This window comes from Vicia villosa, unplaced genomic scaffold (assembly GCF_029867415.1).
Source record: "Vicia villosa cultivar HV-30 ecotype Madison, WI unplaced genomic scaffold, Vvil1.0 ctg.001840F_1_1, whole genome shotgun sequence".
In the NCBI taxonomy this organism is placed as follows: domain Eukaryota; kingdom Viridiplantae; phylum Streptophyta; class Magnoliopsida; order Fabales; family Fabaceae; genus Vicia; species Vicia villosa.
Window position 1 is genome coordinate 81,052 of NW_026705743.1, and position 72,089 is coordinate 153,140.

Here is a 72,089-nt window from a genome sequence, read left to right on the forward strand (position 1 = left end):
TTACTAATGGTTTCATTTAGTATGGAGAAATTATGCTTATACAGGTTTCATCAGAATCACAGGAACTGAATCAGGCATGAAAGAAGATTAACTAAAGCCGAGACATCATATGTTCTGAATCAATAATATGTCAAGCAAACATAAGACCACAGATCAAAAGCAAGAGAAGCAATAATAAGGAACAAGATCAATCAGAAGAACAAGAAATATCAAGGCCTACATACAATACTCTCAATCAGAAAATACATCAAAAGCTGCAAGGAAATAAACAAGAAAGATCCACTACAAAAAGCTTTTCAAACATCAGAAGATCATACAAGTATAAAGATCAGAAGTTCTGAAGATACAAATTCTGAAGCTACAGTGCAGCGACATTCAAAATATAAATATCAGTTGAAGTCATATACAAACCAATGAAGAATCTACAGCTCAACATTCAGATTAAATTAAATACAAAGAGCTTAGAATCTAAGGGAGAGCCGTTAGTAGCATCATCACATGCAAAACAGTTGCCACAGTTAAAAGGAACAACTCCTAAGGCTAATAGTAGAAGCAACCCACATGCAGCACATTGAAAAGATAAGCTTATCCAAAGAAGCACGCCATCAACTGTAATCATCATGTTAAGGATAAGGTTCTGCCAAGAACAACAAATGTCACAGAAGGCTCAATCCAGACGAAGCATTCAAGACAACATTCAAACAAGTCCCAAGGCTAGTTTCCAACGGTAACATACAAAGCTCTATACATAGATCAAAGCTTCAGACTTGAAGGTATGCGTTCTAGTATGTATCTGTGTATGCATCTAGAATGAGCATCAGAGTATGTATCCAGGTTACATCTACAGGGTGAAGAACAAGTAATATTATAAGAGAAAATCTCTAGAGAGAAACTGAGCATGAAAAGCAGACAAGAATCTTCAAGAAACCATGCATCAGAAGTTCCACAAGAGGCAACACATACTTATTAAGTGATAATCCATTATGTTGTGATACACTAACCATATGCCTAATATAAGCAAAGAAGAAATCTCTGCTGTTAAGCAGTATTCTCTACTGTAGTTATCAAAAGTTCACTGATACTTGATCAATGCATACATTGTTCACATTGAATGATTTGAGAAATTGAATACACTGAGTTGTTTCTCGAAGAAGTGTTTTATGTTTGCTTATGATCATTAAATGTGTTATCATCTATAACAAGCTGTATGATCAGTAGTCAAGAAGAAGATGAAGATTTATTCACGAGAAGCAATCAAGATGAGTGTTAGTGCTTTTGAGGATTGGCTTTATGTTTGGTAAAACTAATTTAGCAGCAATAGGTTAAATAGAATTATAACTTGTAAGAGAAAGAAGGTTGAAGTTCTATTTAATGGAGAAACATGTTGTGTTGAAATGTTTCAACATCTAGAACAACATGTCGAAGAAGATGTCGTGACATCATAAATGACACCGTGTTTGAGCTGACAGTTTGGATTCTGTTATAACAGAAACAAAATATTTCTAAAACATTGAATCCTATGAGGAGCTATATTTAAGGAGAACATTTAGGAAACTAAACGTGGAAAGATTTTTTAGGAGAATCTGTTGCAAAAGTGTAACAACTTATTGTTGTGACTTGGAGCATATTTTATGGAGATATTTGTGGAGAATATCTTGGAGCATATTTTATGGAGATATTTGTGGAGAATATCTTGGAGCTTATATTGTGGAGTAATTTTAGCAACAGTTTGTTATGTCAGTTTGTTACGATTTAAAGGTCAAAAGAATCAAGTCAGAATATTGAAGATTGTGTAGTTTCTAATTGTGGAGACAATTTAGGAAACTTATGATTAAAGACCTTTCTTTTAGCACAAGATTTCTGCTGATTTGTAATAGTAAATATAGCTGTGATTAAATGCCCAAGTCCAGTTGGGAATAGGTTATAAATAGAAGCTTTGTAACTTAAGTTTTGGACCAGCCATAATTTTAATAATGTAGTTTTTAAGGGCCGAGTCTGTATAGTGAACCTCCCGAATTGTGGGAAGGTCACCATGTTTGGAGGAGTTAGCCAGTTTTAGAAAGATGTAGTCTTTAGGGTTAGCCATGTAAGTGAACCACCCGGATTGTGGGATGGTCACTGATATGTGATTCTCAAAGTTATTAAGCAAGAGAAGTTTAGTGTGTATCTCGAAGCCTGTTGGTAAGAGATTGTGTTCTTGGAGGAAGTTATTAAGAAACTCCAGGTTGTATTTATTTGTGTGCTTAGAATGTTGAAAATTAGGCCGTCGATGCAGTGGCTGAGGTGTTGACTGCTAGACATCATTGCTATGATTGGGAGTGGAATGGAGATATTCCATATCTAGGGAGGACCTAGGTAGAAGGGTCATTGGGTAGTTATTAAGTGAGAAGTTGTAAATAGGGCAGTTTAACTTTTAATTGATACTGCTAATAGTGGACTTCATCCCTGGCTTGGTAGCCCCCAGAGTAGGTTGGTTGAACCGAACTGGGTGAACAATTCTGTTGTGTTTTTATTGCTTTTCTGCCCTGTTATTTGTACTCCTACCTTGTCTATTTTATAATGTCAAATCAGATGTCAAGACATCCTTATATGACATCCTGAGTTTGTCATACTAGAATTTCAATTGGTATCAGAGCAGGCATCTTGTCTGTTTCTGGATGAGATCCATGGTGGATACTTTCTGGTTGTGTACAAGGTAGAAGATTGTTTAAACAAGGAGTGGTCATATTGTATGGTCCCATGAAGTGGAGGACGGACCTATTTGTGGAAGACTAGACCAACCTGACCAGAGCCGTTGTACCTTCTTGATGAAAGAAGATAATGATGCTTCGACAAGAAGATTAAATTCAGAAACTTCATACGGGAGTGAGGATTTTGGATTACATTTTTCAATCATTATACACAGAGAAGAGTATTATCAAAAGCTTCATGCGGGAGTGAAGACTCTGATAAGGTAACCTCTATAATTAAGGTTTATGATTAGGATTTGATTTTTGGAGTAGGGTCTAGAATGTTGCTTGATGGAGAAGCAAGCTGCTCGTAGGGATAATCTATTTTAAATTCCTATGTGCTATGCTTACACATGAAGTACGGAATAAGCATTGTGAATTTTGTTGAAGAATGGGTATTTTCCGCTGCTTAGCCTCTAATACAAACCCTATATTAAAGGAGAATCCTAGGGTATTTAACAGAATGTATGGCAGAACCTTAGAGCTATAAGTAAAGTTTCAAAGATGCTTGAGTAATCTCTCAAGTCCACTCATAATGGCATGGTTTATTAGAGCTGCTGAATGTCAACTGATCAATGATATTCATAATTATCTGCAAGTGTGAACCTTGAAGAGTTTCAAGGCTGGAGTGTTCCTAGAAGGAGGAACATATGTCCTACTGAATGTTGGGACATTACTACTGGTATGCAGCTACCAGTTGAAGAACATATGTTCTGGTGCTAAACTAATGTAGTGTGAGAACATTGCTTTGGAACCTACTCCTGATCTGGAAGAGGAGACATCTGATTATAAGCTGATCAGGACACGATTAACATGTACTTCTACTATAATCCTTTATTTATGGGAGTTTAGAAGTAAAAGCTCAATGCTAAAGAAGACTCGTGAAGGTATTCCTTTCTGATCCTTTATGTTTAAATCAAGATGAGCTTATATCTGGTTTTTTCTTCCGATCAAAGGAACCAGATATCTGGATTTTTAATTCATGACCATAGAGCAGTTGTTGGAACTGAATATTGTGTCTCAACCACAGTGAAATATGGTCATAAATGTTGACTGCCCAAGTTGTTATCCAGAAAGGGTAGTGTTTTGGAATCAAGGAAGTCAGATGGCTCAGAAGAATCTGACTAATTCAGTGTTATGCTATAACTGAGTCTGTTCCAGAAACCTAAATGAGGGAATATCCTCTATAGGTATAGACTATGGCATCCATCATCTCAAAATCAAAATGAAAGTCTGAAGAAAAGCTTATAGAGATGTCGGCTGTTCTATTCCTTGATATGTCTGGATGTTGTTGATAATTACACTATATTGTTTCCACCCGAATTGCTATGAATTAGATGTTAGAGATGTTAACCAAGAACATGAAGGATGATGTCATAACATATGTTACAACATCATCTCAAGGTCTTCAGTTGTTTAGTATTTTATTGCCAAGAGGGAAGTATATAAGTGTGAAGAGGTAATTAGTTAGAATGATCTTATGTGAGTAGTCAATTCTAACTGACTAACTGATAGGTACTTTGATGGGAGACTTAGTACTTATTAGATGTGCGACTTGAATGCAAGATTCTTATACTCTTTCGGGAGATGAGTATATGTATGAAGAATTCATGGACTAGTGTGATCTAAATGTTAATGTTCACTGTTATCTTCACAAGATTATGAAGTGTGGCAATGGTGTCTGGTGAAGCATACTATTACTGTTGAATATCTTGATGGGAGCTGGATATTTGCAATAACTGTATGAAGAGAAGAAGTATGTGATTAAGAAAAAGCTCTACTTGAAAATACATCATCACTACTGTTGAAGACACGAAAGAGATAAGGTTTAGACTTATCTGCTGAAGATTGATTTATGGTTATACAAATAAAGTTTCTTCTACTTCAAGTTGCAGAGTGTGGCAATCTGAATCTTGTGTAGCAAGCAAACTAAGGATTCTGAATTTGGAAACTGTGGCAAATTCCAAATGAAGAGTGTTTCAAGGATAAACATCAAAAATATCCTTAATTTGTATATCTTAGGGGGAACAACAGAGTATGAAGATCAGCAAGGACAATGTTATTCTGCTTCTAATCTTTAAGCCAGAAGAACAATGTCATACAAGATTTCAGAACATAACTCAAGACATGCTTTATCCTTGAAAACCAGCAAGGATCATTCTTTGTAGTATCATCCAAAAACATGTATTGATGGTGTATATCACTTGTTCTGATATAGTGCATGTTACAACCATTGCATAAGTCCACTTGATGCAGTTCTTTTTCAAATAACATCTATTGATCAAGACATTTGTTAAAGTCTAGGTATGTGTCATACCCCAAAATTTTCCCATCTCATTTCACTTTTCAATCTCAGACAAAGGTTCAAGACTTAAGGACATACTCTCCTAAACAATGACCTCCTAAACTAGGGATTTGATCTCTCTAAAGAAAATTAATAAATCAAGGGCCCCAATGGATTTCAAATGACTTATGATGTTTCAAACTATCTCCATGACAAAATTCAGGCTTCAATTCCAAGGATTTCCCAGTCAATTACTCAGAAAGTCAACAGTCGACCAGTTTGACCTAAAAGTCAACTATGGTCAAAGTGCAGTCAAAATTCCTGATTTTTTTTCAACATCCTTATTTTGAAGTATCATTCATCATTTGATAGAGGATTGTTCATGATTCATCAAGGAAAGTTTAGAAATAAACAAAACTCAAAGTTTCTAAATAAGGGTTTTTGACCTAAAAGTCAACTTAACTTTGACTAGCCATAACTTTCACATGGAACATTAGAAATTGCCCATCCAAAGCTCATTTTGAAGGAAATTGAATTCTCTACAACTTTTTCTCTCACACACCAAGTCTAAAAATGCTTCATTTGAGAGATATGTATCAAAACATTACAGGCCCTATTTGAAAGTCAACCTAAAGCAGTTTTTTGTCAAAGCCCGTATCACCAAGATAAAATCCTAAAATGGAAAAAATCTTCCAAAGTGGCTTGTAGAGGACATCTTGAGGTTTACAAAATATCTTCGAACTCTTCCATATCTTAAAAATTGAGGGAGATATGCCTTGTCAAAGTTGGACAATTTTGAGCAGGAAAATGTGAAATAAAAGGCTCCAAAATGAATCATCTTGCAAAGAGACTTAATCTTTCTTGGCCCAATCTTCATCCACAAGTTATCCAAGACATCCAATCCAATTGCCACAAATTTTTGAGATTTATTTGATTTTATATGGATTTTTATTCATTTAAAAAGTGATTAAATTCAAATAAATCAAGTAGAAATCAAAGATTTGGTTGAGGGATATGATTTGAACCAAATTCAATCATTAATTATGTCTCATATCCAATATAATTTCGTGCAAGGAAAGATTGGGTGAAAAAGATTGAATTTGAATAATTTCAGAAACATTAAAAATCATATTGAAATCAAACTTCAATTGATTGGTTCATAGAGATTTTGTTCAAACCTCTTAACCTAATTTGATCTCCCATATATAAGCAGGCCTTGTAGACCTAAAACTGACGAATCTCAGGCTATTAGAACCCTAAACGAGTTTGCAGAAGTCAAGAAAATCCCAAGGTTGAATTTTTAGTTGGAGAGCAATTCAAAGAGATCTAAAGTTTCAAAGACCTTCGTTGAGTTCTGTAACACCCTTCTAAACCCCCGCGGGAATTATAATAAAGATCAGAGTGATTATACAACCAGGATGTTACAATTAATAAAATAAATAAAACTTTAAGTCATTTGTCATGCTTTATTAGGAATAATCCAAATTTATCAAAACATAAATTTAGCACAGCGGAAAATCCATTGAACAGCGTTATCAAACATCTCCATTAAAACAACGGTACATAAACCAATAATGGTAAAACAGTGTATCTCATGTAACTCTAAGACTATCGATCCCAGTGTTACAATCAGAGCATGACTCGACACGAACTACGGACTAGCCTATGAGCTATCCTCACCCAATCAAGAAGCCGCTACTCCTTAATCTGAAATCATCAAAGTAAGGGTGAGTTTCATTCGAATTAATAAGCATTATGCAGTCATAAGTAATAAAATTTCATAGCAATTATCATCCACTCAACCAGACATGTAGTCGGAATTATTACAACAAGCAAGCATCAGTACATAAGTATCATCTATCACATCACACAAACATTCAGCTATATCAGGCTATAATGCAATGAATGGAATGACACTAATGCATGTGGTACCAAAATTCATGAATCACATTCACATGACTTCTCTCTTCGATACTGCCCTTTAAGTCGCTCACACCCCACATGGGCACACGACTAACCTCATCGCTCACACCCCACCTGGGCACACGATGACTGCTTGCTAATCTCCGCACAATGGGAATTAGCCACCAAGGATCCGCTCATGAACGAGTCCAATGCAAATGATTTATGAATGAATGCACACATATCACATACTTATATCATCACCGATCCGATGCTTAACATCGTCTTATTTCATCTTACCAATAACGTCACAACAAGTATGTACATGTCCAAGCATCATTCAATCATTTACATCCGTATACCACAACAACATATTAACATTGACAACATATTAATATTTACAATCATCAATCATCCTCAACACAATTACATGCCCCAATAATCATATATACTGGCATATATACGTATGCCATAATTCAATTCGTCAACAATTAAATCGAATGAGTAAAAATAAAGTCGGCCACTGCCCATTTTATCACTTTATCAAATAAAGCATCTAATTAGCTTCGCAACGCCCAAAACGACACATAAATCAGATACTCAGATCAAAAGTTATGGGTTTTTAAAATAAAAACATTTTTTAAAAAAATATACAGCAGAATCCGGTTCGTCCCTATGTGGGAACCGGTTCCTGACTGCTTCCCAAAAATCGTCTCTGATTTTTACTATGGGGAACCGGGTTATCCCTATCTGGGAACCGGTTCCCAATAACCCAAAATTCTCACGCCTCTGTTTTTATAAGGGGAAACCGGTTCCTCCCACACGGGAACCGGTTCCTACGTACCTGCACAGCCAAATTCACCATTTTGACAGCAAAATACCCTATCCCATTTCCCAAATTCATGCACACACGAACATAACACAGAAACATCATCAATTTACACACTATAACCCATTCCAAACAAGTTTTAAACATCTAATAACAACATATATCATTGTTATTATCAAAATCATGCTAAATTATACGAATTCATCAAAACCTAACAAAAGTTCCCAAACCCGACACGTACGATTGAACTAACCGACAACCCTAATCAATCCTACTACCTACAATCACATAAGGTTTACTAACCCGAAGAATCCCCCCTTACCTCAGACTCGAATCTTCGAAGGTCTTCCTCTTCTCAGGCTCTTCTCTCTTTCACGTACTCTTCAGTTCTCAGACTTCTGTCCTTTTGCCTCTAACCTCCTCTTTTCCTCAATTTCCTTTATTTTTATGAAAAAATAAAATATCTTAATAGGCTTACACAGTTAACACCCCCCCCCCCCCCTCTGCTAACTACCACACTAAGCCCAATGCCAATATTTCGTCATTTTCCAAATAATTCCCAACATTTATTAATTCTAATAATTTAATTAAAAGTTTAATTAAATTAATAAACAAGAATTAACGGGGTGTTACAACTCTCCCCCACTAAAAGAGTTTTCGTCCTCGAAAACATACCTCAATTGAAGAGTTCGGGATAGGAGTCCTTCATCTGACTCTCTAGTTCCCACGTAACATTCCCACCTGCAGCTCCTCCCCAAGCCACTCGGACTAAAGCTATTTCTTTACCACGTAGTTGCTTTAACTTCGGATCTTCAATCCTCATAGGCAACGCCTCAACTGTCATATTATCTCTCACTTGCACATCATCCACTTGGATTACATGAGACGGATCCGCAATATATTTCCTCAATTGAGACACATGGAATACGTCATGTAGGTTTGCAAGTGTTGTTGGTAAAGCAATACGATAAGCCACCTCTCCTACTCTTTCCGTAATCTGAAACGGACCAATAAAATGCGGTGTCAACTTCTTTGACTTTAGTGCTCGACCAACACCCGTCGTAGGGGTCACCCTCAGAAACACATGATCTCCCTCTTGAAATTCAAGTGTTCTCCGCCTCTTATCATGATAGCTCTTCTGACGACTTTGAGAAGCCTTCGTCTTCTCCTGAATCATCTTAATCTTTTCTGTCGTCTCTTGAACAATTTCTAGTCCAATCACTGCACTTTCACCAGATTCATACCAACACAGTGGTGTCCTACACCTCCTACCATACAAAGCTTCAAATGGAGCCATACCAATACTCGAATGGTAGCTATTGTTGTAAGTAAATTCAATCAACGACAAATAACTATCCCATGCTCCACCTTTTTCCAATACACAAGCACGCAATAGGTCTTCTAATGATTGAATCGTCCTTTCAGTTTGACCATCAGTCTGCGGATGATAAGCAGAACTTAACCTCAATTTAGTACCCAAGGCCTTCTGCAACCCTTCCCAGAATCTAGATGTAAATCTTGGATCACTATCTGACACGATACTCGAAGGAATACCATGCAAACTTACTATTTTCTCAATGTACAACTGTGCCAACCTTTCCATAGAATAGTCCATTCTCATCGGTCTGAAATGAGCAGACTTCGTCAGTCTATCCACAATAACCCAAATGGCTTCATTATTCTTAGCCGTTCTTGGCAACCCAGAAACAAAGTCCATGGATATGCTATCCCACTTCCATTCAGGAATAAATGAAGGCTGCATAGTTCCATACGGCTTCTCATGTTCGATCTTTGACTTCTGGCAAGTCAAACAAGGGTAAACAAATTCAGCTATTTCCTTCTTCATTCCAGGCCACCAGAATAACTTCTTCAAGTCATGGTACATCTTAGTAGCACCAGGGTGAATACTCAATCCGCTACAATGTCCTTCTTCCAAGATACTCTTCCTTAGTTCGGCAATATCAGGAACACAAACACGATCGCCAAATCTCATTATGCCATTCTCGTCAATTCTAAATTCACCTCCTTTTCCTTGGTTAATCAAAGTCAATTTGTCAACTAGTTCCACATCATTCTTCTGCCCTTCTCTGATCTCTTCAAGAATTCCACTTGTCAGCTTTAGGATACCTAACTTGATGCTATTCGAAGTGCCTTCACATACCAAACTTAAGTCCCGAAATTGCTCAATCAAATCTAGTTCTCGCACCATCAACATAGACATATGCAAGGACTTCCTACTTAAAGCGTCAGCAACAACATTTGCCTTACCCGGATGGTAATTCAGCCCAAAATCATAATCTTTAAGGAACTCTAACCACCTCCTCTGTCTCATATTAAGCTCTTTCTGATCAAATAGGTATTTCAGGCTCTTATGATCACTAAATACTTCGAACCGTGAACCATAAAGGTAATGTCTCCATAATTTCAACACAAACACCACTGCTGCCAACTCTAAGTCATGAGTCGGGTAATTCTTCTCATGCACTTTAAGTTGTCTCGACGCATAAGTGACTACCTTTTGGTTCTGCATTAGTACACCTCTAAGTCCCACCAATGAAGCATCACAATACACAACAAAAGATTCTGCCAGATTCGGCAAAATCAAAATAGGAGCACTAGTCAACCTCTTCTTCAACTCTCGGAATCCTTCTTCGCACTTCGAGTCCCAAATGAACGCTTGACCCTTCCTAGTCAACTTCGTCAATGGTAAAGCTAACTTTGAAAATCCTTCTATGAATTTCCGATAGTATCCTGCAAGACCCAGAAAGCTACGAATTTCGGTAACGGACTTCGGAGCTTCCCACTGAGACACGGCTTCTACCTTTGCCGGATCTACGGGAATACCGTTCTTGGAAATCACATGACCAAGAAAACTCACTTCACTTAACCAGAAATCACATTTCGACAGTTTGGCATTAAGCTTCTTTTCTTTCAACAGCTCCAGCACAATTTTGAGATGCTCTGCATGTTCTTCTTCACTTTTGGAATATATCAGAATGTCGTCAATGAACACCACGACGAACTTATCAAGATAAGGATGAAAAATCCTATTCATATATTCCATGAAAACACCAGGTGCGTTAGTAACTCCAAACGGCATCATAGTGTATTCGTAATGACCATACCTCGTTCTGAACGCAGTCTTCTGAATATCGTCCGTCTTCACACGAATCTGATGATACCCAGACCTCAAATCAATTTTACTGAATATACTAGCTCCGACCAATTGATCCATGAAATCATCAATCCTCGACAATGGATACCGATTCTTGATAGTAACTTTACTCAGTTGTCTGTAGTCTACACACAACCTCATAGATCCTTCCTTCTTCTTTACCAATAACACCGGTGCACCCCACGGTGACACACTTGGACGAATGAATTCTTTCTCCAACAATTCTTCTAATTGACTCTTCAATTCAGTCAATTCAGATGCCGACATTCTATATGGTGCCATTGACACAGGACTGGTTCCAGGAACCAACTTAATAGCAAACTCTACTTCCCTTTCAGGTGGTAGTTCTCTAACATCTTCTTGAAAAACCTCTGGAAATTCACGTACCACTGGTAATTTGTTACTCACTACTCTTCCTTTCATTTCCATCGACGCAATTAGCATAAACACGGCTGCCCCGTCTTGAATCGCTTCACCCACTTGTCTTGCAGTCATCGCCAACTCATCGACACTAACCTCTTCAGGAAAGATGACCGTCTTCGTAAAACAATTGATATGAACTCGGTTAAATTGCAACCAGTTCATCCCCAAAATAACGTCAAGTTGTTAAAGTGGAAGGCACACTAAGTCCATTCCAAACTTTCTACCAAATATATCAATAGGACAGTTCAAACATGCAGATGAAGTGGTCACTGAACCCGACGCAGGAGTGTCAATAACCATACTTCCATTAATCTTTGATATCTCTAAATTTAGCCTCTTAGCACAATCCAATGAAATAAACAAGTGAGTCGCACCAGTATCAATAATCGCAATTATAGGTGTGTTATGTATGAAACACATACCTTTAATCAGTCTATCCTCTTGAGTAGTTTCTGATCCAGACAAAGCAAAGACTTTCCCTCCAGACTGGTTCTTCTTTGGCTTGGTGCACTGCGGACTGATATGACCCTCTTCGCCACAGTTATAGCAAGTTACAGTTCTCATTTTGCAGTCAGCAGCAATATGACCCATCTTATTACACTTGAAGCATTTCCTTTCTTCGCGCTTGCACTCGTTCCTCTTATGCCCTGTTTCACCACAATTATAGCACCTAACGGGAGCGCTAGAATCTCCCCCACTAGGCCTTTTCCAATCACCAGCTCTTGGGTTTCCTCTACCATATGGTTTACCTCTGTCCATAGGCTTCTTACCCTTCTTATCAACTAACTCGCGAGAGTGAGATGATTTCAGCTTAAGACTATCTTCCTCAAAGATCCTGCTACAGTCCACCAAATCAGCAAATCGGCGAAATCTCTGATACCTGAAACCCTGTTTGATCTCATCACGAAGACCATTCTCAAATTTGATACACTTAGAGAATTCTCCAGCTGCATCGTTGGTGCAGTGTATGTAGTAATTAGCCAACTCCACAAATTTGCATATTCCGGCACTGTCATACTACCCTGTTTCAACTTCAAGAACTCGATTTCCTTCCTTCCCCGCACATCTTCAGGAAAGTACTTCCTTAGAAATTCCCTCGTGAATATGGCCCAAGTAATCGCGATCCCATCAGAATCCAATTCATTCCTAGTAGTAACCCACCTATCATCAGCTTCTTCTGATAGCATGTGAGTACCGTACCTCACTTTCAGATTTTCTGCACAATCGATCACTCGGAAGATCCTCTCAATCTCTTTCAACCATTTTTTAGCACCATCAGGGTCATGGGTGCCTTTGAACAGTGGAGGGTTGTTCCTCTGAAAGCTGTTCAACTGCCTGTCATCACCAATCACAGCTCCATTAGCATTCCCTCCCAGTACACGAGCAATTATGCCCAGAGCCTCTGCAATAGCGTCATCGTTCCTTCCACCTCTTCCAGCCATTGTTCTGCTAAATCACAAAACAATCTGGTTAGAATAAAAGTATCGACAATGTTTACCTTACACTAGTCGCATACAAGGGAATACTGACACTAAGACTCTGACTCTAACGACCGACTATGCTCTGATACCACTATTGTAACACCCTTCTAAACCCCCGCGGGAATTATAACAAAGATGAGAGTGATTATACAACCAGGATGTTAAAATTAATAAAATAAATAAAACTTTAAGTCGTTTGTCATGCTTTATTAGGAATAATCCAAATTTATCAAAACATAAATTTAGCACAGCGGAAAATCTATTCAACAGCATTATCAAACATCTCCAATAAAACAACGGTACATAAACCAATAACGGCAAAACAGTGTATTTCATGTAACTCTAAGACTATCGATCCCAGTGTTACAATCAGAGCATGACTCGACACGAACTACGGACTAGCCTATGAGCTATCCTCACCCAATCAAGAAGTCGCTACTCCTTAATCTGAAATCACCAAAGTAAGGGTGAGTTTCATTCGAATTAATAAGCATTATGCAGTCATAAGTAATAAAATTTCATAGCAATTATCATCCACTCAACCAGACATGTAGTCGGAATTATTACAACAAGCAAGCGTGAGTACATAAGTATCATCTATCACAGCACACAAACATTCAGCTATATCAGGCTATAATGCAATGAATGGACTGACACTAATGCATGTGGTACCAAAATTCGTGAATCACATTCACAGGACTTCTCTCTTCGATACTGCCCTTTAAGTCGCTCACACCCCACATGGGACACGACTAACCTCATCGCTCACACCCCACATGGGCACACGATGATTGCTTGCTAATCTCCGCACAATGGGAATTAGCCACCAAGGATCCGCTCATCAACGAGTCCAATGCAAATGATTTATGAATGAATGCACACATATCACATACTTATATCATCACCGATACGATGCTTAACATCGTCTTATTTCATCTTACCAATAACTTCACAACAAGTATGTACATGTCCAAGCATCATTCAATCATTTACATCCGTATACCACAACAACATATTAACATTGACAACATATTAATATTTACAAATCATCAATCATCCTCAACACAATTACATGCCCCAATAATCATATATACTGGCATATATACATATGCCATAATTCAATTCGTCAACAATTAAATCGAATGAGTAAAAGTAAAGCTGGCCACTGCCCATTTTATCATTTTATCAAATAAAGCATCTAATTAGCTTCGCAACACCCAAAACGGCACATAAATCAGATACTAGGATCAAAAGTTATGGGTTTTTAAAATAAAAACATTTTTTAAAAAAATATACAGCAGAACCCAGTTCGTCCCTATGTGGGAACCGGTTCCTGACTGCTTCCCAAAACTCGTCTCTGATTTTTACTATGGGGAACCAGGTTGTCCCTATCTGGGAACCGGTTCCCAACAACCCATAATTCTCACGCCTCTGTTTTTATAAGGGGAAATCGGTTCCTCCCACACGGGAACCGGTTCCTACGTACCTGCACAGCCAAATTCACCATTTTGACAGCAAAATACCCTATCCCATTTCCCAAATTCATGCACACACGAACATAACACACAAACATCATCAATTTACACATTCCAAACAAGTTTTAAACATCTAATAACAACATATATCATTGTTATTATCAAAATCATGCTAAATTATACGAATTCATCAAAACCTAACAAAAGTTCCCAAACCCGACATGTACGATTGAACTAAACGACAACCCTATTCAATCCTACTACCAACAATCACATAAGGTTTACTAACCCAAAGAATCCCCCCTTACCTCAGACTCGAATCTTCGAAGGTCTTCCTCTTCTTTGGCTCTTCTCTCTGTCACGTACTCTTTAGTTCTCAGACTTCTGTCCTTTTGCCTCTAACCTTATCTTTTCCTCAATTTCCTTTATTTTTATGAAAAAATAAAATATCTTAATAGGCTTACACAGTTAACACCCCCCCTCTGCTAACTACCACACTAAGCCCAATGCCAATATTTCGTCATTTTCCAAATAATTCCCAAATTTATTAATTCTAATAATTTAATTAAAAGTTTAATTAAATTAATAAACAAGAATTAACGGGGTGTTACAAGTTCCCCTGAAGCTATCCAGATCATCTCCAAGCCCTTGCACGTCCAAAACCATCATCAATACCTCACGGTTTGCACCTTTATAAAAATGTTTCGATTACTCTCATTCACGCATCATAAACTGTTTTTGTTTGCATATTTGTGTTCTACATGATGTTTTAATGGATTTTGGATAATTAATTGTGTTTCTGTGCAGTTATGAGCCAATCACCATTGTTAGGGTTGGTTAGTTTCAATTAGGGCTTTTTGATTCAGGGCAAATTAAGCCACGGAATAGGTACCATTGTATTCGTATGAACGAGACGAATCAATTCATGGCATCGCGCCAAATTTCTATTGCATTTTGTTTGTATTCGTTGAGCACAGGTGTAATAAGTCCAAGGTTTTCATAGCGCTCTGTAAAAGAACGCTGTAAAAGGTGTTATGTTGTTTTTGGACGAAGAAGACGATGACGCGTCACTTCCCCATTGGAGCAAACGCGCGCGTTGTTTCTTTTTCAAAATCCAGGGATCACGTGCGTTAGGACGCACACGCTATCGTGTGCCTTCATCATCAGAGCCATCAGATCACCCCCTTTTCAGATCCAACGCGCATCATCCTGCTAGTCCACCAAGGTCCTTCAACCGCACGCCACATCTGATCATAAGCTACGTTTTCCAATTTTATTTATTTATTTTAATTACATAAATCCCTTTTATTCTTTTTCTTTTTTTCTTATATTATCATTTCTTTTTCTTATTTATTTATTTAAACAAATTAGTGTTTATATAATATTCTATAATTATTTATTTTTTATCGAAAATCCGATTTTTTTTTCATGATTCTATTACTAATTGTTTGTATGTCTAAAACTTCAATTTTTATTTTCATACATACTTTAATTAATTAAATAATTAGGATTTAATCCAATAATTATTTTAATCATTTATATTTAGTCGAACTCTTGATTTTCTCAATTTTAATTTTTATTTAAAATATTTATTCATTTACTTAAGCCATTTGTTTTAACCCTAATTTATCCAAATAAATTAGGTTGTTGATCTTTAAATGCACTAACCATTTCTCTTCTTCGTGCCTAATTTTCAGGGTTAACCAGGATCGATTAAAGCTCAAACCTTGTGGTAACCCTAAAATTACTATTATTTAATTATTGTTCTTTCTTGCCTTTATTTTTCTTATCAATGGGTTTTTGGCCATGTAATCCTCCGCCTGAGGCCTTGTAATAGTTAGATTTTGTATTATTTGTTTAACTGCGTGGTTAGTAATTTAGGGCGTGAAAACCTTGAATTGAATTTAGAATAATTAATTACAAGATAATACTTCTGAATCAACCACGTGATTGTGCACCCACACACCTTTAATGGTAACCCCTCTTGTTGCCTTATGAATTTAAAAATATTCAAGTCCCTCGGATACGAGGATGCCTCGGCGAATGTTGCCCTCAGTTCATTATCATCACTGAAAGATTATAAGTCCCTTCGATGTTGCCTTCGGTTATATGATCTTGTCCCTCGAGGTTGCCTACGATATGATGATGATAGTCCCTTTCGATTGCTGAGGTATCCTCATTGGTTGCCTAAAATGACTATTTTATCCTTCCCTTAGACTACTTACCCTCATTATGGCAGGGTCATTCTTATGGCGAACGATAACCTCGATGACCCTTTACATCCAATAAAAGGACTTCCTACCCTCCTATGGTATGGATAGCCCTGAAAAGCTAAAAGAACCTTTTTATGATTTTAGGGTAACTACCTCCTAATTGCTTGCTCTGGTTTAAATTCAATTTTATACTTTTTCAAAAACCTTCAAAAAGGCTACGCTTATTTACAAGCTAAAGTCCTTATTCAAAACCTTTTTCTATTCACTGCAAACATTTTCAAACATTTCAAAGTGAGCTAAGCAATTAAGAGCCCATGGATAACCATGGATACAAAGGGTGCTTTAAACCTTCCCTTTGTATAACTTACCCCCCGAACTCAATCTCTTTCAAAAAAGGTTGTTTTCTATTCTTTTAGCCTTTCTTTAAATTGGATAAAATAAAAGTCGGTGGCGACTCTTGCTTACTGCGACATTTCTTTAAAGTCATTTCACCGTATTACAGAACTGGCGACTCTGCTGAGGATTTCGAATAAAATGGGGGTTACCTTAAAGTTTAGGATCACTTAAATTTTTTCTATTATTTGCTTTGCTTACTTTATTTTTTCAGGGCTGTTTCAGGAATTAAATGAAGGACGGATCCTATACCCGGATTCAAGTACACTTAAGATAGGGGTGGCATAGTCATGGAGACCTCTTTCACATATGTGGGAAATGAGTCAATATGAAGTTCACACTTGAGTTAGGACTCCATAGATATATGCACACCTTTCTCAAATGAGGGAGGTCTATGTATGTAACTTTGGGTGAGCCGGAGATTAAGGACCTTTAGTTACCATTTAACCCATCTTGGCCTTTAGGACGTAGTGGGGGGACTAACCTTGACAAATGTTGAGGGCCTAGTCGCTACCCGATACTACAATTTAGATAGGCTCTTTCTTAAGGTATCATTGCATGTTGCGAATGTATCATGTCCGAGGGTGCTTTAGAGGGGCTGACAATTCTGAGTAACTGGTAGAACCCTGTTACTAAATTCAATCTTATCCATAGAAGTACCTCTGGGAAGGGTGCCTCACCTAGTTATACTCCATGCAAGCCTTAAGCTAAAAAATTGTTTGATTTGTGTGGATTTGTTTTTTTATGATGCATCATGCATACATGCATTCATGACATGACTAACCCATTTCAAGGAGGTAAAGGTTTTTTAACCATGCTTTGTTTTGTAGGTCACCTGAACATGGAAATCCAAGTCCGTAAACCTTTCTTTCTCAACTTCAAGAAAGTGCCTTCTACATTAAGGATTTTATGTGATGATATTGCTGGTTCTCTCGTCCTTACCGAGTCTCTCAACAAACTGATAAGTTTGGTACGAACCAAAGTGGATGAAGCTCTCCTCAACACTATGATGCAATTTTATGATCCTCCCCTCCACTGTTTTACTTATAGAGATTTTCAACTGGTACCAACATTGGAAGAGTTTTCTCACATAATGGACATTCCCATACTTGATCAAATTCCTTATACAGGTGAAGAAGGAGGTCCTAAATTAGAGGACATTGTTGCTGCATTACACTTACCGAGGGCAGAAATTAATAAGGTTTGGGTTAATAGAAGAGACTATTCTGGGATACCTGTTGACTTCTTATACGAGAAGGCCAAGATTTTTTCTAAAGCCTTAAGCATGGATGCTTTGGAGAGTGTTCTAACTTTACTGATATATGGACAAGTTTTGTTTCACCGTTGTAACAAATTTGTTGATAGGGCTGCTATTAAGATCTTCCTTAGCAAGAATCATGTCCCCACTCTACTTGGTGATTTATTGCATTCTATTCACGCTCGAGTATCGAAAAGACAAGGTTGTGTTTTCAGATGTATTCCTCTTCTGCATAAGTGGTTTATTTCGCACTTACCCCGATCAGTGATAAGAAATGAAGATGGTTTGACTTGGATTCAGAGAATTATGAAGCTTTCTTATGATGACATCATTTGGCATAAAAAAGAGTTTGAGGGGACCCCGTTATTTGATCGTTGCGGAGAATTCCCTAATGTGCCTCTTCTTGGTACCCGAGGGGGAATCACTTACAACCATGTCCTTGCTCGACATCAGTTTGGTTTTGCTTTGAAAGATAAGACACACTCCATATATCTTAGTGCGGAAAATTTCGACTACGATTCCGATACAACTGAAAAGAAGGGTCGTTTCATTAAAGCTTCGTACGAGGTAAAAAAGGTGGGTATAAGAGATTTGGGATTAAGAAACTATATTCCTTCAGACCTCTATTTTAGATGGATTTATGACCGAGTTGTTGAGTTTGGAATACCATATCCATCTGACACACCTATAGTTCCAAGGATTACTCCTCCAGTCATTCCTGTGGAAGTGGAGCCTTATGTACCTGCTCCGGATGAAGACCTTGCTGCCACTATTGCTTGCTTGAGGCAAGAAAAAGGTGATCTTGAAAAGCGCTTAAATGAGGTTGAGGCTGAAAAAGCAGTGTTAGTAGCTGATGCTAAATAGCGAGACGGTATGCTTGACTATTTCTCCCGTAAGTGAAAGATTGAGGATTTTATCTTTCCAGATCAAATACATTCATGGGAACAAGAGATTGACAGACTTGATCAAGAAAGGAATGAAATGATCAAAGCTCATAAGGAAGATATCAGGAGTCTGAAAAGGAAGCGCCGGCTTGAAGATTGATTTCTATTTACTTTTGTTTTTTGTTATTTTCAGTACTTTTTGATGTAACTATAAAACTTATGATATATTGGTTTTCAGCCGAGTTACTAATTTATTTTGTTTTTTCTTATTCTTTAAATGTGTGTCAAAAATCCTTTAAATCCTTGAAAACATTGCTTACGCATACACATGGAATTCATATCACTGCATTACAGGTTTTATAAAACAGGTGTCTCATCTTTCCGCTGTTTATTTCAATGAAGAAATGGATCTCGAACAATCCGTCAAGAATCTCCAAGCTCAGAATGCTGAGTTCCAAGCTTTGATCCTGAATTTGTCCAAGGGGCAAGATAAGCTGAAATCCCTTCTTACTAAGAAGGAGAAGAAGACCAGGAAGCCGGTAAGTATTCTCAACATGGGAAGAAGATTCAAGGGCCCTCTCAAGAAGGTCAAAGAAGCTGAAATTCCCGAAAACGATGAACAGGAAGACAATGATAGCATCAAGACTGATGCAAAGAATAACGTAGGCTCCGCTGATCAGGATGATGAAGAGAACTATTACCATGAAGAAGAATATCTTGAAGAGAAATATAGGCAGCTAGAGGAACGTATGAAGGCTATGGAAATCCAGAAGGTACCTGGGATGGATTTTGAGGAACTAGGGCTCATCCCTGGAGTCGTTATCCCTCCAAAGTTCAAGACTCCAACTGTTGCTAAATATGATGGAGTTTCCTGCCCTAAGATGCATCTGAGATCATATGTGAGGAAGATCCAACCTCATACTGAAGACAAGAGACTGTGGATTCATTTCTTCCCAGAGAGTTTGTCTGAGACCCGACTGGAATGGTACTATCAGCTAGAGAGTGCCAACATTCGCACTTGGGAAGACATGGTTGTTGCTTTCTACAAGCAGTATCAATACAATGCTGACCTTGCATCAACTCGCATGCAATTGAAAAGCATGTCTATGGGATCGAAGGAAAGTTTCAAGGAGTATGCTCAAAACAGGAGAGATCTAGCTGGAAGAGTTCAACCTCCCTTAGCTGACAGAAAATTGGTGGACATGTTCATGAGTACACTAACTGGTCCGTTATATAGTCACTTGCTGGGCAGCTCTTCATCCGGCTTCACTGACCTCATATTGACTGGAGAACATGTTGAGAGTGGTATTCGAAGTGGGAAGATTAAAGTAGGCTCCACCTCTGGTACTACAAAGAAGCCATACCATGGAAGGAATGAGTCTAATGCTGTTCATAGTCAGAGGGGTCATAATAAGAATGATCAGAACCAGTTTGTTGGGGCCGTTCTAATCTCTACACCAACACCTCAGCAAACCCCCAGACAAGGGTATCAACATAGGTCAGACGCACCCAGAAGGCAATTCACTAAGATTAACATGCCTTTATCTCAGGCCCTACAACATCTGTTAAAGGCCAACCTGATCACCATAAGAGATCCCCCGAAGAATGTTACTACAAAGTCTCCAAACTATGACCCTAATGCAAAATGCACGTACCACTCCAATAGTCCTGGACACCATGCTGATAATTGATGGGCACTGAAAAATAAGATTCAAGACATGATAGATGCTGGTGAAATCGAGTTTGAACCTCCAGAAACTCCGAATGTTATTACTGCCCCTATGCCAAATCATGACAAAACCGTTAACGCTATCATGGACACGGTCTATGTCTATGATGTGAGATATCTGTCAACTCCACGCCCAGTCATCAAGAGAAAGCTGCTGCAAGCCGGTTTATTTCTGGGTTGCGATCCAGATTGTTATTATTGTGCATCCCAATCCAATGGTTGTGAGAATATGAAAAGAGGAATACAAGGCTGGATGGATCGTCGCACTATCATGTTTGAAAAGATTCCTTCTGTAGAGAACTTATGCGAGGGTTTCTCCCGTGGCCTGAAGATTGAAGACGTGTCGGTAATTTCCAAAGCTCCGTAGAAGATCCCTACTAAGGCTCCATTCAAGATTTCTGCTGAACCCCGTGTGGCTCCTGTGATCATCACTAAGCCTGGTCCAATTCCATATTCTTCTGATAAGGCTATCCCTTGGAACTATGGTGCCGAGGTCTATATTCATGGAGTTAAACAAGAACTTATAGATGATAAGGTTGCTGAAGACGCTAATCCTGATGTGGATAATATTGCTGGAACTAGTAAAGTGACAAGAAGCGGAAGAGTATTTTCTCCAGAAATCTCTTCAAACACTGCTGCCCCTGCTGGTACCCCTATTCCTAATCAGAATGCTGATACCCGAGGTAAAGGACCGTTGCATGAACCCATCCATCTCCTGAAGAAGCAAATGAATTCTTGAAGATCATCCGCAAGAGTGATTATGACATTGTTGAACAGATGGGGCATACTCCCTCCAAGATCTCTATGCTGTCACTCCTAAGTTGTCCCAAGACTCATGCTAAAGCTATAGTGAAGTTTCTAGAGGCTGCCCATGTGCCACAAGAGATTTCTGTCACTCAACTTGAGAATTGTATTGCAAATCTGACGACAGACAATTACCTTGGGTTTTCTGATGCTGATCTAAGTCCTAGTGGAAAGAATCATAACAAGGCTCTGCACATCTCCATTGAATGTGGGGACACCACTCTGGCCCATGTACTAGTTGACAATGATTCGTCTCTGAATGTGGTACCCAAGATGGTATTGGATAAAATCAACCCCGAGGTAATCATGTTGAAATATAGTGATGTGATAGTAAAAGCTTTCGATGGTTCAATGAGTACGGTATACGGCGAAGTTGAGCTCCCAATCAGAGTAGGCTCTCAGACTCTCAACACTGTGTTCTATGTGATGGACATCCATCCTGCTTATTCTTGTATGCTTGGGCGCCCTTGGATACATGGGGCAAATGCCGTGACTTCGACTCTACATCAAAAGCTGAAATACCTGGCGAAAGGCAAGATCGTCACTGTGTATGGTGAAGAAGAATACGTGGTGAGATTTATAGATGAGACCAAGTATGTTGAGTTTACTGGAGAAGCCTTCGAATCTCCCCGACAGGCGTTTGAATTGGTCCCTCAAGTGACTCCTGAGGCTAAGCCTGCCTACACTACTCCTGAAGTCACCAGAATTCCTCCTACAATGGCTTCTCTGAAGATGCTAGGGCTGTGGTTGAAGAAGGTGGTTGTACTATCTGGGGGCAACTCCCTGATATTCCTTACAAATCCAACAAATGGGGTTTAGGTTGCACTGCTAAAGATCAGAATGGAGAACAACACTCTCGTCCAGAAGGTTTGAAGTATCGTTTCATCAGCAAAGGGGTCAATGCCATAGGGGAAGATGAAGATGATTGCAACCTGGACAAGTGGATATTTCCTACACCTGACAAAGGGCTGGACAACTGGAAGACTGAAGACATTGTCTCTATCTCCTATAGTTAGGAGTAATTGCCATTTCTAGTTTTGTTTTTTCTTTTATGTTTCCTAGTTTTATTTTCTGTACTTCAATAAACAATAAACTTTAAAGCCGTGTGTCTTGCCCGGGACACAGCGGTCCATTTGTTAGGGCTTGTCATTTCATAAGCATATTTTCATTCAATAAAGCATTGAACGTTTCGTATTCAAATTGTGTGTTCGCTTTTATTTTTCTTTACTCTTCTATAGCTATGTGTTCTTACACACACCCACATAATGCACTGCAGATCCATATCCACTCTGGATCCCATTGATAACGACTCTGCTATTGCTAAATATGACTTTGAAAATCCGATCTACCAAGCTGAGGAGGAAGGTGAGGAAGATTGCGAAGTGCCCAGAGAACTTGCTAGATTGCTAGAGCAAGAAGAAAATATTATACAGCCGCACGAAGAACCAATTGAGGTCGTGAATGTAGGTACTGACGAAGAAAAGAAAGAAATCAAGATAGGGGCTGAGCTAGCGGATGGTGTCAAACAGAGATTGATCCAGATGCTACGAGACAATTGTGGTGTCGTTTTTTTTACCTCCCCGTTTCACTTGGGAGGACGGCACGCTAGACCCTTCACGCGAAATTTGGAAGGAGAATGCGCCCGTGGTGGGATGAATTTTATTTCAGTTCTTCCTACGATATCACACGAACTTTCTTATTTGTCCAACGAGTAGGAAAGGGGAAAAAAGATCTCAACTAAAGCCTAGGAGTTTGCTAAGTGTGGGGATTACACCTAGACTAGAAATTCTGGAGTCCGGGGGGTCGGTTATACATAGGGAAGTGTTTAAACACCCTACATATCTGTAGTACTCTACAGGAACCTTCTCTGTGTCATTTGTGTTTGTGTTTGCTAATGATTGATTGGGAAAGTTTCTCCTTTGTATTAGGAGAAGGAATTGAATTGAATAAAAGAAAGACAGACAGACTGACTGACTATTTTTGGTATTTTATTAGCTCGCTGAGATTCCTTGTGAACCTCATGCCTACATATCCCTAATGGAAGTCAGAGCTTAATGTAGTTCGGGGAACTAATTAATTATTAATTATTTTGGGGTGCCTTGCTTGAAGCTCAAGGTTTAAGCTTGAATTAAATCTCTGTTTACAGTAAAGAGACATGAAGTCATCTTTATAGAGAGGTATTTCTAATATTCCACCACAAACATTTTAAAAGAGTGACAGAATAACTGAATTCATTTCTTTCAAGAGGGGGACCTTACTTGTGTATGTGCAAGTATACCAGTCAAATGCCTCTTAATTGAAAGAAAGATGCTCATCCAAATTAGGGAAAGTTACCACATGTCTGGGTTTTACTGTCAGCTCATGCCTTTCAAAATCCTAAATGGGAGACTTGATTAAAATGAAATGTAATGTTTGTTTGTTTGAATGTGGTGAGATAGAGGAAAGATCTCTCTATAGAGATAAGCTATGTCTATCTACTGTTTAAAAGATTTGATTTTTAGCTGGCTTGTATGAGGCCCAAGCTTGAGGCTTTTTGATTGATTGATTATTATTATGACTCTGGGAGAAAACTCCACTGAGGATTAATTTACAAGGGATTTTTATGTTCTGTACAAAGCCCAGAATTGAGGCTGACTCTACTTGGGGAGTGTTTATTTTGATGGGTTTTATTTGGTGTTCTGTACAAAGCCCAGAATTGAGGCTGACTCTAACTAAGGGAAATATTATTTTCTGCCTTGTATGAAGCCCAAGGTTGTGGCGGACTCTTAAATAAACTGAGTATGGATGACTCTATGGGAAAAGATCCTAGATGTTAGGAATCTTTGACACATGAAATATGGTTTATCTGCCTTGTACAAAGCCCAAGGTTGTGGCTACTGAACAATGAAGGACTCACTAGGGGAGACTCTATTATCTGCCTTGCACAATGCCCAAGGTTGAGGCTGACTATTAACAGGGAGTTTTATTGTTTTGGTGCCTTATATGAAGCCCAAGGTTGAGGCTAACTGTTTTTTGTTGGTTTTTGACTCTATTGAAGGATTTATTTATTAAAAGACTGATTTTTTTTTGGAAGCTAACCCTTTCCAGGGATTTTGACTCAGCTGGTGAAATTGTCTGTTAAAAGACTGATTTTTGGAAGCTAACCCTTTCCAGGGGTTCTGACTCTTTTGGGGAAATTATCTCCTAAGAGAAATGAATCTTTGTTTTTTGAAGTAGTGATTTTGGAGGCTAACCCTTTCCAGGGGTTTTTGTTAAGATGAAAGAAATGATTTGGAGGCTAACCCTTTCCAGGGGTTTTTATTAAGATGATGGCAGAAAGATTATCTAATGAGACTTCTTGTTTAAAGCCCAAGATGAAGGCTGACACTTGCTGAGGATAAGCAAACATGGATCCTAGACTCTACTAAGGAAGATTGATGAAGATAAGGGTGACAGAGATTGTCCATGTCTCTCATTCCAAAAGGTGTACTCAATGTAAAATTGAGACAAACTTAGCTTGTTTAAAGTCTGGTTTAAATTGGAAGAAACTCACCAGGGTATGTTAAGAGGTGACTAAAGACCTGTTCCTATGTTTATAAGAAACCTGATGGGTCCTTGTATATAAGCTCAAGAGGAAGCTGGAAATGCTTTTAAGAAGCCTGTGGGTCCTTGTACAAAGCCCAAGAGGAGGCTAATCGAGGGTTATCGAGGGTCCTTGTTATAGCACAAGAGAAAGCTATGTGGTTTTGAACTTATTTTGGCTTTAAGCAAATGGGTAAGAGGTTTCACTGGGAATAATTCCTCTTTTGGTGGATGTGTCCTATTTTTGGATTCTAAGGTTTTTACCAAGATGTTTCACCGGGAATAATTCATCTTGGGGGTTTTGAACTACAGATCTCTAATTAGGAAAGAGCCTTCACCGGGAAGACATTCTCAATCCTAGGTCATATTCCTATAATATATATATATATATATATATATATATATATAGTTTAACTGTCCTAAGGTTTATACTCAAACGTAGTTCTAAACTAATATATGCACAGTTTATATTTGACAGTAATTTAAATAAAGACTGTAAATTGAAAGCTTGTAAAGCCTAACCTGGATGGAGTGGAAGCCTTTGAAGAAGTATGTACAAAGCCTTACCAGCAATTGATGGATAACAGTTGAATATATATGATAAACAGTAAAGGGTTTTTGAAAACAGAAGAAGTGAAGATGGACACAGGTCACATAGGTATCTGAAGAGTTTCACCGGGAATAATGCCCTTCAAATACCAGAAGAATGTTTTGAAAACAGAAAGAAGATTTTCAAAATACAGTTTTGAAAACAAGCTAAGAAGAGAAGAAGGTGTTGGGACTTACACTCTATTAGAGGCCCACTTAAAAAAATGATTTACTGTTTATGAGAAACAGTTGAAAATGATTGAAATGATATAAGGTTTTGTTGTTTGAAAACCTTAATCGTCTGTTTGATCGGAGATTGAAAACAGTTTTGCAAATTGACAAAAGTCAACTTAATTAAGGCAAAGATGAAATCTATACCTAATTAAGACCTAAATAATTAGGGTTTTATCATAAAATTATTCACAAAGTAATTAGGTTAAAACAAAATGAAAATATATATTTTAAAGTATTTAAGAAAACATTTAAAACATACTATTTTATACCTAATTAAAATACATGAAATAAACAATATTTTTATGATTTTTTTTATTATTCACAAAATAGATATATTAAATAACAAGTGTGTGAAAAATGAGGTGAAAATGGATATTTTTGATAGGTTAAATAATTGTGTGAAGTTTGTGAATAAAACAAAGAAAAATAGTGGTAAAAAATTGGGTTTGTCTCCTCCAAGGTTTGAACACACGCCCTCTAAGTCACCAGCTCAAAATAACACCACTGAGCCAACGCGCGCTTGGTGATTATAACACACACCCATTTGGTTATGTTTCAAAACAAGTGGTAAATCATTGAAAAATAAAAGAATCAAAAAGTCTGGGGCGAGGGGGATTCGAACCCCAGACTTGAGGCATGAGAAGACTAAGGGCGTATGTGAGGCCACTAGGGCAAACGATGAATTCGTTTGTAAAACGCATACCATTCAAAATAAAATAAACCTGGCCCATGGATTTGAATTTTGCGCGCCACCATAGTCATCTTCTTCCTCGAGCTCAATGATTTTCAAATTTCTAACTCTCTGGTTTCTCAACTAAATGGCATGATGTAAACATCATTCTTGCTCTAAATTTCCTCACGAACCCAGATATGTAACTAACATTTATTTATATTAACTATAGCTACCTAATTTCTCAGAGAACTCTAAGAACACATGAACCCTAAATTTAAAATTAAATGACAAACAAGATGAATAAATGAATGATGATAGAGGGTTTTCAATCCTCTGATGATGCTGAACAAGATAGAATCGAGCTTTATCACAAAGAGTACTTAAATTAAAGAGATAGAGTTCAGAAACTTACCTCTGAAAATGGAGGTCGTGAGGATGATAGAGAGCACCTGGGCTTGTATGAATGATCCGAAAAGCTTCCTTGGGACTCAGTGATGCTAACTGAATGCTTATTGTAACTTCAATTCTCCTGAATTGCTCTATGGACCTCCCTCGATTTGAGCTTCAAGTGGACATGGAGAGTGATGAATCTTGAGTTACAGATGAGCTGCAGCCATCTGAACAGCTTCACTATGACCTGAGGAACACGTCTGGATGCTTGGCTTTGTTGGAAACCTTTTGAATTGCTCTATGGACCTCCAACTGCAAGTGCTCCAAAGTGAGAGCAACAATGGCGTTCCTCCACTTACAGAAGTGATCCAGGTGCTTGGATCACCTCAAATGAACCCCTTTGAGATGTTAGAATGCTTACTTTCCAAAGATAAGCTCTGGTTTGAAGAAAACGATTCTTCTTGCCAAAGAACTTTGAAAAACCAATAAGCAAGAGGAGAGAAAGAGAAAGCAAGGAATATGGTTGCTTTGGTGTGTTTTCTGAATGATAAAGAGCCCTCTATTTATAGGCAAATGGTTCAGTACTGATTGAGAGAGTGAGCTTGCTTAGTGAAGTGAGTTTGGTTTCTTAGCCATGAAGAAATTTCAAAGAATATCCAAGTGTGATCATTGCATTTTTGAGCCAGCTCCCCATCCATTGATTCTATCTGATCTTAGGGAACATTTCAGATGCAAAGTGAGCTCTAATTGGTTGGTGAGAAGATTCCTTGGGTGATTCATCAATTTGCCATAAATTCTCAAATGTAATCATTACATAATCACATGTTCTTGTTTTAGGAATCTTCCTCAATTATCATGGCATGGTGAAAATGAATGCATGGCATGTTTTCAGATGTGTTATGGGTCGTGTAGCATCCATAATTGAGGTCATGTGCACAAAATTGCAAAGTTCAAAAATGATGCATGACCTATAATTTTACTTCATGGTGCCAACTTTGAACAAGCATAACTCTTAGCTCAAAATGAATTTGGAGAAGGTTGAGCACAATTTGGAAAGCCCTAAACATCTACTTCAAATCACTAGTTTGGGGTTTCTTCAAAATCATTTGGGAAAATTGTGAAAAATGAGCCCAAAGTTGGATGAAAACTAGGTTAAAAACACTTAGAAAAATTTCTAAGTTTTTATAACCTAAAGCTTGAAAATTCCAAATCTCTTAAATGGTTGATCTTTTGAAAAAAGTTACTATGTAAGATGTTGTTTTATTTTGCAAGATCTGCAACTTTCATGTTGGAAGTTTTTTGAGTTGTGTAGGTGAAATTTTGAGTTCCCATAATGCCCTCAAAAACCCTAATTCCCGACTTTTTGCTCCTTGATGATTCTTCTTGAATTTCTTTGGTCAAATGACTTTAATATCCATATATTGATGATATTGATCTTTGAAAGTCATGGTTTGATCAAAAATCTTAAAAGTCAAAGGTGATCCCATACAGTTGACTTTTTCCAGATAAGGTGAGATTTTGGACTTTTGTGTGGAATTAAGATCTTCTCCTCAAATGAGTGATGTAAATGGGTTATATTGAGGTAGTAGAGGTTCTTGAATCATGTCTTGAGTTTTGGATCCATGCCCTGATTAAAAGTCAACTATCCAGATGAATTAGGTTAAAAACCCTAATTGTCGACCAGATGAAATTGGTGACTGTGGATCTTGAATTGAGGTGTGATGTCCAGTGGATCTTATTGTATGGATCATTTGAAGATGATTGAAGTCTTTAATAGATGTCCTGGAGCTTTTTAGGGTTTCCCAAAGGTGATCCCTGATTTTAGTCCTTGATAGGCTCAAAAACCCTAGTCTGGTGACCTGAGTAAACCTGTACTCAGAGGACTGGGTGTCTAATCAATCATAGGTGAAAAAATGAAGCTCTTGAGTCCTATGATTATGTTAGAGACTAATCCTTCTACTGATTGATCCTTTGCCTGAGTTTTCTTGTCTTTGAACATCCTTGATTAAATGCCAAATGAAGAAGTGACTGCTCTGGGTACTTGCTTTGACCTGATGAAAATCCTGAAGATATGTCATCTCAGGGGGGTCAAAAATTAGGGTATGACAGATGCCCCTATTTAAGTTTCTTTTATCCGGAGGGAGAGAGATTGATATCTCGATCTCTCCTGCGTGAAAGAGACTTAAATATCAAAGAATGCCCGAATTTCGGGCGCTTCTGAGATGTTGTAATTGATAAAATCTTTGCATGACTTGATCCCGTTGTCGCTCTTGGCGGGGGATGAGGAGACAAACTCCTGTAGGAATACTTGATGTGGACTCTGGCGAATGGATGGCAGTGTAGGATGCGCAATCCATCTTCTTTAACTAAGTGTTGACACTTAGAAAAAGGCAAGCAACCTCCCCTTGTTTCGGATGTCTGCATCTCGAAACTGGTCTAAGTTGTGATTTTGGACAATATCTCAGATAAAGAGAAATTCTCCAAAGATTTGTTTCCTCATCAAACTTTTCATCAGCACTTGGAGATGAGATACCATTTGATGGTAATAAAGAAACTTCAAAGGTTTGTTTCCTCATCAAACTTCTTACCAGCACTTGGAGGTAAGATACCATTTGACGGTAAATAAAGAAACTTCAAAGGTTTGTTTCCTCATCAAACTTCTTACCAGCACTTGGAGGTAAGATACCATTTGATGGTAAATAAAGAAACTTCAAAGGTTTGTTTCCTCATCAAACTTCTTACCAGCACTTGGAGGTAAGATACCATTTGACGGTAAATAAAGAAACTTCACCATCTTCCCTTTTGACTTGACGTCTTTGAAAGAATGTCATATGGCCTCATGATCTTTTGAGGGGCTAATGACTTTGCTTGAAAGCGGACGAACTGTTTTCGGGGTGAAAACCAACATTCACCGACTTATGCCAGGGAATCAACAAACTGTTTTCCTAAGAGGAAAAACTGCCATTTGTCGACTCATGCCGGGGAATCAACAAACTGTTTTCCTTAAGAGGAAAACTGCCATTTGTCGACTCTGAGGGGAATTAACAAACTGTTTTCCAAGGAGGAAAACTGCCATTTGTCAACTCTGAAGGGGATGAAACATCCCAGAAACAGACAAACTGTTTGAAGAAACTACTATTTGTCGATCTCTTGAGTGTTTAACAGACAAACTGTCTTTCCTTGGAGAAAGACTGCCATTTGCCAATTGCTAGGGGAACAAACTGTCTTCTACTGGGAGAGACTGCCATTTGTATATCCTTTCGTGAAAGAAAGTGAGCAAACTGTCTTTTGTCGAAAGAGACTGCCATTTGCTGATTGCGCTGGGGATCATTTGTCGATCTGCTGGGGAGATTCCCAATTATTTTCTTTGACGCAGAGTGGCATCTCTTGACCCTGCTGGGGAAATACCAAACTGTTTCCTTTGACGAAGAGTGGCATCTCTTGACCCTGCTGGGAAAATACCAAACTGTTTTCCAGGAGGAAAAACTACCACTTATCAATTATGTCGGGGAATCCACACTTCTTGGAGAAGAGAACCGCTCATCGACCCTCTGGCGAATTCCAAAATGCGAAACAAACTATCTTATTTGAAGAAGATTGTCGAGCGTCGCTCTGCAGGAGATTCTCAGTTGGGGAATTCCAAAAGTGAACAAACTATCTCTTTGAGGGAGACTACCATTTGTTGACTTGCTTGGGGAATTTGGGTGTATGAACCTTCTCTATGAAGAAGAAAAACCCTTTCACAACTTTGCAGGGGAATCTTGAGTATATGCTTTAATGACTCGGGCATTCACATGATCAAAGCCTGACTCGACTATGCAGTTATAATGTATGCATGAATATTATGACACATATAAAATGTAAAGTGAAAGTGAATAGAATTGTCGCGGATGTAAAATCCTATGATACGACTTGAATCTTGTTGATCAGAAGATGTCTTCTTCTTGTAGTTCGAACTCTGTTGGGAATACCTGGTTATCAGTTGTCCGCTGTCCGAAGTGAGTAATATGAATTGAAGTGAAGATCCGTCATCGGGAGATGTTCGCAAAGCGACCTCATGGGGAAATTTTGGTTCCCGGAGTCTCAACCGTTCTCGGAGTAGCTGTTTGCATTCTTCCTATTGTTTGTAAACTTTAGAAAGAAAATTTCACCTCTATTTTTTGCAAGTAAATTCATTTTATTTTATGAAAACATTTGTTTCAAGAAAATGACTGTTTAAACTTAAAATGCATTTCAAGAAACTGAATAAGACTCGATTTGCAAAGAAAGGCACAAGGCTCAAATTATTATATATGGAATGGTAATCAGCCAAATGCTTGATTCCATGGAATATTTACAAAGTTGGAAATTGGTAATTTTTCGGGAAAAGGGCTACGATGAAACGTGACGACCGTTATCTTTCCCTTCCACTCCGAGTTGCGCTGTATTCGTGCTTCGTAGAAGATGACCTACTGCTGATGAATACTCCGCTATGGATTTTTGGATGATCAAGTTTGTCCAGAACACAGTTACTTGCCATATATCCCTAACTTTTGCGTAAACTACCCCTTTCGGGTTTTAAGTCTACCGGGATTGATTATTTATTTTTTATGTCTCTAACTTTTGCCTGAATCGCCCTTTCGGGTTTTCGATTCACCGAGACGCTCTTTTTTGCCTAAGCTGCTCTCTGCGAGTTTTCAACTTAGCGAGCTGTTTTTTTGATTATTTAGGCGAAGTATTTCTTGACTGCGTCGACGTTCACAGGACGGGAGAATTCTTCTCCATCCATAGTCGTGAGTATTAAGGCTCCTTCTGAGAAAGCTCTCTTGACCACGTAGGGGCCGTCATAATTGGGAGTCCATTTCCCTCTCGAATCTGTGAGAAAAGATTGAATCTTTTTGAGTACAAGGTCGCCTTCTTTGATTGTGCGAGGTCGAACCTTTTTGTCGAAAGCTTTCTTCATTCTTTGTTGATATAGCTGACCGTGGCATAAAGCTGTCATGCGCTTTTCTTCGATTAAGTTCAATTCATCGAATCTGCTTTGACACCACTCGGCTTCTGTTAATTTTGCTTCCATCAAGACTCTCATCGATGGAATCTCAACCTCTATAGGTAGGACTGCCTCCATGCCATATACAAGGGAGAAAGGAGTTGCTCCAGTCGAAGTACGTACTACCATGAAGAGCATACGGGAGCATTTCATGCCAATCTTGGTAAGTGATGACCATCTTATGAACGATTTTCTTGATGTTTTTATTAGCTGCTTCTACAGCTCCATTCATCTTTGGTCTGTAAGGAGATGAGTTGTGATGCTCAATCTTGAATTCTTCACAAAGTTCCTTCATCATTTTATTCAAATTCGACCCATTGTCAGTGATTATCTTGCTAGGAATGCCGTAGCGACAGATGATGTGATTCTTGATAAACCTGACGACAACTTGTCTTGTAACGTTTGAATATGAAGCTGCTTCAACCCATTTGGTGAAATAGTCTATGGCTACCAAGATGAAGCGATGTCCGTTGGACGCTTTTGGCTCGATCATTCCAATCATGTCGATTCCCCACATGGAGAAAGGCCAAGGGGAAGAGAGTATGTTGAGAAGAGATGGTGGCATATGAATTCTATCGGCGTAGATCTGACATTTGTGACACCTCTTTGCGTACTGGTAGCAATCTGACTCCATCGTCAGCCAATAATATCCTGCTCTCAGTATTTTCCTTGTCATGGTATGTCCATTGGTGTGAGTACCAAAGGAACCTTCATGTATTTCTCTCATGAGTACTTCTGCTTCTTTTCTGTCAACGCATCTGAGCAGAACCATGTCGAAGTTTCTCTTGTACAGAACATCTTCATTCAGAAAGAATCTACAAGTTAACTTTCTCAAAGTCTTTCTATCTTTCTTTGACGCCCCAAGAGGGTACTCTTGCTTTTGAAGAAAGTTCTTGATGTCGTGATACCACGGTTTGTCGTCGATGATTGCTTCTACTGTGAAAACATGAGCGGGCCTATCCAGGCGCATAACATCGATCCGAGGAATGTCATTCCAATGATTTATCCTAATCATGGAAGAGAGTGTGGCTAATGCATCAGCCAAGTTGTTTTCTTCACGAGGAATGTGATGAAAATTTACCCTGTCGAAGAATGGTAACAATCTTCTCGCGTAGTCTTTGTAAGGAATTAGCCCTGGTTGGCGTGTTTCCCATTCTCCTTTGATTTGATTGATGACCAAAGCAGAATCTCCGTATACATCCAAGTGTTTGATTCTTAGATCCACGGCTTCTTCGAGACCCATGATGCAAGCTTCATATTCCGCCTCATTGTTTGTGCATTTGAAAGTTAATCTGGCGGTAAATGGAATATGGGTACCCTGAGGTGTAACAATGATTGCCCCAATTCCTCGTCCATAAGCGTTGACAGCTCCGTCAAAGATTAAGCCCCACTGGGATCCTATCTCATGTCCTTCGTCTGGTAGTGGCTCGTCGTAATCTTTCATCTTGAGGTACATGACGTCCTCGTCCGGAAAGTCAAAACTAGTTGATTCATGACCATTAAGTGGGTGGTGAGCCAGGTGCTTAGCTAGAATGCTTCCTTTCACGGCTTTCTATGCGTGATACTCAATGTCATATTCTGATAACAACATCTGCCAACAGGCAATTCTCCTGGTTAAGGCAGGCTTCTCAAAGATGCACTTGATTGAATCCATATGAGAGATCAAACAAGTAGTATGTCGAATCATGTACTGGCGGAGACGCTTGGCAGCCCAGGCCAAAGCACAACACGTCTTCTCGAGCATGGAGTAGCGGGATTCAAAGTCAGTGAATTTCTTACTTAGGTAGTAAATGGCATGCTCTTTTCTTTTCGTCTCGTCTTGCTGTCCAAGGACACAACCCATGGAGTCTTCTAAGACGGTTAAGTACATTATCAAAGGTCTTCCTTCCACTGGAGGAGACAAAATGGGTGGTCCGAGCAGATATTCCTTAATGCTGTCGAACGCTTTCTGACAATCGTCTGTCCAGACGCAACTTTGATTTTTCCGTAGAAGTTTGAAAATAGGAGCGCAAGTTGCAGTCATGAGATATATGAATCTCGAGATGTAATTCAGACGTCCAAGAAATCCTCTAACTTGTTTCTCAGTTCTGGGTGAAGGCATTTCTTGAATTGCCTTGACTTTGTCTGGATCTACTTCAATTCCTCGTTTGCTGACAATGAAACCAAGGAGTTTTCCTGAGTAGACACCAAAGGTACACTTGTTGGGGTTCAAGCGAAGCTAAAACTTCCGTAAGCGTTGAAATAACTTTGTCAGATTCTGTATGTGATCTTCTTCATTTTCTGATTTGGCAATCATGTCGTCCACATAGACTTCCACTTCTTTATGCATCATGTCGTGGAAAAGCGTAGTCATGGCTCTTTGATAAGTTGCCCCTGCGTTCTTTAGTCCAAAAGGCATAACACGATAGCAGAACGTGCCCCAGGGGGTGATGAAAGTTGTTTTCTCCATGTCTTCAGGTGCCATTTTGATTTGGTTGTATCCTGAAAATCCGTCCATGAACGAGAAAACTTTGGATTTTGCTGTACTGTCTACCAACATATCAATATGTGGTAAAGGAAAATCATCCTTAGGGCTAGCTTTGTTCAAATCTCTGTAGTCGACGCACATGCAGACTTTTCCGTCTTTCTTAGGAACGGGAACAATGTTAGCTAACCACTGAGGGTATTCTGAAGTGACGAGGAAACCTGCGTTGATCTGCTTTTGAACTTCCTCTTTGATTTTCATGGCCATCTCTGGATGTGTTCTACTCAATTTTTGCTTGACCGGAGGGCATTATGCTTTTAATGGCAAGTGATGCTCCACTATACTGGTATCCAACCCTGGAATATCTTGATAAGACCAAGCGAAGACATCTGAGAATTCTTTGAGCAGTTGTATCAAACTCTCTCTGATCTCTGAACTGAGCGAAGCTCCAATCTTAACCTCTCTTCTGTTTCCATCGGAACCAAGGTTAATGGTCTATAGAGGCTCATTGTATGGCTGAATGGCCTTTTCCTTTTGTTGAAGTAATCGTGAAATTTCCTTTGATATTTCTTCGTCTTCTTCTTCCTCTGCCTCGAATACAGGAAACTCAAAGCTTGGAGAAGTCATACGGTCGCACGTTTCAACGGGGTATTTTATGATTAATCTGCATATGTGTGATAAATTTTATTTAGACAACGAGGGAAGACTCGGTGTATGCAGTTAATGGAATTTTTTGATGTTTTTTAAGGGTGTTTTTTAGGATTACCAGTTTCCGAAAAAAGAAAAGGGAAAAACTAACGACGGAACAAAATGACATTTTTATTTATTGACAGTCATTTCTTGAAACAAAGACCCTATAAAACAAAACTCTATTGCTTTGGGCGAAGAAAAGAGGGACATTTTTCTAAGAAATAGTAAAATGCGAAGCCCTATGAAACATCTCTTCACCCTGGGCTATGGTGAGAGGACAAAATAACGGTGAAAGTTCCTACTTAGGAGTGCGAACAACAGTTGTAACTTCAACAGCTGTCCAATAGTGGCGAACCCCATTGTGCACTAAGTAATCTGGAACCTTAGGCTTAAGTCGGCCTGTGGTAGGTCTTGATTTACCAACCACTGTCTTTGCAACACTTAGACGATCTTCTTCTACTTCAGCAGACTGAGCGGTGTGAGCATACCCATTTCCAAGTGGAGTATGTCGGACTTTCTTTTGAGGAAACTTCCAATCTTCTGAATGGAGAGACTCGTTGTCGGAGACACTTTCGAGATCATCCTCTTCTGTATTTTGGTCTTGCTCTTCTCCCAAGATGGCATTGACTAGATATGTGAACTCTAGGTCCATAGCCTCGGAAGGTGACTTCGGGATATAATCCTCAATGATGATTTCACCAGTCGATGATGATGAATAGCAAGGGTTATACATCTCTTTTGGCTGAGAGAGGTACTCAAAATCACCGTTCCATCCAGTTGGAACAATATCTTCAAGAGAGATTCTTGAACTTTTAGGAGCGGAGTATTTCACCATGTAGTCGAATTTTCCGCTTGGTTCTCCTAATGTATCCCAAGTCTCTTCGGGGATAGGAGGAACTTCTTCTGATGAACCATGACTTCTGGTGGTGAAGGTGTTTGTAACTTCGTCATTGCTTGGTCGAGTCTTACTTTCAGATCCCTTAGTCGGATAACAGCAAGGTGATTCAGACTCTGATAGGGATATGTATCCTGCTTTGTTAAGATAGGATAGCCATTCCTCTTCATCGGTGTTTTCCGTACCGATGGTATTGACTGTTTGTTGAACAGGTTGAAGAAAACCTCCGCTACGGAAAGTTTCTTGAATTGGAAGAACTACCTCAATTCCTAGAATAGTCTTTGATGATGTTGGAAAGAATCCAACTCCTGTTCTGTTCTTGTTGTTGGTAGGAATATTAATGTGCCCCCAACCACTGGTAGTGCTATCCTTTACAACTTGGATTGCATCTTTGTATGAAGAAATAGACGTTGCTTTCTCCTTTCCTTTTTCCTTATCCAAGGAAAGTGCTTGGAATTTAGTTCCAACAACTTCTTTTGGTTCTATGTCGGAGAATGATGACAGGTTGCTGACGATCAGAGCTCGTTCTCCACATACGGTTACCAATTTGTCATTTCTTATGAACTTCAGTTTCTGATGAAGTGTTGAAGTAATTGCCCCAGCCTCATGAATCCATGGGCGACCTAGCAAACAACTGTATTGTGCTGGAATATCCATAACTTGGAAAGTGATTTTGAACGTCTGAGGTCCAATAGTTATGGGAAGATCCACTTCTCCAAAAACTACCTTCCTTGACCCATCAAATGCTTTGACGATGACATGGCTTTCCCTTAGCGGGTAATCTTTGAAAGGTAATCTTGATAATGTTGACTTCGGCATGACATTGAGAGAGGACCCATTGTCTATTAGGACTCCTGTGAGTGTATCACCCATGCAGCCAACTGAGATGTGAAGTGGAAGATTATGGTCTACTCCTTCTTCAGGAAGATCTTCGTCACAGAAACTTTGGCTAGTTCCGGCGGAGATGTTGGCAACGATGTTGTTGAATTGGCTTATTGTAACGCCAGGTTCTACAAAAGCTTGTTCCAAAACCTTCTGTAGAGCTTCCCTATGAGTTTCAGAACTCAATAGCAGGGAAAGGACAGAAATCCTAGACGGAGTATGTAGTAATTGATCTACAATGTTGTATTCACTCCTCTGGATTAACTTCAAGATCTCATCATTTTCTTTCGCTTGAACAGCATTGGTCGGATGATTGTCTTGCCTATGTGGTACTTCCTCCGAAGGTTTCTCCACATTTTCTGTTGTTCTGTTGAAGACTCGTCCACTTCTGGTGACTCGGCTAACATCAGCAATGTTGACAACAGACAGTAATGGTATTTCCTTACCATTTTCAATGAATGTAGCATTGTACTTGTATGGTATAGCCTTGCTGGACTCATACGGTACATGACCTGGTAAGTAGATGACTAACGGAGCAATTGCTGTCTTCCTGCTATCGTACTTAACTTGCATTGGTTCAACTTAATTAATTTGAGGAGATACGGTGAAGACTTCGTCATCTTCTCTGTTGGCAAGAACAGTAATGGTATTGTCATCCATCAGCTTTTGAATGTCGTTGCGAACACGTAAACATCCTTGTGAATTTCTTCGACAAATTCTGCATCTACTGTAAGCGTGGAAATCTGTTCCAAAGTAGGCAAGTCCATTTAAAGTTTTATGGAACCTGACTACCGATCCTTCAAGATCTTCAACTTTGTAGACTTTGTATTCTCCTGGACATCCTTGAACCATATTGATGTCATGTTCAGTTCTGACTCGGATATGTTGAATCCATCCTAAGTCCATTTGTTCTTGTAATGCAGCTTGAACTACGGCACATCCTTGATTATTCTTTGGACAAATATCGCATGTGAAGTAGTTGTGCAGTGGGACATGGCCGTACCTAGCTTGTTTAGCGTGCATCTTGACAAGATTTTCCCCTATCTGACGAATGTCGTAGATTTGAATGACGCTAGGGTGTTGATCTATCAGATTTACTGAAGCTTCTTTATGCTGCGGCAAGGGATTTTCTTGGACGTTTGGACTAGTATCTTTGAAGGATAGCATTCCGCTCTTCACTAATCGTTGGACGTCAATCTTGAAAGGGAAACAGTTCTCAATATTGTGACCTGGTGCCCCCTGATGATAGGGACAAGATTGGTCAGCCTTATACCATGGTGAGGAACTGTTTGTAGGATTTGGAGGACTCCTTGTCTGAATGAGTCCTTTTGCCAGTAATGTTGGAAACAATTCCGCATACGGCATTGGTACTGGGTCAAAGGCAGGATACCTTGGAGCCCGATTATTGTAATTTGGAGGTCGAACCTGCTGCTGAGGTTGCTGCGACCTTTGTTGAATTTGTTGTTGCGAGACCTGAGGTTGATAAGCTGGCGCTGAGTTAACAACCGGAGTTATTGTTGCAACTTGAGGTTGAAATTTCTTCTTGATTTTTGGCAAGACATTGCTAACATCTTGATCCTTTTTCTTCTGGAAAGAACTTCCATACTTCCTTGGACCAACAGAAGATTCTGGTTCTTTGTTCAAGCGTCCTTCTCGAACTGCTTCTTCTAAACGCACACCCATGTTTACCATCTCGGTAAAGTCACTTGGTGCACTTGCAACCATTCGTCCGTAGTAAAATGGACTTAAAGTTTTGAGATAGATTTTTGTCATTTCTTTCTCTTCAAGTGGTGGACAAATTTGAGCAGCAACTTCACGCCATCTCTGAGCGTATTCCTTGAAGCTTTCTCTATCCTTTTGAGTCATGGCCCGAAGTTGACCTCTGTCGGGAGCCATATCCAGATTGTACTTATACTGTTTGACGAAGGCCTCTCCGAGGTCTCGAAAAGTACGAATCTCTGAACTGTCCAAGTTCATGTACCATTTGAGTGCAGCACCTGTCAGGCTGTCTTGAAAATAATGAATGAGTAATTGTTGATTATCAATCTGAGTTGACATTCTTCGAGCGTACATTACGAGGTGACTTTGTGGGCATGAATTCCCTTTGTACTTCTCGAAATCTGGTACTTTGAATTTGTGAGGAATCTTAACATTTGGAACTAGACAGAGGTCTGCAGCATTCTTTCCAAATAGATCTTGTCCTCGGAGAGTCTTGAGTTCCTTCTACATTTGCAGAAACTGATCCTGGAACTCGTCCAATCTTTCATACACGCCAGCGTCCTCACTGGGAGCATGATGATATACTTGTCCGCCCTGTGGAGGAAAAGTATGCTTAATCGGCTGTGGAGAAGCCATGACAGCAGATCTTGGAATCTCAGCATTCTGTTGAGTGAAACCCATTGCCGTTGCTCTTGAAACTTCAATTTCCAGAGGTTTGTAACCCTCCGGCGGTTGCATCTCCATTGTAGCTCTTGGAACTTCAGAAACTGGGGGTATGTACCCTTCTGGAATAAAGTTATACGGCATGCCCCAAGGTCGGTTGGGTGGCATGGCATACTGAGGAATAGGAGGAGAAACAATCTCGGAAACCACAGTCCTTTGCGGTTCTTCTGGCGTTGGTCGATTTTGTGCAACTACCAGGGCTTCTACCATACTATTGAGCCTTTCAATAGCACCTTTGAGAGTATTAACCTCTTCTCTGAGTTCTCCATTCTCTTGCTCAAAGTCTTCCATTATTTTCTTGCGACTTGAACGAGTGTTGTATGGATGAGACAGCTTGAAAGTCTTGGTTCACCTCCTTCTCCTCCTCTCTTTCTGGAGAAAGGAAAGTGACTATTAGATCCGCGACAATTCTCGTGTCAGTGCGTACGACTAAAGCGATGTATGATATGCAATTAAGTTAATATTTTTCAAGGAAACACCATAATTACGTTATGAAACATCAAACTTTTATTAATTAAGCGAAAACGCCGTTTTTACACACTTTGAAAAGAGAAATACAGAGAAACCGAGAGAAAGGACTCTAAAACTTCGACGAAGAGCCGACTTTACGTTCTAACATTTTCTTCTGTTTCTTGAGCTGAGCGTTCTCTGACGTGAGCTGATCGATGATCCAGGAAGCAGGAGGGATATGATGAGAAAGTGACGTTTGTGACACTTGCCGATCGAGCACTTCAAGTAACTCATCCTTCCTTCTTAGGATGTTTTGAATCTCAACGTTTTCCGTGTTGACGATTCGATACTTGTTCCTCCAAGCATTCCTTTCTTGGCATACCTTGTTTAATGCCGCTTGTAGTTTTTCAACATCGGTGGAGAAAAGGTAAATTAGTTCCCTTAGGGGAATGGGTTCTTGATGCTGATATGGCATCCTGAGCTTGAATGCTCTGACGCGTACCCATTGAAGGTAAGGATCCAAAGAGATGCAAAGATGTTTTCCTAACAATCTTCTCCCTTTGCTGTGAACAAGACGCCAGGCTTGGACAATTTCCTTCTTCAGCATGTTGCCATGATCGTCGATGTTCTCGAAGAACAGACCCTCCAATTGGATGTTACTTGGTATATTTTTCATGGGATAGCCGTATTGACGACGGGCTAAAGCTGGATTGTAGCTGATTCCTCCCTTAGTTCCAATAAGGGGTATGTTGGGAAAAATTCCGCAACTGAAGATGATCTTGGTTTCGTCGTTGTCAAGACTACACCAATCAATGTCCGTATGAGTGAGGGACATGATTTTCTGTGACCAGTAAAGGCCATCCCTCATATTCCAGAAAGTGCTAGACTTTGGCAGGTGCGAAACGAACCAATCGTATAACAACGGTACGCAGCATGTGATTAATCCTCCTCGCTGCAGGTTTCTTGAATGCACAGAGTGATAAGCATCCGCAAGCAAGGTTGGAACTGGATTTCCAATTAAGAAGATCTTAATTGCGTTGATGTCGACGAAATCGTTAACGTTAGTGAACAAAAACAATCCGTAGATAAGCAAAGCCAAGATTTCCTCAAAAGCGCTCATATCTTGGATGCTGACGAAGTATCGAGCTTGATCAAACAGGAATTTGGAGGGCAATCCTTGAATTCCTCCTCTACTCACCATATGAGTTCTGATGTCGACTACGTTCAAAGGAGTAGTTGCAGCAATGATAATGTCGTCAGGATTCTTTTCCAAACCGGAGTACGGATCTTGCGCATACACGGTTATTCCAATCAGACGAGAGTACTCCTCCAACGTAGGCATGAGCTGATAATCTGGAAAGGTAAAGCAGTGATACGTTGGATCGTAAAACTATACCAAGGTGGGAAGGATCCCATCCATAATGTTGGTAATGAGCAAAGGCATAAGTTTTCCATACTTCTCCTTGAAAGCCTGGGGGTTGACCACCAGTTTTCCGAGCTTTCCCAGTTCCTCGACCTGGGGAATCTTGAAGGTGTATTTCCTAGCTCTCTTTCTCCCATAATCCATGGTATAGATCCTTAAGTCCTTTCTCTGTTTCTCTCTTTCTATGAAGTTCAAAACGTTCGTTATTTAGTTTCCTTGAAAAACGACTCGAAAAAGACTTTTTTTTTGTTTTTAGTTGTTATGATGAATGATGCATGAATGCATGAATGCACACACAATAGTTTTTAAACAAACATGGCGTTGAAGGGTATAGTGGTCATGAAGTCAAAACGCAAACCTCGCCCCAATGGTAAACTAAGGATAAGGATTTTTGTACCTGTAGAACGGGTTCTAAGGGTCTCAGAGTTTTTGCTCAACCTTAAAGATACGTTGATTGGTATCTATAAGAGAGTTTTCTCTGAGTGTAGTATCTGCGTGACAATTACTTTCGTAATCACCGCTCTACGTCCTAAAAAGGCTTTAAGTGGGGTTAATGTGTTTCTAGGTCCTCCTGGTACAAATCAGTCTCGGAATGTATTGACGCAGTTAATCACAACCAGCCAGGCAAATCCCAAGAGTAGAATTGTGAACCAATATTAGAGGGTCTTCACCAGGAAGACATCCTCCATCCTATCTTATGTTGCACTCAAATCCGGGTATAGGATTTCTCACCACAAGGGGGAATCAAGCCCATTCCCGATACAGAATAAACAAGATAAACAAATATAAATGCAGCAAACACATGAAATGACACAGAGGTTAGGCAGGACCTCTCTTGTTTGAGGGGGAATTTGGCATCCCTAATTCCTCATTGGGGCTGGACCAGCAACAGGTCAACCATTGGTTTGGATGAAAAACCAAGGTTTTGAACACTTATATCCCCAACAGAGTCGCCATTTTTCTGTGGTGTCGTTTTTTTGTACCTCCCCGTCTCACTTGGGAGGACGGCACGCTAGACCCTTCACGCGAAATTTGGAAGGAGAATGCGCCCGTGGTGGGATGAATTTTATTTCAGTTCTTCCTATGATATCACACGAACTTTCTTATTTGTCCTACGAGTAGGAAAGGGGAAAAAAGATCTCAACTAAACCCTAGGAGTTTGCTATGTGTGGGGATTACACCTAGACTAGAAATTCTGGAGTCCGGGGGGTCGGTTATACATAGGGAAGTGTTTAAACACCCTACATATCTGTAGTACTCTACAGGAACCTTCTCTGTGTCATTTGTGTTTGTGTTTGCTAATGATTGATTGGGGAAGTTTCTCCTTTGTATTAGGAGAAGGAATTGAATTGAATAAAAGAAAGACAGACTGACTGACTGACTATTTTTGGTATTTTATTAGCTCGCTGAGATTCCTTGTGAACCTCATGCCTACATATCCCTAATGGAAGTCAGAGCTTAATGTAGTTCGGGGAAATAATTAATTATTAATTATTTTGGGGTGCCTTGCTTGAAGCTCAAGGTTGAAGCTTGAATTAAATCTCTGTTTACAGTAAAGAGACACGAACTCATCTTTATAGAGAGGTATTTCTACTATTCTACCACAAACATTTTAAAAGAGTGACAGAATAACTGAATTCATTTCATTCAAGAGGGGGACATTACTTGTGTATGTGCAAGTATACCAGTCAAATGCCTCTTAAATGAAAGAAAGATGCTCATCCAAATTAGGGAAAGTTACCACATGTCTGGGTTTTACTGCCAGCACATGCCTTTCAAAATCCTAAATGGGAGACTTGATTAAAATGAAATGTAATGTTTGTTTGTTTGAATGTGGTGAGATAGAGGAAAGATCACTCTATAGAGATAAGCTATGTCTATCTACTGTATAAAAGATTTGATTTTTAGCTGGCTTGTATGAGGCCCAAGCTTGAGGCTTTTTGATTGATTGATTATTATTATGACTCTGGGAGAAAACTCCACTGAGGATTAATTTACAAAGGATTTTTATGTTATGTACAAAGCTCAGAATTGAGGCTGACTCTACTTGGGGAGTGTTTATTTTGATGGGTTTTATTTGGTGTTCTGTACAAAGCCCAGAATTGAGGCTGACTCTAACTAAGGGAAATATTATTTTTTGCCTTGTATGAAGCCCAAGGTTGTGGCGGACTCTTAAATAAACCGAGTATGGATGACTCTATGGGAAAAGATCCTAGATGTTAGGAATCTTTGACACATGAAATATGGTTTATCTGCCTTGTACAAAGCCCAAGGTTGTGGCTACTGAACAATGAAGGACTCACTAGGGGAGACTCTATTATCTGCCTTGCACAATGCCCAAGGTTGAGGCTGACTATTAACAGGGAGTTTTATTGTTTTGGTGCCTTATATGAAGCCCAAGGTTGAGGCTAACTGTTTTTTGTTGGTTTTTGACTCTATTGAAGGATTTATTTATTAAAAGACTGATTTTTTTTTGGAAGCTAACCCTTTCCAGGGATTTTGACTCAGCTGGTGAAATTGTCTGTTAAAAGACTGATTTTTGGAAGCTAACCCTTTCCAGGGGTTCTGACTCTTTTGGGGAAATTATCTCCTAAGAGAAATGAATCTTTGTTTTTTGAAGAAGTGATTTTGGAGGCTAACCCTTTCCAGGGGTTTTTGTTAAGATGAAAGAAATGATTTGGAGGCTAACCCTTTCCAGGGGTTTTTGTTAAGATGAAAGAAATGATTTGGAGGCTAACCCTTTCCAGGGGTTTTTATTAAGATGATGGCAGAAAGATTATCTAATGAGACTTCTTGTTTAAAGCCCAAGATGAAGGCTGACACTTGCTGAGGATAAGCAAACATGGATCCTAGATTCTACTAAGGAAGATTGATGAAGATAAGGGTGACAGAGATTGTCCATGTCTCTCATTCCAAAAGGTGTACTCAATGTAAAATTGAGACAAACTTAGCTTGTTTAAAGTTTGGTTTAAATTGGAAGAAACTCACCAGGGTATGTTAAGAGGTGACTAAAGACCTGTTCCTATGTTTATAAGAAACCTGATGGGTCCTTGTATACAAGCTCAAGAGGAAGCTGGAAATGCTTTTAAGAAGCCTGTGGGTCCTTGTACAAAGCCCAAGAGGAGGCTAATCGAGGGTCATCGAGGGTCCTTGTTATAGCACAAGAGAAAGATATGTGGTTTTGAACTTATTTTGGCTTTAAGCAAATGGGTAAGAGGTTTCACCGGGAATAATTCCTCTTTGGGTGGATGTGTCCTATTTTTGGATTCTAAGGTTTTTACCAAGATGTTTCACCGGGAATAATTCATCTTGGGGGTTTTGAACTACAGATCTCTAATTAGGAAAGAGCCTTCACCGGGAAGACATTCTCAATCCTAGGTCATATTCCTATAATATATATATAGTTTAACTGTCCTAAGGTTTATACTCAAACGTAGTTCTAAACTAATATATGCACAGTTTATATTTGACAGTAATTTAAATAAAGACTATAAATTGAAAGCTTGTAAAGCCTAACCTGGATGGAGTGGAAGCCTTTGAAGAAGTATGTACAAAGCCATACCAGCAATTGATGGATAACAGTTGAATATATATGATAAACAGTAAAGGGTTTTTGAAAACAGAAGAAGTGAAGATGGACACAGGTCACATAGGTATCTGAAGAGTTTCACAGGGAATAATGCCCTTCAAATACCAGAAGAATGTTTTGAAAACAGAAAGAAGATTTTCAAAATACAGTTTTGAAAACAAGCTAAGAAGAGAAGAAGGTGTTGGGAATTACACTCTATTAGAGGCCCACTTAAAAAAATGATTTACTGTTTATGAGAAACAGTTGAAAATGATTGAAATGATATTAGAGGCCCACTTAATCGTCTGTTTGATCGGAGATTGAAAACAGTTTTGCAAATTGACAAAAGTCAACTTAATTAAGGCAAAGATGAAATCTATACCTAATTAAGACCTAAATAATTAGGGTTTTATCATAAAATTATTCACAAAGTAATTAGGTTAAAACAAAATGAAAATATATATTTTAAAGTATTTAAGAAAACATTTAAAACAGACTATTTTAAACCTAATTAAAATACATGAAATAAATAATATTTTTATGATTTTTTTGATTATTCACAAAATAGATATATTAAATAACAAGTGTGTGAAAAATGAGGTGAAAATGGATATTTTTGATAGGTTAAATAATTGTGTGAAGTTTGTGAATAAAACAAAGAAAAATAGTGGTAAAAAATTGGGTTTGTCTCCTCCAAGGTTTGAACACACGCCCTCTAAGTCACCAGCTCAAAATAACACCACTGAGCCAACGCGCGCTTGGTGATTATAACACACACCCATTTGGTTATGTTTCAAAACAAGTGGTAAATCATTGAAAAATAAAAGAATCAAAAAGTCTGGGGCGAGGGGGATTCGAACCCCAGACTTGAGGCATGAGAAGACTAAGGGCGTATGTGAGGCCACTAGGGCAAACGATGAATTCGTTTGTAAAACGCATACCATTCAAAATAAAATAAACCTGGCCCATGGATTTGAATTTCGCGCGCCACCATAGTCATTTTCTTCCTCGAGCTCAAAGATTTTCAAATTTCTAACTCTCTGGTTTCTCAACTAAATGGCATGATGTAAACATCAATCTTGCTCTAAATTTCCTCAAGAACCCAGATATGTAACTAACATTTATTTATATTAACTATAGCTACCTAATTTCTCAGAGAACTCTAAGAACACATGAACCCTAAATTTAAAATTAAATGACAAACAAGATGAATAAATGAATGATGATATAGGGTTTTCAATCCTCTGATGATGCTGAACAATATAGAATCGAGCTTTATCACAAAGAGTACTTAAATTAAAGAGATAGAGTTCAGAAACTTACCTCTGAAAATGGAGGTCGTGAGGATGATAGAGAGCACCTGGGCTTGTATGAATGATCCCAAAAGCTTCCTTGGGACTCAGTGATGCTAACTGAATGCTTATTGTAACTTCAATTCTCCTGAATTGCTCTATGGACCTCCCTCGATTTGAGCTTCAAGTGGACATGGAGAGTGATGAATCTTGAGTTACAGATGAGCTGCAACCATCTGAACAGCTTCACTATGACCTGAGGAACACGTCTGGATGCTTGGCTTTGTTGGAAACCTTTTAAATTGCTCTATGGACCTCCAACTGCAAGTGCTCCAAAGTGAGAGCAACAATGGCGTTCCTCCACTTACAGAAGTGATCCAGGTGCTTGGATCACCTCAAATGAACCCCTTTGAGATGTTAGAATGCTTACTTTCCAAAGATAAGCTCTGGTTTGAAGAAAACGATTCTTCTTGCCAAAGAACTTTGAAAAACCAATAAGCAAGAGGAGAGAAAGAGAAAGCAAGGAATATGGTTGCTTTGGTGTGTTTTCTGAATGAGAAAGAGCCCTCTATTTATAGGCAAATGGTTCAGTACTGATTGAGAGAGTGAGCTTGCTTAGTGAAGTGAGTTTGGTTTCTTAGCCATGAAGAAATTTCAAAGAATATCCAAGTGTGATCATTGCATTTTCGAGCCAGCTCCCCATCCATTGATTCTATCTGATCTTAGGGAACATTTCAGATGCAAAGTGAGCTCTAATTGGTTGGTGAGAAGATTCCTTGGGTGATTCATCAATTTGCCATAAATTCTCAAATGTAATCATTACATAATCACATGTTCTTGTTTTAGGAATCTTCCTCAATTATCATGGCATGGTGAAAATGAATGCATGGCATGTTTTCAGATGTGTTATGGGTCGTGTAGCATCCATAATTGAGGTCATGTGCACAAAATTGCAAAGTTCAAAAATGATGCATGACCTATAATTTTACTTCATGGTGCCAACTTTGAACAAGCATAACTCTTAGCTCAAAATGAATTTGGAGAAGGTTGAGCACAATTTGGAAAGCCCTAAACATCTACTTCAAATCATTAGCTTGGGGTTTCTTCAAAATCATTTGGGAAAATTGTGAAAAATGAGCCCAAAGTTGGATGAAAACTAGGTTAAAAACCCTAATTCCCGACTTTTTGCTCCTTGATGATTCTTCTTGAATTTCTTTGGTCAAATGACTTTAATATCCATATATTGATGATATTGATCTTTGAAAGTCATGGTTTGACCAAAAATCTTAAAATTCAAAGGTGATCCCATACAGTTGACTTTTTCCAGATAAGGTGAGATTTTGGAATTTTGTGTGGAATTAAGATCTTCTCCTCAAATGAGTGATGTAAATGGGTTATATTGAGGTAGTAGAGGTTCTTGAATCATGTCTTGAGTTTTGGATCCATGCCCTGATTAAAAGTCAACTATCTAGATGAATTAGGTTAAAAACCCTAATTGTCGACCAGATGAAATTGGTGACTGTGGATCTTGAATTGAGGTGTGATGTCCAGTGGATCTTATTGTATGGATCATTTGAATATGATTGAAGTCTTTAATAGATGTCCTGGAGCTTTTTAAGGTTTCCCAAAGGTGATCCCTGATTTTAGTCCTTGATAGGCTCAAAAACCCTAGTCTGGTGACCTGAGTAAACCTGTACTCAGAGGACTGGGTGTCTAATCAATCATAGGTGAAAAAATGAAGCTCTTGAGTCCTATGATTATGTTAGAGACTAATCCTTCTACTGATTGATCCTTTGCCAGATTTTTTTTGTCTTTGAACATCCTTGATTAAATGCCAAATGAAGAAGTGACTGCTCTGAGTACTTGCTTTGACCTGATGAAAATCCTGAAGATATGTCATCTCAGGGGGGTCAAAAATTAGGGTATGACAACAATGTTGAGATATTCGCTTGGTCTTACGAAGAAATGTCTGGGCTCGATACTGATATCATGGTTCACCGTCTACCCATCAAAGAAAACAATCCTCCAGTTAAGCAGAAGTTACAAAGAAGCAGGCCTGACATGGCTTAGAAAATCAAGGAAGAGGTTGAGAAACAATTCAATGCCGGTTTCCTGAAGGTTGTGAGTTATCCACCATGGATCGCTAATATAGTCCCGGTACCTAAGAAAGACGGAAAGGTCAAAATGTGTGTAGACTACAGAGATTTGAATCGAGCAAGTCCCAAAGATGATTTTCCTCTACCACATATTGATATCCTAGTTGATAGTACTGCGTAGTGCAAAGTGTTCTCTCTCATGGATGGTTTCTCAGGTTATAACCAGATTAAGATGGCTCCCGAAGATATGGAAAAAACAATTTTCACTACTCCTTGGGGCACCTTTTGTTACAAAGTCATGCCGTTTGGGTTGAAGAATGCAAGGGCAACACATCACTGTGCAATGGTGGCTCTGTTCCATGATATGATTCACAAAGAAATAGAGGTCTATGTAGATGATATGATTGCGAAGTCCAACAATGAAGAAGAACATCTGGTCGACCTGCAGAAGTTGTTTGATAGGTTGAAGAAATACAAGCTGAGCCTGAATCCAAACAAATGTACTTTTGGGGTGAGGTCTGGTAAGTTACTAGGGTTCGTTGTCAGCGGTAAAGGCATTGAAGTCGATCCTGCGAAAGTAAAAGCCATACAAGAAATGCCTGCTCCACGAAACGAGAAAGAAGTTAGAGGGTTCTTGGGACGTCTGAATTACATTGCCAGGTTTATCTCCCATCTGACCGCTACTTGTGAGCCAATCTTCAAGTTACTGAGGAAAGATCATGCAGTGAAATGGAATGACCAATGTCAAGAGGATTTTGACAAGATCAAGAAGTATCTTCAGGAACCTCCAATTATGATCCCACCAGTTAAAGGAAGACCTCTAATTATGTACTTAACAGTATTGGAGAATTCAATGGGGTGTGTATTGGGGCAACATGACGAGTCTGGTCGAAAAGAGCATGCAATATACTACCTTAGCAAAAATTTTATCGACTGTGAAACAAGATACTCACTGCTCAAGAAAACTTGTTGTGCTTTGGCATGGGCTGCTCGCCGACTTAGACAGTATATGTTGAACCATACCACTTTATTGATCTATAGAATGGATCCTATCAAGTATGTGTTTGAGAAACCCGCTCTCTCCGGACGAATAGCAAGATGGCAGATGATATTAACAAAATATGACATCGAGTATACGACACAAAAAGCAATCAAAGGATGTGTGTTGGCAGACCACTTGGCCCAGCAAGCCAGCAAGCTGTAGACGACTATCAATCTATGAGTTTCGAATTTCCAGATGAGGATGTTATGCTTGTTACTGATTATGAACAACCTGGCCCGGATGAAGGACCTGAACCAGGATCCCGATGGACCATGGTTTTTTACGGAGCTTCAAATGCACTTGGTAATGGTATTGGAGCTGTGATTATCTCTCCAGCAGGTGGACACACTCCGTTTACCGCAAGACTGTGTTTCGATTGTACCAACAATATGGCTAAGTATGAGGCATGTATCTTAGGTCTCAGAGCTGCGATTGACTTAAGAATCAAGTTCTTGGAAGTATATGGGGATTCCGCCCTAGTGATTAGCCAAATCAAAGGAGAATGGGACATGAAGCATCCTAATCTCGTGCCTTACAAGGATTTGGTGTTATCTTTGATTCCTTACTTCGAAGAGATTACTTTTGAACACATTCCCTGAGAGGAGAATCAATTGGCAGACGCATTAGTTACCATGTCATCCCTGTTCAAGGTCAGATGGGACAATGAGGATCCTATAGTTATTATTGAAAGACATGACGAACCGGCATACTGTTACGAGATAGCTACTAACGATGTTGAAGAAAAACCATGGTTTCATGAAGTAAAAAGATATCTCGAAGCTCAGGAATACCCTGAAGGGGCATCTATCAAAGACAAGAAGTTCTTAAGAAGGTTTGCTTCCAAATTCTTCCTGAGCAATGGTACCCTATACAAGCGCAATCATGATTCAACTATGCTTCGTTGTGTGAACAAGAAGGAAGCATAAGAGATTATGGAAGACATGCATGACGGTACCTTTGGAACTCATTCTAGTGGACACACTATGGCTAAAAATATTCTGAGAGAGGGCTACTACTGGTCCACTATGGAAACTGACTGCCATCAGCATTCCAGAACTTGTCACAAGTGCCAGATATATGCTGACAAAGTACACTTACCTCCAGTTCCACTGAATGTTATGACTGCCCCTTTTCCTTTTGCAATGTGGGGCATTGATATGATCGGGGAAATCAAACCTACCGCTTCAAATGGACACTGCTTCATCCTCGTGGCCATTGATTACTTCACCAAATGGGTAGAAGCTGCTTCATTTGCTTCCGTTACCAAGAATGTGGTGGCCCGATTCATTAAGCATAACCTCATCTGTCCGTATGGCATCCCCGAATGGATTATCACAGACAATGGTACCAACCTGGACAACAAGATGATTACTGAACTTTACACGCAGTTCAAGATCAAGCACCACAATTTTTCTCCTTATAGACCAAAGATGAATGGTGCAGTAGAGGCCGCCAACAAGAACATAAAGAAGATTGTACAGTAGATAACAGTGACTTATAAGGATTGGCACGAGATGTTACCATTTGCTCTTCATGGTTACCGTACTTCAGCACGTACTTCAACCGGGGCAACCCCGTTTTCACTAGTCTATGGCATGGAAGCAGTATTACCGATTGAAGTTCAGATTCCGTCTCTGAGGATCATAAAGGACGTAGAGTTAGATGAAGATGAATGGATCCAGACTCGACTAGACAAAATAAACCTGATTGATGAAAAGAGGCTTGCGGCAGTTTGTCATGGGTAGTTGTATTAGAAGCATATGATCAAGGCATTCAACAAAAGAGTCAAGCAACACGCATACCCGATTGGTGATTTGGTAATAAAGCGCATCATTCTAACACAAGGTGATCCTAGGGGCAAGTGGACTCCCACCTATGAGGGACCATTCGTAATTAAGAAGATGTTCTCGGGAGGAGCAATGATACTCACTACTATGGATGGCGAAGACTTCCCAGACCCTGTGAACGCAGACATAGTCAACAAATACTATGCGTAAATAAGACTCGCTAGGTCGACGTACCTAGGCAAAAGTAAGGGCATCCCGGCGAACCAAAAGGGTTCGGGCAAAAGTTAGGGATATATATAAAAAAATGTACACCCGGCAAGTCGAAAAACCCGAAAGGGCGACTTGGGCAAAAAAGGGTATCCTGGTAGGTTGAAAACCTGAAAGGGCGGCCTAGGAAAAAATTAAGGATTAAAGCGTACGACTATGTGTCGTTCAGATCACTCATTATTCAGTTATATTAGCAATATCAAGTTCAAAGGGCACGGACCGGTTCAATCATCTTTCTCCAACAAGCAAGGGATGAGATGCTCGAAGACATAATGGCAATAGCAGAGTTGAAACTCAATAGGATCGTTTCCGCATAGCTACTTTTCTTTCGTTGTACTTTGTATCTTTTCAAAAACACACAGATGTTCTCCTACCATTTTGCCTATTCATGGCTCTTTCTTAATACAAATCATATTCTTTTCTACTCTCCTGAGTATTTCTTTGTTTCAAACACGCAAACGTCCAATGATAATATCGAATGAACATAGGCATATGAACATGATTAGTATTTATCTTTTCCTTTGCAAAATATTTGTATGTTTGTAAAAGACAGAAAAGGCAATTAGACAATGTCTAAGTAGTCCAGAAGTTCTCCCTTAGAGTCAATAGTCTGGAGGGATCCCCACAGAGTAATCATTAAAAAGCTCTCTTCCCAACAGAGATTCAATTCCCCAACAAAGTTTACATCTTCGGCACTACTGATTCACCGATACTTCTCTTTTCTCCAAAGAGGGTCAATTCAACTCTCTTATCCCCAGTCAGGGTACATCAAGATCAATCATTCAAATCGCTTTCATCCCCAAGCAGAAGTCATAAAACCCCCAGCTGTATATCTTCAAAACAAGAGGAGGCATCAGGGTCCCAATCAAGATACTTCATCTAGCATAAATCATACATACATATCCATACATAGCATAAACATATTCATACATTACATACATTACTTCATTATAAACATACAAGTTTCTCATTTATTTTGAGAGACTCGTCATATAATACATGCATCATGACATTGCATAAAGACTAACTTTACCTTTTTCAGAATACAGGTACGAGCAGATAAACTCATCAATACGAAGGGTGCTGACATGATCGACCTTCAAAGATCTAATTCTATCATCACGAACCGTATAGACACGATCATCTTTCCGAGTCTAATTCAGTTACTACGAACGGTGCTGACACGACAAATCTTCAAAGATCTAATTCCATCATTACGAACGATGTAGATACGATCAACCTTCCAAGATCTAATTCAGCTACTACGAACGGTGCTAACACGATCGACCTTCAAAGATCTAATTCTATCATCACAAACGGTGTAGACACGATCATCTTCCAAAATCTAATTCAGTTACTACGAACGGTACTGACACGGTCAACTCTTCAAAGATCTAATTCTATCATCACGAACGGTGCAGACACGATCATCTTCCAAGATCTAATTCAGTTACTACAAACGGTACTGACACAATCAACTCTCAAAGATCTAGTTCTATCATCACGAACGGTGTAGACACTATCAACTTTTCTAAGATCTAATTCAATTACTACGAACGGTGCTGACACGACTAACATTCAACAACTACTTCTCAACACTTCAAGTTCAGATATAGTCTAACGAACAATTCATTCTGACTTTCAAACTCATCAAGGCAGGTGGAATATTAAAATCCCACTTCATGTCCCCAACATCCGGATGGCATCTCTAAGCCCATCCCCCGATGGTACAAATTTCTGGGTATTCTAGTGTTCAATCCTCTTCCACCTTCAGATACCGACCGGCATACAAACCACTCTACATCTTTAGGTTTAAGAAGATTGAACAGGGGCAGCTGTCATACCCTAAAATTTGCCCATCTCATTTCACTTTTCAATCTCAGACAAAGGTTCAAGACTTAAGGACATACTCTCCTAAACAATGACCTCCTAAACTAGAGTTTTGATCTCTCTGAAGAAAATTAATAAATCAAGGGCCCCAATGGATTTCAAATTACTTATGATGTTTCAAACTACCTCCATGACAAAATTCAAGCTTCAATTCCAAAGATTGCCCAATCAATTGCTCAGAAAGTCAACTGTCGACTAGTTTGACCTAAAAGTCAACTGTTGTCAAAGTGCAGTCAAAATTCCTAATTTTTTGTCAACATCCTTATTTTGAAGTATCATTCATTATTTGATCAAGTATTGATCATAATTCATCAAGGAAAGTTCAGAAATCAACAAAACTCAAAGTTTCTAAATTAGGGTTTTTGACCTAAAAGTCAACTGAACTTTGACCAGCCATAACTTTCACATGGAACATTAGAAAATTCCCATCCAAAGCTCATTTTGAAGGAAATTGAATTCTCTACAACTTTGTCTCTCACATGACAAGTCTAAAAATGCTTCATTTGAGAGATATGTAACAAAACATTACAGACCCTTTTTGAAAGTCAACCTAAAGCAGTTTTTTGTCAAAGCCCATATCACCAAGATAAAATTGAGGGAGATATGCTTTGTCAAAGTTGGACAATTTTGAGAAGGAAAATGTGAAATAAAAGGCTCCAAAATGAATCTTATTGCAAAGAGACTCAATCTTTCTTGGCCCAATCTTCATCCACAAGTTATCCAAGACATCCAATCCAATTGCCACGAGATTTTGAGATTTATTTGATTTTATATGAATTTTTATTCATTTAAAAAGTGATTAAATTCAAATAAATCAAGTAGAAATCAAAGATTTGGTTGAGGGATATGATTTGAACCAAATTCAATCATCAATTATATCTCATATCCAATATAATTTCGTGAAAGGAAATATTGGGTGAAAAAGATTGAATTTGACCAATTTTAGAAACATTAAAAATCATATTGAAATCAAACTTCAATTGATTGATTCAAAGAGATTTTGTTCAAACCTCTTAACCTAATTTGATCTCCCATATATAAGCAAGCCTTGCAGACCTAAAACTGACGAATCTCTGGCTATTAGAACCCTAACCGAGTTTGCAAAAGTCAAGAAAATCCCAAGGTCGAATTTTTAGTTGGAGAGCAATTCAAAGAGATCTAAAGATTCAGAGACCTTCCTTGAGTTCCCCTGAAGCTATCCAGATCATCTCCAAGTCCTTGCACGTCCAAAACCATCATCAATACCTCACGGTTTGCACCTTTATAAAATTGTTTCGATTACTCTCATTCACGCATCATAAACTATTTTTGTTTGCATATTTGTGTTATACATGATGTTTTAATGGATTCTGGATAATTAATTGCGTTTCTGTGCTGTTATGAGCAAATCACTATTGTTAGGGTTGGTTAGTTTCAATTAGGGCTTTTTGATTCAGGGCAAGTTAAGCCACGAAACAGGTACCATTGTATTCGTATGAACAAGACGAATCGATTCATGGCATCACGCCAAATTTCTATTGCGTTTTGTTTGTACTCGTTGAGCACAGGTGTAATAAGTACAAGGTTTTCATAGCGCTCTATAAAAGAGCGCTGTAAAAGGTGTTATGCTATTTTTGGACGAAGAAGACGATGACGCGTCACTTCCCCATTGGAGCAAACGCGCGCGCTGTTTCTTTTTCAAAATCCAGGGATCACGTGTGCTAAGACGCACACGCTATCATGTGCCTCCATGATCAGAGCCATCAGATCACCCCCTTTTCAGATCCAACGTGCATCATCCTGCTAGTCCATCAACATCCTTCAGCCGCGCGCCACATCTGATCATAAGCTAAGTTTTCCAATTAATTACATAAATCCCTTTTATTCTTTTTCTTTTTTTCTTATATTATAATTTCTTTTTCTTATTTATTTATTTAAACAAATTAGTGTTTATATAATATTTTATAATTATTTATTTTTTTATCGAAAATCCGATTTTTTTTCATAATTCTATTACTAATTGTTTGTATGTCTAAAAATTCAATTTTTATTTTCATACATACCTTAGTTAATTAAATAATTAGGATTTAATCCAATAATTATTTTAATCATTTATGTTTAGTCGAACTCTTGATTTTCTCAATTTTAATTTTTATTTAAAATATTTACTCATTTACTTAAGCCATTTGTTTTAACCCTAATTTATCCCGATAAATTAGGTTGTTGATCGTTAAATGCACTAACCATTTCTCTTCTTCGTGCCTAATTTTCAGGGGTAACCAGGATCGATTAAAGCTCAAACCTTGTGGTAAACCTAAAATTACTATTATTTAATTATTGTTATTTCTTGCCTTTATTTTTCTTATCAATGGGTTTTTGGCCATATAATCCCCCGCCCGAGGCCTTGTAATAGTTAGATTTTGTATTATTTGTTTAACTGCGTGGTTAGTAATTTAGGGCGTGAAAACCTTGAATTGAATTTAGAATAATTAATTACAAGATAATATTTCTGAATCAACCACGTGATTGTGCACCCACACACCTTTAATGGTAACCCCTCTTGTTGCCTTGTTGCCTGTTGCCTTATGAATTTAAAAATAGTCAAGTCCCTCGGATACGAGGATGCCTCAGCGAATGTTGCCCTCGGTTCATTATCATCACTGAAAGATCATAAGTCCCTTCGATGTTGCCTTCAGTTATATGATCTTGTCCCTCGAGTTTGCCTATGATATGATGATGATAGTCCCTTTCGATTTCTAAGGTTTCCTTATTGGTTGCCTAAAATGACTATTTTATCATTCCCTTAGACTACCTGCCCTCTTTATGGCAGGGTCAGTCTTACGGCAAACGATAACCTCGATGACCCTTTACATCCAATAAAAGGACTTCCTACCCTCCTATGGTATGGATAGCCCTGAAAAGCTAAAAGAACGTTTTTATGATTTTAGGGTAACTACCTCCTAATTGCTTGCCATGGTTTAAATTCAATTTTATCTTTTTTCAAAAACCTTCAAAAAGGCTACGCTTATTTACAAGCTAAAGTCCTTATTGAAAACCTTTTTCTATTCACTGCAAACATTTTCAAACATTTCAAAGTGAGCTAAGCAATTAAGAGCTCATGGATAACCATGGATACAAAGGGTGCTTTAAACCTTCCCTTTGTATAACTTACCCCCCGAACTCATTCTCTTTCAAAAAAGGTTTTTTTTCTGTTCTTTTAACCTTTCTTTAAATTGGATAAAATAAAAGTCGGTGGCGACTCTTGCTTATCGCGACATTTCTTTAAAGTCAGTTCACCGTATTATAGTATGTTATTTAAATTGCTCAGGTTTCTAGAGTCTTTTCTTTTTCATTTTTTTCTTTGGTTGAGTATCTCATTTCCTTCTTTCGGATATGAGTAAAGTCTAGAGTCTAGGTTATGTTTGTGAAATTGTGACAAACATAGGGAATAAGGGTAGTGTTCAGACATTGTTAAGTCTGGGGTCATTCTTTGCAGTTGTTTTGTAAAGATATTTTCTTCAATTTTAGAGTCTTGTTTCGAGTCCTGCAGTTGTTAGGTCATTCTTTGCAGTTGTTTTGTAAAGATATTTTCTTCAATTTTAGAGTCTTGTTTCGAGTCATGAACATAAATTTTTAGAGTCTTATTTTATGGAGATATTTGTAAAGAATATCTTGGAGCATATTTTATGGAGATATTTGTGGAGAATATCTTGGAGCTTATATTGTGGAGTAATTTTAGCAACAGTTTGTTATGTCAGTTTGTTACGATTTAAAGGTCAAAAGAATTAAGTCAGAATATTGAAGATTATGTAGTTTCTAATTATGGAGACAATTTAGGAAACTTGTGATTAAAGACCTTTCTTTTAGCAGAAGATTTCTGCTGATTTGTAACAACAAATATAGTTGTGATTATAAGCCCATGTCCAGTTGGGAATAGGTTATAAATAGAAGCTTTGTAACCTAAGTTTTGGACCAGCCGTAATTTTAATAATGTAGTTTTAACGGGCTGAGTCTATAGAGTGAACCTCCCGGATTGTGGGAAGGTCACCATCTTTGGAGGAGCTAGCCGGTTTTAGAAAGATGTAGTCTTCAGGGTTAGCCGTGTAAGTGAACCACCCGGATTGTGGGATAGTCACTGATATGTGATTCTCGAAGCTGTTAAGCAAGAGAACTTTAGTGTGAATCTCAAAGCCTGTAGGTAAGAGATGTTGTGTTCTTGGAGGAAGCTGTTAAGAAACTCCAGGTTGTATTTGTTTGTGTGCTTAGAATGTTGGAAATTAGGCCGTCGATGCAGTGGCTGAGGTGTTGACTGCTATACATCATTGCTATGATTGGGAGTGGAATGCAGATATTCCATATCTAGGGAGGACCTAGGTAGAAGGGTCATTGGGTAGTGATTAAGTGAGAAGTTGTAAACGGGGGAGTTTAACTTTGAATTGATACTGCTAATAGTGGACTTCATCCCTGGCTTGGTAGCCCCCAAAGTAGGTTGATTAAACCAAACTGGGTGAACAATTCTGTTGTTTTTTTATTGCTTTTCTGCACTGTTATTTGCACTCCTACCTTGTCTGTTTTATAATGTCAGATCAGATGTCAAGACATCCTTATATGACATCCTGAGTTTGTCATACCAGCATTTCAATGAGAGTTGATGCTCGATATATGCTAAAGTAGAAGAAGATGGTCTTACAAGAAGGAATTAATCTCAAAGAGCTGAAGCTCTAATCTCCTTACTCAGATAAGAGAAGACTAGACCACAAGAAGCAATCAACATAGAGCTGCTGCTCTAAATCTGCTTGGGAGAAAGAAGAAGTGCAGATCAAATCAGAAGCAATCAACAATAGAGTTGTTGCTCTAAATTAGCTTAAGAAGATTTGAAGATGAAGATCATGACAAGAAGCAACCAGCAAGAGCGTTGTCTCTTAATATGCTTATTAGAAGATGAAGAAGATTTCAATCAGAAGTTCAAGAATGGAAGACTACAAGACTCAGTATTCTTCTTGTAATTAATTGTAAAACACATAGAGTTGTTGCTCAAAGTGTGTTATATCTTAGGAAACTTTTGATAGATTGTTTAGGCTCCAGAAGTGACTTCTAGTTAGTGAGTCGTAAACATATGTATTGATAATAGGAGACAATCAACATAATTAAGAAGCACACCTTAATCTCCAGAAGTTAGATGAACGTTATATCCTGCTGGGATCTCTGAACGGTTCATCATCTAAGGTTTGTCACTGTAGTTTGCTGTGCGGGGTTAGTCACAACAGGATGGTTGTGCGGGAAGTACAGGGATGTTATATCTCGTGGAGATCACTGAACAGTCCTTTGCAGTAAATCACGACCAGCTGGCTTGTGCAGGGTTCCTGAGTCAATGGATGTCATATCTCACAGAGATCACTGAACGAGTCATTGTTCAGATGGTTAGTCACAGTAGTTGTCCGTGCAGGATGGTTAGTCACGACGGAGGATTGTGCAGTTGTAATCAGGATTGGTCATAGTGGATTAAGACCTCTGTTGAGAGGAAAATCACTTGAAGAAGGTGGACTGGAGGTAGCCTTAGTTAGAAGGTGAACCAGGGTAAAAATGAACGTGTCTTTTACTTTCTGCACATGTCATTTTAACTTAGAACTTCCAAGCTTTAATCTGCAGAATTGTACTGAACTCGCCAAAAGTTCTGATATTTTTAGAAGTTAAAATGATCATCTTATTGGTTATGTAGTTTTACACTTCATGCTTTCGCAACATTAAAGCATAACTCAATAGATGACTAAACCAAAGAAAGAAAAGACGTTAAAGGAAAAGAAAGGGAAATTTTAATTGATAAAGAACACAATTCAATCCCCACCTTTCTTGTGTTTTCTCCACCTTCAATTGTATTGATCTCAAGATCAAACACTTAACCGTGTAGAGAGATCTAGAAGGAGAAAAACAACACTGAGCTGAAGATCAACGTCAAAATCACACACTCAATATGATCAGAAGATGTCAAGGCCAAGATCTTAAGACTTTGTACACATCGTTAACACATCATAAGAAGTTTGAGAATCAACAAAGAAGTTTTGACAGAGCTCAAAGACATCAGAAAGAAGAATATGCACTCAAATGAAAATAAGTGTAGTTTACCCATGACAAGTGGTCATCTCAGACTCCTTAGCTCCAATCAAAGGAAGAAGACAAGACAGAACTTCTACTTAAGAAGATGATCAACACAGTAGTGATCAAAAGATTAATGAAGAAACAAACTCATCAGAATCAAATCTAAAGAAGAAGACTTGTCCACTCAGTTGAGATCAAGAAATGGAGACACTTCAAGACAATGGTCAGAAGAAGAATCAGACAGAACCTCTTCCACAGTAGATGCTCAAACTCAGACAAAATCAAGAAGGAAGGTTTATTACTAAATACGGTCAGATCCTTCTTAAACTCTCTCTCTCTCTCTCTCTCTTATATTTTTACTGAATAAGTTTATTTCGTGTAATTATTGTCTACTCTATTATCTGTCACATTATTCATTCATATGCTGCATCCTTAGTCTCAACATTAATTACTACGTTTCTTTCATATTTATTAGCTGCCTCTAAAGTCTATCACGTTGCTCTTATGTCACCATCACTTACTTGCTCAAATGGCTAACACCTCATTATCATTTTCCCTCTTAGCAAAATGCTTGATATAAGTGTATCTTCATCAAATTTGTTTTGAAAAGAAAATTTAATTAGTTATGATGTTGCTGAGACACCTAGTTGTTATAGACAAGATTGAGAATATTGAAGATCTCTTAAGATTATCTGAAGTTCTGATCTCACATAACCTCTAGAAAACAGGGCATAAAAGGATTAGTTGTATCTTAAAAGAGTTTAAAAGTTTTATGTATTTAGGAGTCTTCAAAACCTCCGGCGATTAAATTCTGACCTTTGGTGTTTCATACACGCAAAACCCTTGGTTTATGAACACGTGTTCAAATTTTTTCAAAAACGGATAAGTCGGCATAACTCGTAGTCCTATGTCCTAGGTACCTGTTCCAAATCTCCTCGTATCACGCTATCTCCACCCAACCGTCAGGATCATCAATTACGAATAATGATTAGGTTTAACTAAGGCTTCCTTTTAAAAACTGTTAGAACAAGATTTGTTCTGATCAATATTCTTAGTTTTGATGATTACAAGCATATGAATTTTGTATGAGATAATGTGGTACTCTAATACTATGCAATTTCCATTTCAGTAATTATATAAAGAGTATGCACAAAATCAGCGCAAGAAGCACTGACTCAGAAGGTTCAGCATGCATCATCAGAACATGGTCTGGCAAGACATCAGAAGATGGTCAAGCAGAATCAGAACATGGGTCTATGGAAGCATCAGAAGAACTTGAGATCAGAAGCAGAAGCACTGAAGTTCTCATGGTATCACGCTCAGAAGCACTTCAAGGTCAGAAGACAAGAAGATGCTATGCACCAAGCTGTTTGACTCTGATGATATTCAAACGTTGTTTACACAAACATCAGATCAGAAGCAAGTACTAGACTGGCAGGCTACGCTGACTGACAAAAGGAACGTTAGAAGCTATTAAAGGCAACGTCAGTAGACACAGCGAAAACAAGGCTCGAGGTAGTTGACAAAAGAGTGAAACATTAAATGCAATGGTGTACGGATTACGCAAAGCATTAAATGCTCCCAACGGTCATCTTCTCAAGTGCCTATAAATATGAAGTTCTGATGAGAAGCTCAATACAACACTTGCGCATTATACTGAAACGCTGTCGAATTCAAAAGCTCTCAAACTTCATCAAACTCACTACATTGCTGTTGTAATATCTTAGTGAGATTTAAGCTTAAACTTAAGAGAAATCACAGTTGTGATAATAGCTTTATAAGAAGCATTGTAACTCTTAGAATTTGTTTACATTAAGTTGTAAGAACTAGAGTGATCAGGTTGTTGATCAGTATACTCTAGAAAGTCTTAGAAGGTATCTAAGCAGATTGTTCCTAGAGTGATCAAGTTGTGATCAGGATACTCTAGAAGACTTAGCAGTTGGCTAAGTGGAAAACCATTGTAATCTCGTGTGATTAGTGGATTAAATCCTCAGGTGAGGTAAATCACTCCAAGGGGGTGGACTGGAGTAGTTTAGTTAACAACGAACCAGGATAAAAATCATTGTGCAAATAGTTTTTATCTTACAAGTTTTAAAGCTACACTTATTCAAACCCCCCCCCTTTCTAAGTGTTTTTCTATCCTTCAATTGGCATCAGAGCGCCGGTTCTAAGGTGCAAGCACTTAACCGTGTTTAGAAAAGATTAAGGAAGAGAAAAACATTAAGTCAAGATGGTTGAGACTCCACCATCTTCATCTACATCTACATCTGGCTCAGCTGAGCAATACAATGGAAATGGTAACAATGGTTATACTAGACCGCCAGTATTTGATGGTGAAAACTGTGAATACTGGAAAGATAAACTTGAAAGTTACTTCCTTGGTCTAGATGGTGACTTATGGGATCTTCTGATGGATGGTTACTGTGGTGGTTGTTTTTTTTTACCTCCCCGTTTCACTTGGGAGGACGGCACGCTAGACCCTTCACGCGAAACTTGGAAGGAGAATGCGCCCGTGGCGGGATGAATTTTGTTTCAGTTCTTCCTACGATATCACACGAACTTTCTTATTTGTCCTACGAGTAGGAAAGGGGAAAAAAGATCTCAACTAAACACTAGGAGTTTGCTAAGTGTGGGGATTCACCTAGACTAGAAATTATGGAGTCCGGGAGGTCGGTTATACATAGGGAAGAGTTTAAGCACCCTACATATCTGTAGTACTCTACAGGAACCTTCTCTGTGTCTAAATGTGTTTGTGCTGCTAATGATTATTGGGAAAGTTTCTCCTTTGTATTAGGAGAAGGAATTGAATGGAATAAAAGAAAGACAGACAGACAGACTGACTATTTTTGGTATTTTATTAGCTCGCTGAGGTTCCTTGTGAACCTCATGCCTACATATCCCTAATGGAAGTCAGAGCTTAATGTAGTTCGGGGAACTAATTAATTATTAATTATTTTTGGGTGCCTTGCTTGAAGCTCAAGGTTGAAGCTTGAATTAAATCTCTGTTTACAGTAAAGAGACATGAAGTCATCTTTATAGAGAGGTATTTCTACTATTCCACCACAAACATTTTAAAAGAGTGACAGAATAACTGAATTCATTTCATTCAAGAGGGGGACCTTACTTGTGTATGTGCAAGTATACCAGTCAAATGCCTCTTAAATGAAAGAAAGATGCTCATCCAAATTAGGGAAAGTTACCACATGTCTGGGTTTTACTGCCAGCTCATGCCTTTCAAAATCCTAAATGGGAGACTTGATTAAAATGAAATGTAATGTTTGTTTGTTTGAATGTGGTGAGATAGAGGAAAGATCTCTCTATAGAGATAAGCTATGTCTATCTACTGTATAAAAGATTTGATTTTTAACTGGCTTGTATGAGGCCCAAGCTTGAGGCTTTTTGATTGATTGATTATGATTATGACTCTGGGAGATGACTCCACTGGGGGTTAATTTACAAGGGATTTTTATGTTCTGTACAAAGCCCAGAATTGAGGCTGACTCTACTTAGGGAGTGTTTATTTTGATGGATTTTATTTGGTGTTCTGTACAAAGCCCAGAATTGAGGCTGACTCTAGCTAGGGGGAATATTATTTTCTGCCTTGTATGAAGCCCAAGGTTGTGGCGGACTCTTAAATAAACTGAGTATGGATGACTCTATGGGAAAAGATCCTAGATGTTAGGAATCTTTGACACATGAAATATGGTTTATCTGCCTTGTACAAAGCCCAAGGTTGTGGCTACCTGAATGATGAAAGACTCACTGGGGGAGACTCTATTATCTGCCTTGTACAATGCCCAAGGTTGAGGCTGACTGTTTTTGTTGGATTTTGACTATTGAAGGATTTATTTATTAAAAGACTGATTTTTTTTGGAAGCTAACCCTTTCCAGGGATTTTGACTTAGCTGGAGAAATTGTCTCTTAAAAGACTGATTTTTGGAAGCTAACCCTTTCCAGGGGTTTTGACTCTTTTTGGGGAAATTATCTCCTAAGAGAAATGAATCTTTGTTTTTTGAAGAAGTGATTTTGGAGGCTAACCCTTTCCAGGGGTTTTTGTTAAGGTGAAAGAAATGATTTTTTTTTGGAAGCTAACCCTTTCCAGGGGTTTTTGTTAAAATGAAGGAATGTTTGGAGGCTAACCCTTTCCAGGGGTTTTTGTTAAAATGAATGGCAGAAAGATTATCTAGTGGAGACTTCTTGTTTAAAGCCCAAGATGAAGGCTGACACTGACTGAGGATAAACAAAACATGGATCCTAGACTCTGCTAAGGAAGATTAATGAAGATAAGGGTGACAGAGACTGTCCATGTCTCTCATTCCAAAAGGTATACTCAATATAAAATTGAGACAACTTAGCTTGTTTAAAGTCTGGTTTAAATTGGAAGAAACTCACCAGGGTATGTTAAAACGTGACTAAAGACCTGTTCCTATGTTTATAAGAAACCTGATGGGTCCTTGTATACAAGCTCAAGAGGAAGCTGGAAATGCTTTTAAGAAGCCTGTGGGTCCTTGTACAAAGCCCAAGAGGAGGCTAATCGAGGGTCATCGAGGGTCCTTGTTATAGCACAAGAGAGAGCTATGTAGTTTTGAACTTATTTTGGCTTTAAGCAAATGGGTAAGAGGTTTCACCGGGAATAATTCCTCTTTAGGTGGATGTGTCCTATTTTTTTGGATTCTAAGGTTTTTGCCAAGATGTTTCACCGGGAATAATTCATCTTGGGGGTTTGAACTACAGATCTCTAATTAGGAAAGAGCCTTCACCGGGAAGACATTCTCAATCCTAGGCCATATTCCTATAATATATATATGGTTTAACTGTCCTAGGGTTTATACTCAAACGTAGTTCTAAACTAATATGTGTACAGTTTATATTTGACAGTAATTTAAACAAAGACTGTAAATTGAAAGCTTGTAAAGCCTAACCTGGATGGAGTGGAGGCCTTTGAAGAAGTATGTACAGAGCCTCAACAGTAATTGGTGGATAATAGTTGAATATATATATATATATGATAAACAGTTAATGGTTTTTTTTGAAAACAGAAGAAGTGAAGATGGACAAAGGTCACATAGGTATCTGAAGAGTTTCACCGGGAATAATGCCCTTCAAACACCAGAAGAATGTTTTGAAAACAGAAAGGAGATTTTGAAAATACAGTTTTGAAAACAAGCTAAGAAGAGAAGAAGGTGTTGGGACTTATACTCTATTAGAGGCCCATTTGAAAATGATTCACTGTTATGAGAAAACAGTTAAAAAATGATTGAAATGATATAAGGTTTTGTTGTTTGAAAACCATAATCGTCTGTTTAATCGGAGATTGAAAACAATTTTGCAAATTGACAAAAGTCAACTTAATTAAGGCAAAGATGAAATCTATACCTAATTAAGACCTAAATAAATAGGGTTTTATCATAAAATTATTCACAAAGTAATTAGGTTAAAACAAAATGAATATATATATTTTAAAGTATTTAAGAAAACATTTAAAACATACTATTTTAAACCTAATTAAAATACATGAAATAAATAATATTTTTTATGATTTTTTGGTTATTCATAAAATAGGTATATTAAATAACAAGTGTGTGAAAAATGAAGTGAAAATGAATTAATTTGATAAGTGAATTAATTGTGTGAAGTTTGTGAGAAAAATGAAAGAAAATGAGTGTTAAAAAAATAGTTTGGCCCTTGGAGGATTTGAACCCACGCCCTCTAGGTCACACACTCAAAACAAACACCACTGAGCCAACGCGCGTGTGGTGATAGAAAACTGGCTTTAATGCAATTCATATATTGCTCAAGTGTATAGGAGCAAAAAGAAAATAAAATCAAAAGGTCTGAGGCGAGGGGGATTCGAACCCCAGACCTTGGGCATGAGGAGACTAAGAGCGCATGTGAGGCCACTAGGGCAAACGATGAATTCGTTTGTAAAACACAAACCATTCAAAGTAAAATAAACTTGGCCCTCAGATTTGAAATTTGCGCGCCACCACCATTGTCATCTTCTTCCTCAAGCTCCAACAATTTGAATTTCTGAACTCTCTCAAATCTCAACCATTTGCAACGATATAAAGACCAAACTTGCTCTAAATTCACTCACGATTCTAGATATGTAACTATTATGAATTTATATTAACTATATCTACTGATTTATCTAAAATACGTGAAGAACCCTAAATTTTGGAATTCAAATTAAATGACTATACTGAAGCATAAATGACTGATGATAGAGGGTTTTTAATCCTCTTATGATGCTGAATAGAATGGTGTTGAGTTTTAGCCAGAAAGATACACAAATTAAAGAGGTGGAGTTGAGAAACTTACCTCTGAAAGTGAAGGTCGTGAGGATGTTAGAGAGCACCTGGGCTTGTATGAATTATCCCAAAAGCTTCCTTGGGACTCAGTGATGCTAACTGAATGCCTATTGTAACTTCAATTCCCCTGAATTGCTCTATGGACCTCCCTCGATTTGAGCTTCAAGTGAACATGGAGGATGATGAATCTGTAGTTACAGATGAGCTGTGACCATCTGGATAGCTCCACTACCTCCTATGGAACGTGCATGGATGCTTGGCTTTGTTGGAAACCTTCTGAATTGCTCTATGGACCTCCAACTGCAACAACTCCAAAGTGAGAGCAACAATGGCGTTCCCTCACTTACAGAAGTGATCCAGGTGCTTGGATCACCTCAAATGAACTCCCTTGAGATGTTAGAATGCTTACTTTCCAAAGATAAGCTCTGGTTTGAAGAAAACGATTCTTCTTGCCAAAGAACTTTGAAAAACAATAAGCATGAGAAGAGAAAGAGAAAGCAAGGAATATGGTTGCTTTGGTGTCTTTTTCTACTGAGGTATGCTCTCCTATTTATAGGCAAATGATTCAGTACTGATTGAGAGAGTGAGCTTGCTTAGTGAAGTGAATTTGGTTTCTTAGCCAGGAAGAAATTTCAAAGAATATCCAAGTGTGATCATTGAATTTTCGAGCCAGCTCCATATCCTTTGATTCTATCTGATCTTAGGGAACATTTCAGATACAAAGTGAGCTCTAATTGGTTGGTGAGAAGATTCCTTGGGTGATTCATCAATTTGCCATAAATTCTCAAATGTAATCATTACATAATCACATGTTCTTGTTTTAGGAATCTTCCTCAATTATCATGGCATGGTGAAAATGAATGCATGGCATGTTTTCAGATGTGTTATGGGTCGTGTAGCATCCATAATTGAGGTCATGTGCACAAAATTGCAAAGTTCAAAAATGATGCATGACCTATAATTTCAATTCATGAGGCCAACTTTGAACAAGCATAACTCCTAGCTCAAAATGAATTTGGAGAAGGTTGAACACAATTTGAAAAGCCCTAAACATCTACTTCAAATCATTAGTTTGGAGTTTCTTCAGAATCCTTTGGCAAATTTGTGAAAAATGAGGCCAAAGTTGGAAGAAAACTAGGTTAAAACACTTAGAAAATTTTCTAAGTGTTTATGACCTAAAACTTCAAAATTTCCAAAACTCTTAAATGATTGATCTTTTGAAAAACGTTCCATTGTAAGATGTTGTTTTATTTTGCAAGATCTACAACTTTCATGTTGGAAGTTTTTTGAGTTGTGTAGGTGAAATTTTGAGTTCCCACAATGCCCTCAAAAACCCTAATTCCCGACTTTTTGCTCCTTGAAGATTCTTCTTGAATTTCTTTGGTCAAATGACTTTAATATCCATATATTGATGATATTGATCCTTGAAAGTCATGGTTTGACCAAAAATCTTAAAAGTCAAAGGTGATCTCATACAGTTGACTTTTTCCAAATGAAGTGAGATTTGGACTTTTGTGTAGAATCAAGATCTTCTCCTCAAATGAGTGATGTAAATGGGTTATATTGAGGTGGTAAAAGTTCTTGAATCATGTCTTGAGTTTTGGATCCATGCCCTGATTAAAAGTCAACTATCCTGGTGAATTAGGTTAAAAACCCTAATTGTCGACCAGATGAAAATGATGACTGTAGACTTTGAATTGAGGTGTAATGTCCAGTGGATCTTGTTATATGAGCTATTTGAAGATGATTGATGTCTTTGAATGATCCCCTGGGGCTTTTTAGGGTTTCCCAAAGGTGATCCCTAATTTTAGTCCTTGATAGGCTCAAAAACCTTAGTCTGGTGACCTGAGTAAATCTGTATTCAGAGGACTGGGTGTCTAATCAATCATGGGTGAGAAAATGAAGCTCTTGAGTCCTATGATTATGTTAGAGACTAATTCTTCTACTGATTGATCCTTTGCCTGAGTTTTCTTGTCTTTGAACATCCTTGATTAAATGCCAGATGAAGAAGTGACTGCTTTGGGCACTAGTTTTGACCGGATGAAAATCCTGAAGGTATGTCATCTCAGGGGGGTCAAAAATTAGGGTATGACAGATGCCCCTATTTAAGTTTCTTTTATCTGGAGGGAGAGAGATTGATATCTCGATCTCTCCTGCGTGAAAGAGACTTAAATATCAAAGAATGCCCGAATTTTGGGCGCTCCTGAGATGTTGTAATTGATAAAATCCTTTCATAACTTGATCCCGTTGTCGCACTCGGCGGGGGATGAGGAGACAAACTCCTGTAGAAATACTTGATGTAGACTCTGGTGAATGGATGGCAGTGTAGAATGCTCAATCCATCTTCTTTAACTAAGTGTTGACACTTAGAAAAAGGTAAACAACCTCCCCTCGTTTCGGATGTCCATATCTCGAAACTGGTCTCAGTCGTGTTTGGACAATATCTCAGATAAAGAGAAAATTTCCAAAGATTTGTTTCCTCATCAAACTTCTCATCAGCACTTGGAGATGAGATACCATTTGATGGTACATAAAGAAACTTCAAAGGCTTGTTTCCTCATCAAACTTTTTACCCGCACTTGGAGGTAAGATACCATTTGACGGTAAAATAAAGAAATTTCAAAGGTTTGTTTCCTCATCAAACTTCTTACCAGCACTTGGAGGTAAGATACCATTTGACGGTAAATAAAGAAACTTCAAAGGTTTGTTTCCTCATCAAACTTCTTACCAGCACTTGGAGGTAAGATACCATTTGATGGTAAATAAAGAAACTTCAAAGGTTTGTTTCCTCATCAAACTTCTTACCAGCACTTGGAGGTAAGATACCATTTGATGGTAAATAAAGAAACTTCAAAGGTTTGTTTCCTCATCAAACTTCTTACCAGCACTTGGAGGTAAGATACCATTTGATGGTAAATAAAGAAACTTCACCATCCCTTTTGACTTGACGTCTTTGAAAGAATGTCATATGACCTCATGATCTTTTGAGGGGCTAATGACTTTGCTTAAAAGCGGACGAACTGTCTTTGGTAAGAAGACTACCATTCACCTACTTATGCTGAGGAATCTGAACTATCTTCTGGACGAAGACTACCATTCACTGACTCCGTTGGGGATCTTTTGTTGATCCGCTGGGGAAATACCAAACTTCTGAGGAATCCAAAATGCGAAACAAACTATCTTATTTGAAGAAGATTGTTGAGCGTTGCTCAGGAGAATCTCAGTCGGGGAATTCCAAAAGTGAACAAACTATCTCCTTGAGGGAGACTACCATTTGTTGACTTGCTTGGGAAATTTGGGTGTATGAACCTTCTTCATGAAGAAGAAAACCCTTTCACAACTTTGCAGGGGAATCTTGAGTATATGTCCAAGTAGCTTGGGTATTAATACTATCAAAACCTGGCTCGACTATGCTAATTACGCAAATATGGTGTGAGACAAAATGCATGAATACTAAGATGATTATGAAATGCAAAGTGAATGTGAATAGAATTGTCGCGGATGTAAAATCCTATGATACGACTTGAATCTTGTTGATCAGAAGATGTCTTCTTCTTGTAGTTCGAACTCTGTTGGGGATACGTGATTATCAGTTGTCCGCTGTCCGAAGTGAGTGATATGAATTGAAGTGAAGATCCGTCATTAGGAGATGTTCGCAAAGCGACCTCATGGGGAAATCTTGGTTCCCGGAGTCTCAACCATTTTCGGAGCAACTGTTTGCATTCTTCCTATTGTTTGTAAACCTTAGAAAGAAATTTCACCTTTATTTTTGCAAGTAAATTCATTTTATTTTATGAAAACATTTGTTTCAAGAAAATGACTGTTTAAACTTAAAATGCATTTCAAGAAACTGAATAAGACTCGATTTGCAAAGAAAGGCACAAGGCTCAAATTATTATATATGGAATGGTAATCAGCCAAATGCTTGATTCCATGGAGTATTTACAAAGTTGGAAATTGGTAATTTTTCGGGAAAAGGGCTACGATGAAACGTGACGACCGTTATCTTTCCCTTCCACTCCGAGTTGCGTTGTATTCGTGTTTCGTAGAAGATGACCTACTGCTGATGAATACTTCGCTATGGATTTTTGAATGATCAAGTTTGTCCTGAACACAGTTACTTGCCATATATCCCTAACTTTTGCGTAAACTACCCCTTTCGGGTTTTAAGTTTACCGGGATTGATTATTTATTTTTTATGTCCCTAACTTTTGCCTGAATCGCCCTTTCGGGTTTTCGATTCACCGAGATGCTCTTTTTTGCCTAAGTCGCTCTTTGCGAGTTTTCAACTTAGCGAGTTGTTCTTTTAATTATTTAGGCGAAGTATTTCTTGACTGCGTCGACGTTCACAGGACGGGTGAATTCTTCTCCATCCATAGTCGTGAGTATTAAGGCTCCTCCTGAGAAAGCTCTCTTGACCACGTAGGGGCCGTCATAATTGGGAGTCCATTTCCCTCTTGAATCTGTGAGAAAAGATTGAATCTTTTTGAGTACAAGGTCGCCTTCTTTGATTATGCGAGGTCGAACCTTTTTGTCGAAAGCTTTCTTCATTCTTTGTTGATATAGCTGGCCGTGGCATAAAGCTGTCATGCGCTTTTCTTCGATTAAGTTCAATTCATCGAATCGGCTTTGACACCACTCGGCTTCTGTTAATTTTGCCTCCATCAAGACTCTCATTGATGGGATCTCAACCTCTATAGGTAGGACTGCTTCCATGCCATATACAAGGGAGAAAGGAGTTGCTCCAGTCGAAGTACGTACTGATGTACGGTAACCATGAAGAGCATACGGGAGCATTTCATGCCAATCTTTGTAAGTGATGACCATCTTCTGAACGATTTTCTTGATGTTTTTGTTAGCTGCTTCTACAGCTCCATTCATCTTTGGTCTGTAAGGAGATGAGTTGTGATGCTCAATCTTGAATTCTTCACAAAGCTCCTTCATCATTTTGTTATTCAAATTTGACCCATTGTCAGTGATTATCTTGCTAGGAATGCCGTAGCGACAGATGATGTGATTCTTGATAAACCTGACGACAACTTGTCATGTAACGTTTGCATATGAAGCTGCTTCAACCCATTTGGTGAAATAGTCTATAGCTACCAAGATGAAGCGATGTCCGTTGGACGCTTTTGGCTCGATCATTCCAATCATGTCGATTCCCCACATGGAGAAAGGCCAAGGGGAAGAGAGTATGTTGAGAAGAGATGGTGGCACATGAATTCTATCGGCGTAAATCTGGCATTTGTGACACCTCTTTGCGTACTGGTAGCAATCTGACTCCATCGTCAGCCAATAATATCCTGCTCTCAGTATTTTCCTTGTCATGGTATGTCCATTGGTGTGAGTAACAAAGGAACCTTCATGTATTTCTCTCATGAGTACTTCTGCTTCTTTTCTGTCAACGCATCTGAGCAGAACCATGTCGAAGTTTCTCTTGTACAAAACATCTTCATTTAGGAAAAATCTACAAGTTAACTTTCTCAAAGTCTTTCTATCTTTCTTTGACGCCCCAAGAGGGTACTCTTGCTTTTGAAGAAAGTTCTTGATGTCGTGATACCACGGTTTGTCGTTGATGATTGCTTCTACTGTGAAAACATGAGCGGGCCTATCCAGGCGCATAACATCGATCTGAGGAATGTCATTCCAATGATTTATCCTAATCATGGAAGAGAGTGTGGCTAATGCATCAGCCAAGTTGTTTTCTTCACGAGGAATGTGATGAAAATCTACCCTGTCGAAGAATGGTAACAATCTTCTCGCGTAGTCTTTGTAAGGAATTAGCCCTGGTTGGCGTGTTTCCCATTCTCCTTTGATTTGATTAATGACCAAAGCAGAATCTCCGTATACATCCAAGTGTTTAATTCTTAGATCCACGGCTTCTTCGAGACCCATGATGCAAGCTTCATATTCGGCCTCATTGTTTGTGCACTTGAAAGTTAATCTGGCAGTAAATGGAATATGGGTACCTTGAGGAGTAATAATGATTGCCCCAATTCCTCGTCCATAAGCATTGTCAGCTCCGTCAAAGATTAAGCCCCACTGGGATCCTATCTCAGGTCCTTCGTCTGGTAGTGGCTCGTCGCAATCTTTCATCTTGAGGTACATGACGTCCTCGTCCGGAAAGTCAAAACTGGTTGATTCATGACCATTAAGTGGGTGGTGAGCCAGGTGCTCAGCTAGAATGCTTCCATTCACGGCTTTCTGAGCGTGATACTCAATGTCATATTCTGATAACAACATCTGCCAACGGGCAATTCTCCCAGTTAAAGCAGGCTTCTCAAAGATGTACTTGATTGGATCCATATGAGAGATCAAACAAGTAGTATGTCGAATCATGTACTGGCGGAGACGCTTGGCAGCCCAGGCCAAAGCACAACACGTCTTCTCGAGCATGGAGTAGCGGGATTCACAGTCAGTGAATTTCTTGCTTAGGTAGTAAATGGCATGCTCTTTTCTTC